The following is a 59,723-nucleotide window of genomic DNA, read 5'->3' on the forward strand; positions in this document are numbered from 1 at the left end:
ATGCTTCGTTCGAATCTTATTCATTTCACCTTGAATGCTATCTTCGATATACATATATTACCACAAAAGATTTCTTCGATTCACCATAATTTTACCTCGAACGGTTCCTCAGATTTACGTTTGATTTTTAGCTTAAATGATTCCGTAAATTTGCATCAATTCAGCATTAAGGTTTCCCTCAGATCCCAACTTTTTGAAATTCATACTTTATTATTTATTTCTCCGTATTTTAGACTGCATTTCTTAGTGACATGTAAATAAGAATCTAAATTTCTTATTAGAGGCATTGCTTTTTTCTTACCAAAGAGATAAATAAACTTTTTTAACATAGCCTAATTTTAGATTATAAGGAACGTTATAACAATTTTAATTTTTTATTTAATTCCGAAAGTAGACGCAAGATACTCTAAATATGGAAGCGTTAATTATAAACTGATGATTTGAAACCTCCATTCCTAGTTTGGGACTAAAACCCGAAGCATATTTACACGATATGGTAATCAAAATCTAATTGAAATCAGATGACGTCTACCAGCTAATTGAAAAATTATTTATTTAGCTTTACCAAACAACCGACTAAAACTGAAACTTGCGAATAATTTAAAAAGTCAACATTTAATAAGAAGTTAATATACTGAATTAACTCAATCGAATTTATTGTACAAGAACTTGTAATATTTTCTAATAATTTACCGCAACTAAAACGGCGTAAATCAAAAAGGTGTTTCCTGTATAACCTAAAGCATCATTCTATGTGTGACCTCGTACTCGTAAGAGACTGATAGTCTTTGATCTAATCTCTATGACCCTGCGATAATCAACTACTCAACTCCTACACACATAATTGTCATTATTTCCTCTTAATAAATATTCATTTAATAATCAAACACACTGTCTTCTATTGCGTTGTATGTTAGTCAACGCACGCAAACGAATGCAGACTTCTTCATCTGAATATTCTTTCGCGTTATGATGTTACAAGAAATAAAATGATTGTTTAGCAGGACTTTGTTTTTTTTTTCATTTTCATTGGCATAATTTTTCAATCTTAGGATCAAATGAAATTTACATAGACGTTTGAGCAAATTTATTGCAAATATGGTGTAGAAAGGTTATGCGTAAAAGCGATCGCAGAGAAGTTCATGCACAGAATAGAAAAGCACAGATTTGGTCGCTCCACGTAATATGTTAATGAAAAATATCACTCAATATAAAACAAGGGCAATTATTCAAGACAAAGACAATATAATAAAGAAAAATGCAATTGTATTTTACTAACCGGGTGATTGGTACACTGATTAAGAAAGCCTTTGGTTCTGGTAATAATGAATACCCATTCACCGAACTAAATAACAGTTACGAACTGTATAGCGAACGATGTAATCGTGGTTCATTAAACTCATGTATTGATAATAATTTCGACTCTAGAATTTAATTAATATAAATGTATACATTTATTAAATGAACAATCACACTAGTGCCAATTAGCAAATTTGTTATGAAAATTAGCATACGAAATACTGTAAATAATTTTTTTAGAAACCTAAAATAAGGTAAGTCGAACAATTCAATTATTAGCAGACTAATAGAAATAGTTCCAGTAATTCATAGAGCGCATAAAGTTTTCAACGCGAATTGAAACGAGTATATTTTTCAATATAATAATAATGGCATGATTACAGGACGATGAATTTCTTAGTTAGTAAATGATCACAGAATAGACGGACGCAGTGAAGCGAGCAACAATTAAAATGTGCTCGAGTAATGTGACTAAAATTTATAAACAAAGAACTTTACAAATTCAATAAATACAAGAGAGTAGGAAGCTCAAGTAAGCTAACAATAAGCATTAAGGCGTGAGACAGTTAACAATAACTTAACGTTCTTGATGATAACTTCTACTGAACTTTTTGGTTCTACTGAACTTTTTTTTTTGATTATTTAGAACGTTTTCAGTTAATTTCTGGCCCTGTGATACAGCGACTAATAAATATTACAGAATATTTTAGAAACCGGTTCGTTTCATTGAATAACTTCCACTTGCTAGAAAAATAACCAACAGAAGTAAGTATCAAACAAACAATGCTGTTTATTTGCTCAAATGGACTATATTGCTTTCATTTCGTTGTCAGTGGCAAGGCCAAGTTTAAAAAATTAAAAGTAACTAAAATTTTTACTTGCACTTCGAAAGTACTGACTTTTTTCCCAGTGGTTCATCCTACTCGTTGCGCAATGTAAATTTGACCAAATATTACGGTTTTTTAATCTGCTGAATTACGGATAATGTTCTAAATCAATAAAGTGCATCGTAAATAATCCAGATAGTGTTGTACAGTATTTTTATAATTAAAAGTTACTTAGAATGATTAGTTTGCATTTAAAGTTTAATATCACCGCTTATAAAAAAATTTGTCAACGAATATGATGCAGAAAATTTCTGACCGAAAAGTGAAGTACAGAAATTTTGAAACGACATCGAGGAAATGCCTAGATATTTTTTCTTAGCTATCGTACGGCCACGGCAAGCAACAAAACTTTATTTCGGGCAATAAATTCGAATAATCAATCTAATAGGTAATTCGAATAGGTGGATTGCGAACGAAATTACATTACTCATTGATTAAATGAAAACAATTCAGATTTGGCCAGTAAATAAGCCAGGCTGGGAATAGAATAAATTAAAGATTTGTCCTGCTGGATGGAATAGTATTGCTGGCTCCTTTTATTAATTCTTATCTAAACACGAAAGCCTTGTGTTCTCTTTTGCTAATAACAGACGATAAAATTTGTAAAATATTAAAAAATAAAAGTGAAATAGGTAATATCAAAGGGAATCTGGAAAACAGGTCTTAAAATTTTTAATTAAGAACTGCGCAGTCCAAAAATAAAATCGACTAGAAAGATTAATAAGCAAGATAATGGACGAAGAATTATATTGAAATACAAGAACATTAAGCAAGTAATAATAATGTTTGACGTTCTTAATATTTTATGACGTGCGACAACGACGTGATTGCCTCTGTCTCGTCACCAGAAGTTGTACCTAACGACGATGAAGTACAATTAAGATCCATCAATTGCATGAAGCAATTGCAATAAAATCCAACTATTTCGCTAATAGCTTCATATCACGCATGATGAAAGTAGTAAACATACATTATAAGTGATTGATATAATATTCAAATGAAATACTGATACAATCCCGAGTCTAACTCTTACAAATAATGGGACGACAATGATTGTTTTACGGGTGCATAATTGATGAAAATTCTATTTCCGTTCAACAATATAAAACGTAATGAGCGTATCATCGGTGGCTAACCCTCGAATATTCAGCGCTATTTGCAACTAATTCAGCACCAATAATGAGTGTTCAAACGAACAATGGGCCATAAAAAGTATTCAGAAGAAACGGTAACTGATAAAATACTTATATGGTTAAATGGACCATAAATAGTATTCAGAAGAAACTGTAACTGATAAATACTTATATGGTTAAATGGACCATAAATAGTATTCAGAAGAAACGGTGACTGATAGAATACTTATATGGTTAAATTCTATTATTATAATATAAAGGTGCGTGGCCCGAGCGATATAGTCAGTTTTTCGAGGCACAAAGTTAAAGCGGAAGTTATAAGTAAGATAACGCGTAGGGTTGGAAATGCTTTCATTTATGTACAGTGGATTGTGCAATCGAGATCTTAGCGTAACACGCATATTAAAAAATATGTAGATAATCGCAAATAGTAAGCATATATACTGTATCTATTTACAATAACTTGCAAGCATATAACAAACAGACAAAAAATATCAGGTGCTGCTTAAAACTTTAAATTTAAACAAAACATTGCAGAATAACGAGAAAGTTTAGCGCTAGTATTAGACGGAAACAAGTCACATGTGCGTGTATCAAAGCCATAACATTCCTCAGTAACTGCGGTCTGCATACCTAAGTAATGGGAGTAATTGCATTGTTACCTGTGCACTAATTGGGAATAATATTGTGAAGCAGCATCCGCCGTATGTGCCGTGCAATGATTAACAACTTATAATTTTGATTCTATTCTATCAATGATTACCATTTGAATTCTCTGCCGCAATTTCTCAAATTCAAAAGTTCAAAGATTTGGAATAGTTTTTACTTAGGTGAACTTCAAGCGCTACTCATCATTGCATTTGCATCCATCACATGTTAAATACAGATTTTCTGACATGTTCAAACTTAATAGTTATGTAATTCAATAATATTTTATGACAAACTTTAGTTAGTCACGCTATGAAATAGATAATATTATGTTTTTAGCAATATCGTCTTTTCTTTTAATTCAGGCAACAGTAATAAAATTCTACATTCTCTGCTGTAACATTCTATAAGTTTTCAAAATAACACATACGCTCACTCTTGTTCGGTACGTACATCTTACACAGTTCGAACATTCACCTTATGATAATATAAATAATTAACGGGAATAAATAACAAGAATTTCTAGGAATTCATGGCAAAGACTCGAACCAAAGACTCCAGGAGGACAACCGCCATCGCACTGCCACCGTCCGCATTCATGTGTATTGTTACGCGCCATGCATGTGTATTGTTACGCGCCATTCGTGTGTATTGTTACGCGCCATGCATGTGTATTGTTACGCGCCATGCATGTGTATTGTTACGCGCCATGCATGTGTATTGTTACGCGCCATGCATGTGTATTGTTACGCGCCATTCATGTGTTTGTTATGGGCGCGTATATGTCTTCATGTAAACTTCTCAGGACCGTGAATTTTATGTTACTTTTCTGCCATGTAAGCTTATAAAATTCTTCATTGAATTATTTCCAAACACTTTTGTGCTTTCCCATCTGGGTGAGGCTGGATGTATAATTCTGTATTTAAGAGGGCAAGGCAATAAGAAATATTCATGCCACTCAGTTAAAAATTGAATGCATAAAAAGAACTATAGTTCAGCTCGGCCAACATCGAACAGCTTATAAATCCAACGATTATAATTAAAAATATTTAGCCTTTTTGCATTGTTTAGCAGAATAAGATTTTTGGAAAACAATAACCAAGCAAGAGAATAGTTAATTAATCGCATTTAGCTGCCATTTGAAAGTACCAGCAGCAGGGGTAGTATGTTAAACATTATTGTTGTAGGCTAATTCTGGTTCATAAAAAATTCCAAATGCAGAGCTAACTAAACCAACAAAGTGTCCATACCGTTTGAACCAATAATGAAGTATATGACATCACTTCGAACTGATGGCCTTTTCGTATGATATCTGTTATTTTATGTACGCAAGATATTGTGCGACATTTTGAATTAGTAATCGAGATAATCATCGAAATCTTCACGTTAACTTACCATGTACTTCGATGGTTCTGAAAATTGTGATAGTTATAGCTTCGGGCAAACCTTGCCTAACCATTCATCTCGTTTGGTATCAGTGGAACGGAAGTGAATTCAATTACTTCATATTTGGTTCCGATAATTAGGATCACGTTTAGCCAAAAGTTTTCAACATAATTAACAAATGGACTTCATGATTTTTTAAATATTAAGATTAATCACAAAAGGGTTATACCAGTCTTTAATAATCAGCTTGAATACAAAATTAAGGAATAAATATAGGGTATTCAAAAAGAGATGTAATGACAGGCCATTATGCATGAAACTTTTTGATTTACTTTTCAAGGCCACAACTCTGGTAACTAATGAAAGCCCTACGACGGAAAAATCAATGAGCTCTTACATTGAGATTCAAAGAAATGTTTGAAGGTTATATTATCTCAAGTATTTATTTTCTTAAGTAATATTATTATTAGCATCGAAATATTATCGCGTAGATGCATCGAAAGGCATATATGTAGAGAGTGAAGATAGTAAATTTTCTTAAAGTATATAATTGCCGAGGATTTTTCATAGTGTTAAATGTAACAATTTTTTGAGACAAACAACCACATGGTGATTACGATCCACATGAAAGTAATATTTAACTAAAAATGAATTGCCGAGTTCCTGCATTTACTTCCAAATATTTCGACTAATATGGTCACAGTTGAAATAATTTCTAATGAAATTGTTCCGTGGTCTTCATGATACAATAATTATCCGATATAAAGTTGATGCATGAAATCATCCAGGATACGTGTACAGGTGTGGATACTTTGAATTTAGATCAGAATTTTAACTAAAATAATTGAACAAAAGTGTCTACAGTGAAGTTGCATGAGAATTGTTTCATCGTGAACGTTTGATTAAAGGTTCAAAAAGTGAAATTTCATCACAACTATTACAACACTAAGCTTTGAACAGTGGTAAATGTAGTGAAGTAAGACGAATATTATTCCAACTAGAATTTCTGCAGAGAAGAGGTAGACGCCGTGAACGCCTGACTGGGGCCGGGCTGTAGCGCGCTTTCCTCACCCAAAGCCTGAGGATGAACACGACTTCTGTTGGTCCTGAGCGGTGGCAGCTTGCGTGGTAGCTATGGTTGTCCTCCGTCATCTGGTCACACTTTCCTGCTCGGTATCATCCAGTTACTAGACGGATAGAATAATTAAAATTTTGGTATTAGTATTAAGTATTATGCTGTACTCTGTCAACTGGTCACACTTTCCTGCTCGGTACCATCCCGTTAACAGACGGATAGAATTAGTAAATTTCTGGTATTAGTATTATGTTTTCCTCCGTCATCTGGTCACACTTTCCTGCTCGGTAGCATCCAGTTACCAGACGGATAGAATTATTAAAATTGTGGTATTAGTATTATGTTGTCCTCCGTCATCTGGTCATTCTTTCCTGCTCGGTACCATCCAGTTAACAGACGCGGAGAACCACGTCGAATTATAAAAATTCTGTTATCAGTAATATGCATTCGGGACTCGGGCTTTGCATCAGAAAGTCATTCAATTAATTTTCTCGTTTGCGCCTCGAGTTATTAGTTGGGTATCTCACACATAAAGGTTTATTATAAACTCTTGATGCTTGATGTGATATTATGTAGGGATATATACACATTAGATGCTTTAAATCGCGCTAACTGAAAAACTTCATTAGCCTCTATATAGCCTACTTCTTATCAGGAAAGCACTTTGTGATGGACGTAATACTGAATGGGATACTATATACACTAGGGAATTCATTTCTAAAAAACGTATGTGGATAAGAAAGTTCAATGAAATTGCAAATTTTGGTCACTTTGACTACATCGAAATTAGCCAATCGCCACATTATCGGTCTTTAAAATTTATAAAACCTCAACTGAAATTATACTAACTCAAATTTTAGTTTAGCCTAGGTAGCGGTGCCTTGCATCGAGTCACTAAAAATATAGATTTCAATTGCAAGCACGAGTAAACTTTCAATTAATTGATAACCCAAAAAAAATCTAAAAAATCAACTTTATCACAACCTTGGCAGACAGTTCCTCATCAAAGTAACGCATGATTAATAACATATATATTACTTACTTCTCAGTTTCGACACCAGCAAGGCTGTTCATTTTCTTCTGATCTTCGGAAATTATATCTATTTTAGTTTCAGCCAGTTTCTTTTTCTCAGTCCCGCCATCTCCATCTTCGATTTTCTTTTCGTCATCTTCCTTATCTTCATCTTCACCATCTTGCTGACTCTGCTGATCCGGAGGAATTTCATAAGAGTTCTCTTTCTTTTGACATCCTGGATACCACCAGTAACTGAGCAAGCCTAACGACACTCCAGTAATGAGGTTTGGGATGATCAATGCCATGATCATAGGATGCACGGCGCCTTCCCAAGAATAGTCTGTGATGACGAGGTTAGGTCGAACTCTGGAGTAGTAGCAAGGAAAGATCGAACCAACTGGGCCAAATTCGTCAGCGTAAATGGTACAGTTCGTTTGAGGAGGGTAACCGCAACCTTTGATGTTCACGAAAATTGGGACACCTTTAACCACCCAGATATCGTCATCATCTTCGTAGTACTCAGTCCCTTCGAAATCCTCAAACTTCTTTGCCATGTAGTTGACGAAAATTCGGTCACATTCATACTGATCCACGGTGCAACCGTTCTTGCAAGATGACCAGGAGCAGTTTTTCATACCGTAGTTGTGCTCCGTCAAGATAGTTTTACAAACAACAGGATCTGGGTCGAAGTCTGCCATAAGAGTGGACACGGAAGGATCTAATATGAAAGGAATAAGGAAGAAAAATATAAAGCATGACATGCATGCCACGAGACCTAGAGTCAAGGTTGTATAATACTTTAATTTCGCCAAAGAATCTCCTGCGGCCATTTTCAAAATTTTTTGCTGGCACAACAATAAAATATTAAATTTTCAGTGGGTGTTACTGATCACGCTGGAATTTCTGTGCAATCAACGGTAATTGGGAAATCACACCAACATGCATGCTGTTAGTTATCAAACCAACTCAGGCACTTTTCAAAGAAGCTTTGATAATAAGAGTACTAAATGTACGATAACAATGAAGCTTTGAAAGTAAGAGAACTAAATGTTCAATATGCATAAGAAAAATACAACTACATTTAAAAAGCTCTATTCTTATCTTCAAGTGCAGTAACTTTACTGTGTATCGTTTGTTTTCCGAATAATAGTTGTTCCAACAACTGAACAAACATGAAATTTTTAACCCCGATGAAACGTCAAATAATTTAGATTAAAATATCCCAACAATGAAATATGAGAAAATGCGATTGCATGCACAGTTTAAAGCTTTAAATCTCGGTGTGAATAAGCAAGTAATTAAAACTCAATGGTGGGATAAAGCAAATAGTTATAGCGAGTGCATGGAACTTCAAGGCATTTTGGAACATACGAGCAAAAACGTTCGTTGTGAACCAAAATCGCTGCTAGAAGCAGAAAAAGTGATTAAATCGACAAAAATGTTAGTGATCAACATGGAAGAGTTTCATTGGAATGGAAAGAAGTGTTTTCTAATCCACTACTATGGTTCTTATCCAGTGAATTGTTTGAAGATTTTTCGTTTGTCAGTCGTGTCAAAGCTTCCTTTTCAGACTGGGTTTCTTGCTGTCTAGTCGGTCACAAGAGCTCATCAAACTGTACTGGGTCGTTCACAGCTGTTATGCCAATTATATATAAAGTTTTAAAAAGTTGCGGCAATATATAGTGTAATTTAACAGGCAAGTTTAAAATATTATCCAATAAAGAACATCAACCAACAAATATTTATCAAATATATATAAAATGACATAAATGTTGAAGATCAAATGTTTAATAAAAGTAAATGATTTAGCTTAAATGCATGTATTTGTATGTACTTAACAAATGTTAAATGTATAAACCATACGATATTATTTGTGATAAAAGATTGAAGTATAAATGCAAAATTGAATGTGTCGTTTAGAACGTGTGCATGTTTTATATTGAACGTAAACATGCATCCAGCGATAGCCAGCATCCATGTTTGAATCCCACGAAGATGATTGAGATGATAACCATATCAACGCATATCCAGGCAGCAGGAACGGGAAAAAGACGGATTAGAACATTTAAAAGAAATAATACTAAATTTAAATAAATATTTTGCTGAAATATTATCTGTGCAGCCAGAAAAAACGGGCTATAAAATGAATGTCCAATATAATCCCATATAAAATCATAGGAAAATCTGATAAATATTCCTATATTAAAAGAAAATATCTAGTGAAATGTAGATAGTACTAATTACAAATAGGTTACTGCGATAATGCAAGTAACTAATTTAGGCTTTTGTTTAGGAATGGAACACGTTGTCGGTCGTATTCAAATGTTAATTAAACTTTACGCTGTAACATCCGTAGACTTTTCCACTAAAAGTTCATTTATGAGTACATGTAAATCCGTTTTTTAATTCGCTTAAGTTACTCAGAAGCATACAAATTGTGTTAGCTTTCTTAAAAGACATGGAAGCTCGATCAGAATTTAAAAACGCAAAAAGCTTGCACATTTATAGAACAATGTACATTTTTCAGGAGGAAAAAGACATTAAATTCCAGTGAAATATATTTGAAGCAGTCATTATTTTATTTTTCATATTATTTAAAGAAGTGAGAAATATATTGAATAATTGGAGGTCTCTGGAAGCTCCATTGGGAATAAAAAGTGATTGCGTAATACTTCCTGAAATAGTGCATTGTGGAGAAAACTTTCATGAATTTCTTACGTTTTCATTGTGCTCAATTGAAGCATAAGAAAGTGAAACAATGGTGAGTAAAAAGTAATTGTGATACTGCATAATTCTGTGGAATTTGAAGCGGAAATTAAACTCGTGTGAAGCAGTGGTGAAAGAATAAAGGTACACATTTTGAGAAAATTCGAAAATGTTCGACGAATCGGGTACTCAAAAAATGAAAAAAACAATCATAGTTTCTCTCAATAACATTGATTGTCCCTCTGGACTATTGATACAAAGCTATTGGTGTTCGCGATGATTAATACGGATTATCGTGATTCTTGATAGTGATGCGATAATATATTCATAGTTCATAAACCTATGACAGGCAACCTATTTCTAACGCAGACCAGCGCGGTAAATACATGTATCAGCGGCATGCTTGAGTGCAGCTAGTCGAATCATCATGTCTACAATACTTTTAACCAACGAACAAAATTGGATACTTCATTCAGTAAATAACTTTTGAGCAAGCAATTTGGGCAAAGTAAATCGCACGCAAACATTTTATGCTTCAAATAAACTCATTTTTTTTCTATTGTAAGCGAATGTTCATTTGAACATCTCATTCTTCTACAATGATTTGGCGCTGGATGCCATTTTATTGTACATGCATAAAGAATCGCTTTCTGAATGATTCTACTCGTCAAACAATTATTTTGCGAAAACTCATCATCCTCTATGTACCCTCAAAAAAGGCGCAACAATATACTAATGGACATATTTATTGAAAGTTTCAAATGTATTATGAATACCAATTCCGAAAGAGATCATTAGTATGATTTGATTTAGTAATCTAAAAAGAGCGTCGGCATCATTGATGAAATGAAACTGTGCGTGCGACTCAAGACCAAGACTAAGCCGCTAACATCGGACGTCCATGCAAGTCGGAAGCGTTGGTGCCGAAGCATTAATCTTTATTTTGTCACCTACTCTGAGGGCTTCAAAGTCCAGGATGGACGATACCCCTCAGATGTCGAAAGGATTAGGGGTCGTTGAAATCACTGTCCTCATGATCGCTTTTACCTCCATTGCCTGCGCCTTTGAGAAGAGTTAGATGTAGATGGCCTTCATCGTTCACTCCCACGCTCTTCGAACAGAGGAATAGAATGAAGCACGCAAAAATAAATAGACCTCCGGGAACTACAGAGGCGAGCAGAAGAAAGATGAAAGTATTTCGGGGGTTGTATACGCCGATGACGAAGTCGTGTTTTTTATCAGTGTAGTAGCACGGAAACCGATCTGCTGTTGTTCCATCCAAGCCATCTGCAGCATGGCCTTCGAAGAACTTGGCGCATGCACTGCTAAGAGTGTTCGAACACGCCTGGGGGTTAATCAAAAGCTTAGTGATGTTCATAATTCCTAAGGATTCCTCCGTGTTGATGAGCAATTCACTCGGTCTTGATGTCAGTTCTTTGTGATAGCTTAGTAGATCGCGAAAATCTGTAACGTTTTGGACTCGATTAGCGTCGCCCACGGTGCCATTGAAACAATCCTCCATGACGAGATCGTAGAATTTGTTACCGTTCTGATGTTTGACGTAGGTGCAGAAAATGAACGCAACTTTAGCTTTATTTTTCCAGCCGAGGTTGGAATTGAGGAGCTCGATTGTGTTGTTGTCCTGGTGAGCAGACGACGAGTTTACATGTCCACAGCTAGCGGCGTACAGTCTTTCTTTGCTGAAGATTACAGTATTTCGATCGCCCATGGTTAAATTAGTACATAATCTGTCACAATCTTTCCAATAAATACTAACATTCTTGACTTCATTGCAAACACCTTTTGTGCACAAGTTTACGCCATGCAGGCGCTTCTCGCATTTCTCATCAGTGCAAGTGATCGATGTTGGACTAACAGTTTTCTTGCACTCATAGGCAGACGTAATTTCACGGCACTCGTTGTTACCTTCTCTGGTACAGTTGAAGAGACCGTCCAGATTTTTGCACTGTCCTTTTCTACACTTCCATGGCTGGGTTAAGTTAGCGTCGAGACCTGAGCATCTCTCTTGTATTACGTCAACACAATCGTGAAAGGACACTTTGGAGCCGTTGTTTCTGGCTAGCACATGGATTTGCATACACGGGGAGACGGTGTCTGATAAACACCATTCACCACACGTCACCCATGAACACTCGGCTTTTTTGTCCCCTTTTGGCTCATGCAAAGCTATGTCCTCAGCTTTGACTGTCGTGCACATGATGGGCGTGGTGGAAAAGCCTAACTCTAGTTCTTCTTTTGAAGGAATAACTACAATTACAGCTAAATATAACAAAGCTACACCAGATAAAATAGCGGTCATCTGGCAGAGCATAATGCCTGCGCAAAGCTTTTTCTCGGCCGTCATGATGATGATGAACAATCGAAGCTCAAACAAAGCTGTCGTTTCTCAAACTAATTTTCAGGCCAGCACTCACGCCCATTCACGAGCACTGGATGCTTCTAGAAAGAGGATGACCTACATAAATTATCTTCTCTCTAATTAATCTCGGGATCACTGTTGATGCCATTGCACGGATAGTGACACTAAGAAATTTTCATAGATTTTTCACTTGCATCTATTAATATCATGATTTATAGACGTTCATACAAACTTCACGGAGAATGGTGAAGCTCTGGCTCAGCTCCTACCTCAACTGCGCAACGACGCAAAATGGCAGCACCTCTGGCAGGAACACGAAGGACGCATGCGCCTGAAGGACTTTATTTAACCTTCAAAATCGACTTTGAAAATGCGACTTGCAAGGAAAATAATTTCGATGTTGATGTGTATTCGAATCAAGCAAATACCATGAAAATAATTATAATGGTTGTAATGTTTGACGCACTTAAAAGATCGATATCAATTACAGAAAGCGGATACAGCAAGACCGGCCCGAGTCGGCCAAGATCAATATCAAAAGACTGCAGAGGTGAACGTCACAGCGAGAAAAAACCAGAGCGAAGCGAAGACTCAAATAACCTATAATATTACTGTAGCTCGTATACGCTATTCAAATCTATTTTTTATTTGATACAAATATACTTTATTCGTGGGTAATACTGTGATGAAAGAGTAAATAAATTGTCGTACATAATTTTGTTAACGGTTTTTCATCAGTAACCTGAACCGATGGGCAGCTATGATAGCTGCTGACTTTGAACAGTCAGCAGACCGATATAAGTGACTGTTTATGAGGTTCGTTATGAAAATTTTTAACATTGCGCTGGCGATGGAGCACAAAAATATAATTATAAGGTATTTTTAGTGCATTTTCTCTTTAATGGAAAAATGCACTATTTTGCTCGCCATGTCCGTCCGTCTGTCTGTCTGTCTGTCTGTCTGTCCGTCGGTCTGTCCGTCCGTGACTTCACGTTTTCGTCGACGAGAAAATGCGCTCTCTGTCACTCACTGCAGTGAGTACTGAGTTATATTTTTTTATGTTTTTGGAGCCTAAAAACTGCTAATTTGTGCTGTCCAATTGTAGGCAATTCAATTAGTTATTGGGCCAATCAATTGACACTTACTCATTAACAGGTGCCTCCTATAACATTAATGCTTTCATCATCGGTGCTACTTTTCTTTATCGCTCCCATTGTTAATTATGATCGCTATCATTGATGACATGTATATATAGTACTCGTTTAGACTCATCTGTGTAGATTTGAGAAACTGCTCTTTCAGTGCATTTTTACTTAAAATAACGGTATTGCTACCGACACAAATGTTTCTTCAGTTACTTGAGCGTTCATAATTATACCACCAAAACTTTTTTCTCATATTGAAACTATATTAACCAATTATAAAATCTTCCACAATTTCACAACATGTTTTAAACTGCTAGCTCATCAAGATCAGCAATATGCTCTTCATCAGAATCACTCTTTTCCTTTTTTTTTTGAGTTTCAGTGCCATTGTCAATTAGAAAAACTCCGATTAGTACAGTTATCATAATCAATAATAATTTTTAAATTATCATTACCGATTACCTAAAATTTTGGTTCTGAATTTCTGTGGTTGCAAATTCGAATTTCAACATCATCTAGCGGACCTGGTCTTTTACTGCCGCTGGGTACCAAATTAAACTGAAATTGGCTCTAAAGTCCAGGCCGCCCGCCAATCGGCCCCAAAAAATCAGTCTGTCCAAATTTTCTTATCATCTTGGGATCAATTCCAGCGAGGGAGAATTTTTGGCTGGTCGATAGATCAGTTCAAAGTTTAATTACCTCCAATAAAGTTCCGTTCTTGGAATTTGTTGCAGATGGAAGTCACGAACGCATCGATTGCCTTCTTTCTGGGACACGTAAATAACTTTAGGTGATTAAAAGAAGAAAAATTAGATCGGTACTCACTGCAGTGAGTGACAGAGAGCGCATTTTCTCGTCCGTCCGTGAAGTCACGGACGGACGGACATGAGGTCACGGACGGACGGACATGACGAGCACAATAACGCGTTTTTTCCATAAATGAGAAATGGGCTAAAAATATACAATTTTATGAAAATAAAATACAAATTCATCCCTGTATTTGCGGTCTCTAACTCGTAATTTCCATGAACAATTTCGTGAACACCTTCAACAATTATGTGTGGCAGACACGCTATCGCTGACAATCAATAGTTTCTCGGGTAGTGCATGGCCACCGAGCTTTTGCAAGCAACACGGCCGCTGCAAAACAACCAAATAAAACCAGCTTTTGTTTGTTATCGGAAGTTTGCTTACTGTGTATATTAAGGCAATATTAAGTTTCATTTCCCAAAGTTGACTTAAGGATAAAATTGTTTATTTTAATTTTGATTTTTTTCGTTATTAAAATTAATTGGAATTGCATACTGATTATATCTGGTGACTTTGCTGCTGACCATAAAATATTTACTGATAAGCAATGGCCTCCATGTCGTAAATGCATCATGGCATTTAATGTCGTTTCTTCTTGGCATATCAACAGCTCCTCTCATAAAAAAAATCATAAAATTCCCATGCATAACGTTTGGAATTTTTCTTGACTAGGTGTATGATATTAATATGATTTCACAAGCTATGCCTGTAGTGTAGTAGATGATGAGAGTTAAAATAGCAGCGTTTCTCGTGGAAGGTTATCAATCATTCAATAGCTTTTCCAATTATTCATAAATAACAAACACTGCATTTTGAAAGCCATTCTTTTCGTGGATGAATGATATTCCCATTTTTAACACTTGAATTAAATAACATGCTATTAGATCTCTGTTTCAATACCTGCATTATAATAAATGTACGTGTCATTGAATCACCGTTTCGGCAGCTATACATGTTTGAAAGCAAATTAGCCACTATTTTAACAGTTATGCCTGGATGTATGTGGGTAACTCTTGCATAATATATTAAAAATGAAACTAATTTAAATATATAAACTAGTTTCTTAGTATTATATACAAACATAGTTTCTAGTATCTTATCTTATCTGATAGCTATACTTATTGTGGATGGTACTAGGGTTGTACTTATCGCGTTGGTGTATGCATGAGCGCAGCTGCTGCCCAGGCGTTATATGCGCACTGCGACTGATCGATCAACATTAGCAGTGTGATCGCTGTCTGGCATCGATCTTATAGCCTGTCACGAACATCGCGTTGTTCAACGTCTGCATTTATCAGCTCATGGACGACATGGGGCTGGATCACTGCATTGAACTTACATTGAAACTAGAACTTACGTTATAGAAGTATGAATAATTATTAATTACCCTGGCTGACTTTCCTTGTATATAGATTTAAATCGACTGCAACAATGCATTTATCAGCTCATGGAAGACATGGGGCTGGATCACTGCACTGAACTTACATTGAAACTAGAACTTACTTTATAGAAGTTTGAATAATTATTGCCCTGGCTGAGTTTCTTTGTATGTTGATTTAGATCCACTGCAACAATGCAATATAATTAAGAAGCTTTTATTATTTCCATGAACGCACTTGAGGCTGATTTACCCAATGCCGAAAGAGCATTGAATTTGTTAGGCATGTATATGTGTCACATTGTCATACACGTTTACTATAAATCCTATAAGAAATACATTTCAGTCTTACAAAATCTAAATCTTTACAAGGAAAAAAATAATTATCCTTGTATCCTCAATCCTGAAATGTTGTGTAACCAGGAAGGGTGTGAATACAAACCATTCCGATCGTCGAAAATTGTACGATTTTAGAGTATCCAGGATTATTCACACCTGCAGTGACTAACAAGTAAGATTCGAAATCTGGACAACAAGTTTGGTTTAACTCGATCATGAATATCGAATTTCCGACTATATATATGAGATCGGAAAGAATTGTACATCATTATCACAAACGACGTTAATTTATAAATCATCGATTCGCGGCGATGAAACACGAAATTTTCCAACCTTAATTGGACTTAACTTCAAAGAAAAATGCACACTTGCCAGACCAGACTAAAACCCTCGATAAGAGAGGGACTTCCCTGTTTTGACCCAGAGCCGGCCAAATTATTTGTAAATTTTCTTCGTTAAGAGAAATTTTTCAACCACATGCACTTCCCAGACGCGGTATGAGCGGAGGTCTCTGGGGTAATTTGCAGTCGCTGCTGTGGGGGCCGGTCGATAAGAGTGCATTCGATAATAATTCACCCGAGGCTTATAGAACGCAATGTGGAATTATATTCGAGTTGAGGTGATTGATCCAAACTATCATACCAAATTATAGAGTCATTATAAACGACGGAAAAACGTTCAGCATAACGCGCAGGATATACGGAAATGATGCCCATGCATGTCCATGCGAGCGTTTTTTGTATTGGTAAAAGCGAAAAGTTCATGCTATATGAATGCAGTGCAGCGTGGGAAGAAATAATGCAAACGTACGGAGTAACAATCTATTTTGCTCAATTTTATCTACCATTTCTCTTGAGATGACGTGCAACCAAATAAATGGAAAAAAATAAGTCAGCTTATATAGATACTAATAGTCGGGCTATTCGGCGAATTTATTTATTTCAATTAAAAATAATCGACAACATTATTATGAGATAAAAACGTGGCAGAGATTCCATTAACAATTACCTAATCAATGAGCACACGCTCATCATTGGCCCCTAAGCGACCTGCTACGATCCCTATAAATTGTGAAGGAATTTGACATGATTTTCAAGAGCCACAGTTGAATTCAATTTCATAAGAAGACATTTCCATTATCAGGCACGTAAATGTTATGCAGGTTTCACATGAACAGCAAAGCGTGCAACATTTGTACATGGGATCAAAAAACAATAAGCTTTCAATTTAGCTGACTTCATGAATGTCTACATAAATACAAATTTTCCCCTAGCTCGTTGCGGAGGAAGTTGTTATTTAATTGGATTTTTAGCAAATACTTAATGTTTAATAGCTTAATTTTTCCGCGTACAATATTTTTATCAGTAACCTGGCAACGTATCTGATTAAACGCTTAAATTTGAAAGTGGTTATTAAAATTGCCCCGTTCCAAAATGATGGATATTATGGATAATATTAGCTTGGCTTCATGAATTTTTGTGTTCCCCTTCTCAATGTTATGAATTATTTTCACGATTTCTACACAAGTAAACGTCAAGGCATTTGTGTGAACTGATACATACCTTGAATTGATGGAATCAACACAAAGCAGTGCTAGGGCTCCGCACGATTCAGATGGCATCTTGTATACAATCCAAAGTTTGAGTAAATTGTATAATCCTGATAGATTAGGAGCACAAATCACTTTCATATAAATAATATAGTTTTGATTTATTATGTGAGATTCGCGATGATAAATATAATATTACAACAAAGCAACTTGACTGCCATGGAGGGCAATGCAGAGTAAACACATGACACAGCCCACCCTGCCGCGCTCAGCGAAGTACAGAAGGCAGCGCGTGCCGTGAACAACTCGGACACCCTAGCAATTCCAGACCAGATCCAGACGTACGATAACTTGCGACACTCTGCTTATGCTCTGTGTCTCACAGCAATAATGAAGTAGTTCTTAAGTTTGTGCAAAATTTTTAGTGTTGAGTAAATTGTATGATTTTGCGGTCGTTTCAGCTCGGAACCTTAGCAAAATGAACAATGCCTTGCGAAATATGACGTCTAGACGGACGACAGTAGTGGGCACCGAAACCGCTTCAAATTTCACCTCAATCTAGTTTTTTCGTCTGGATGCACAATCAAAATATATATGATGCTCTTTGCTACTTCATTCTTCTATTTCAAATTTTCACCTCCACTTTTATCTAGTAGTATCGCAGAGAGGATATTTCAAACGAATATTCAATAAGAACCTCGAAGGCATGACAGCAAGGAAGGGGGAGAAACGGCGTGGGGGAGGGGCAAGCGTGCTACTTCAGTGGAGGATTGATCCGTCTTGAGCATGCGCGACCTCGGAAACGTCGGGTATTTAATTGCCTTGATTCTAGTTTCAGTAGCTAAAAGTAAGGGAGACTACTTCAGAATCCTCTTGAAGTGATATTGAATTATATAAGTATGAGTAAACGTACGAGAAAGAGCTTAGAAGTTATTTAAAATATTTAAAAGCATAAATAGATTGCCCAGATTGCCTTGATTTTAATCAAGGGAATCATCAAATCAAGATTGCCTTGATTTTAGTTTCAGTAGCTAAAAGGAAGGGAGAATACTTCAGGATTTTATCGAACTAATATTGAATTTTATCAGTATGAGTAAATGTACGAGAAAGAGCTTAGAAATTCTTTAGAATATTTAAAAGCATCTCACCACAACATGGCTTCCAACACATTTAGAGAATCTCAATTTCCTAAATTTAATCTGGAAATCTAGAGCACGCTTCGTAGTTTCAATGTAGCTTCTTTTGTTTTCTCTCTTTACTATTTCCAGCGTCGTATCAAATATTTACAAATTTTATTCTGAAATGGACGCGCTCATTCGTTGTTAGGCAGAGTACAATCATTGGTTTAATTTAACAGCAAAGTATATTTGTTTTAATTAAATAGCAAAAAAATAAAATTTGGCGGCAGGTTATCTGAATACATTTTAGAAGAGCGCCTTTGTGATCAAATTACGCCTTTCAGCTCTCTTTTTGTTAGGCTTACCAAAATTTTATAGGTACGTATATGTTTATCGGATGCATTTAAGGTGGTAATTTTGTCTTTAATTTTTTTTAGTATGAATGTAATCAGGAAATGTTTGTTCAAATCAAAAATAAAAGGATTTGAAAAGATTAAAAAGGATATGTTGAAATTTAACAACAAAATGCTATTGATCATTTTGTTGAGCTTGCTCTCTCACGTGTGCTTTCAAGAACGTATTATGTGTAGAGCACTGAAACGATGTCAATATGTATTTTCTGATCACTCTATTTTAATAAGAAAATTAAAAAAATGCTTTGAAGAAGAATACCATAACTGCCCTAATTATCAAACGATGAAGAACACTGTATGATATTTGTTCCATGACAAATGATCTGAAAATAACAGAAATACAGAGACGAAATATATTTGTTAAAGAATGATTCCACTTTTCTATTATGAATTAAATAACATATAATGTATTAAATTTCCTTCGAGTATTATATTGTTTTAAGCATAGCGTTTGTTCTTATGCTGAGGTAAAACTTAACGTAATGCTTCAGTTATTTTCCCAAATACTTTAGTTAGCACAAGAATATTTCTCGCACAAGCTCACAATAATAAGTGAGTTTAAAGCGAAGCAGAGATATTGTGTTCAGTAAGTTTAACTTACAGGTGAATTTCACACAAAAATAGTCAAGTTTTCGATTTTCCAGAATTTTTTATCATTGAATTGTCATGCATCGTTAGGGAAATGAAATGTTTCTCTCGCCGTAACCATGGAGACGGCATTCACCAGCTGCAGCTACACTGAATCAAAACAAACTCATTGACTGGACTAGACGGTATGGGTTACAATTCTTGCGTTTATAATCTTGATAAAGACTTCAAAAATCAGAGGGAATACGTACATATATAGAGAAAAACACAGTATAAATATATAGAACGAATTAAGGAGGACAAGTTTGTTTGTGGACGAAGCAGATCCGATACTGTGGAAAATTGTTGAGATATGCTTCGAATTTACGAGAATGGTTCTTGTGGCCTTGAAAACTTTTGAATTAAATATATCATATAATAAAACATACTCTTCTGAATCTAATTCATGAGGGCGATTTGATTGAAGAACAGGCAGCAAAAGAGGTAAGTGAAATTATTCCCTGTTTTATTTTTTTTGCTGGCTTAACAACAATCAGTAGCGTTGTTTTGGCTGCTGAAAAGAAATTCTCTATTCTGTCTGTGCCCAGAATAGTTCTAGAGCGTGTCAAGCAAATTAATACAGGGTGTTTTCTTAAACAGGATATATCCTTATGCTAAATAGTGGGCAATTTTTATCCTTCCTTAATATCATAAATTTTTATCCTACCATTTTACACTGACTCTTTAGCATTTCACCAAGCATTTGTATTATCACAATGAAGACGTAATGAAATAGGTACGAATTATCTTTGAAACTTTTTTTTTTTGCTCTAACATCTGACCAGTCTACGAAAAAGCTTTAGAATTATATTTGAATTATCAACTAACGATTCAATATTATGATCATATTTAATGATTGTGGAATGTTATTAATACACTGATGATATGTGTAATATTAAGTTTTACCGCGGACAATTCATAATTACATTGTTGTTTGTCCATATAGGAAAGTGCATTATCTCAGCCCCATAATTTGAATGAGAATTATGATACGAAGAGCGACTAACGCTCTCGGCTTCACAAATATTCTCGTCTTGAGAATCTGGCTTCCCCAGATTCTCGGCTTCCCAAAAATATCTACTTCATTGAATTACAACGGGTGGCTATCCATTGCATATTTAAATTTGCATGCATAGCACCATTGTTTGTACAGCACCAAAGAAGTAATTATAGTAGCGAAAAGCATTTCAGTTATAGAATCAATTTTTCAGTAGTATTTTTTCCTCATTTTAAGGCAAAATTTAACTCAGCCACTCATGCCCCCAGGTTAGCATGTCTGATGACGAGGCTGAGGGCGTGGAGCGACAGGTGAAGCTCGCTGTGGTCGGGGCTCCGAATGTCGGCAAAACTGCCATTGTAACGCGGTATATCCACGACACATTCTCCAAGTCATACCAGGTGAATGTATTGTAGTGCATGAACGTATTGTTGTAGCTGACTGTTAATTTAGTACTAAGTGAATGTATTGTAGTAGCTGACTATATTGTACTAGGAGAAAGTATTGTTATAGTAGCGGACTGTATGGTAACAGGTAAAAATATTGTAGTAGCTGACTGTATTGTACCAGGTGAATGTATTGTAATAGCGGTCTTTTTTTATTCTAGGTGAATGTATTGTAGTAGCTGACTGTTTGGTACCAGGTGAATGTATTGTAGAAGCTGTCTGTGTGGTACTAGGTGAATGTTTTGTAGTAGCTGTCTGTATGGTATTAGGTGAATGTGTTGTAGCAGCTGTCTGTATGGTATTAGGTGAATGTGTTGTAGCAGCTGTCTGTATGGTACCATTATGAATGTATTATGCCAAGTGAATATTTTGTAACAAGTAATTGTGTTACTCTGTGACAGTATACAAACAAAATATTTCATACTATTTGAATGAATTGTCACTTGTATTGTAGTATGTTAATATGTTAATATATTGTAGAAGGTGAATGTACAGTAGCAATTGCATGTATTATACCAATTAAGTGAAGGTATTGCGACGAATGATTTTGAACTATATTGTGCAAATACTATCCTCGTGAAAATTGTAACGAACAACCTCCAAGTTGCACCAGATGAATGGAAGTCTAGTGCACCATTCGTTACCATCACCTGTTGAACATCACCTGTTGAACCAGCACCTGTTGAACCATCACTCGTTGAACCATCACCTGTTGAACCACCGCCTGTTGAACCACCACCTGTTGAACCATCACCTGTTGAACCACCACTTGTTGAACCATCGCCTGTTGAACATCAACTGTTGAACCATCACTCGTTGAACCATCACCTCTTGAACCGCCGCCTGTTGAACCATCACCTGTTGAACCACCACTTGTTGAACCATCACCTGTTGAACCAGCACCTGTTGAACATCACCTGTTGAACCAGCACCTGTTGAACCATCACCCGTTGAACCATCACCTGTTGAATCACCGCCTGTTGAACCATCACCTGTTGAACCACCACTTGTTGAACCATCACCTGTTGAACCAGCACCTGTTGAACCATCACCTGTTGAATCATCACCTGTTGAACCATGACCTGTTGAACCACCACCTGTTGAACCACCACCTGTTGAACCAGCACCTGTTGAAACATCACCTGTTGAACCAGCACCTGTTGAGCCATCACCTGTTGAACCACTACCTGTTGAACCAGCACCTGTTGAACCATCACCTGTTGAACCATCACCTGTTGAACCATCACCTGTTGAACCATCACCTGTTGAACCATTACCTGTTGAACCATCACCTGTTGAACCGTGACCTGTTGAACCATCACCTGTTGAACCATCACCTGTTGAACCAGCACCTGTTGAACCATCACCAGTTGAACCATCACATGTTGAACCGTCATCTGTTGAACCATTACTCGTTGAACCATCACCTATTGAACCATCATCTGTTGAACCATCGTCTGTTGAACCATCATCTGTTGAACCATCATCTGTTGAACCATTACTCGTTGAACCAGCACCTGTTGAACCATCACCTGTTGAACCATCACCTGTTGAACCATCACCTGTTGAACAGTCACCTGTTGAACCATTACTCGTTGAACCATCACCTATTGAACCATCATCTGTTGAACCATTACTCGTTGAACCATCACCTGTTGAACCATCACCTCTTGAATCATCACCTGTTGAACCATTACTCGTTGAACCATCACCTATTGAACCCCCACCTGTTGAACCATCACCTGGTGGAATATCACCTGTTGAATCATCACCTCATTAATCATCACTATTCATTTCAACAGGCTTCAGTTGGTGTTGAATTCTACCTGAAGCGTCTCGTCCTGGGAGCGGAGAAGAATGTCAACATGCAAATATCAGACGTGGCGGGCGTGGCCCTCAACGGCAAGATGACGGACAAGGTGAAGTTCCGTGAAATAATTTTAATATGTTCAGTTTTGCATATTTTTTAATGTTGAGTTTCAGATTTTATTAATCAGTAGCACTAACCTGCTTCAAACCAGATTTCTGAACGTTATAAAAAGAATTTGCACCAATTTTATTTTTACTATGCATGAAATTATTTGCCTTCAAACTTTAGACAACCTGTTAAACTTGAACCGTCTGGGCTACATCTATAAACCTGTGGTTTAAGTAAAAAAATCAACTGAAAGTGTACTTCCATTAATAATTCAAAGCTCTATTATAATAAGAGTTTGTAGCAGCTTTCAAGACGACATACAAAATGGATCTAAAGAAAAATAATCAAATGAAACATATTTTCTTCTTTCATTATGATCATATTAAAAATTTAAGATGCCTTGTTTCATATACGTTGCTTAATCAGTTCGTTTCAATTGATATGTTAGTTTGAACCAGACAAAATCGATTGCATAAGATTTGCCCATGAAAGGGGTATGTTAACCGGAATCTACTGAACTCGATTTTTGCTCGAAACTTTCGACCCACCAGACTTCTAACGTCGAATCAACGTTGAATTGAACTCTATTTTGATATAAAATCAACGCTAATTCAACGTTGTTTTAACCTCATTTGCCTGGTGTACCGTTGTTTGTGGTTCATTACTCGTACGGCACTCATGCGGTAACTTTACTCGATGATTTTTAGTTCTTACAATAAATCCCCCAATCAATACAATAGATTAGTTTCATTTTAGGTTGTTTGTGCTTCAGTACCTGTACGGCGCCCATGTAGCAACTTTATGGTTTTTAGTTCTTACAATAAACCCCCCAATCAATACAATAGATTAGTTTCATTTTAGGTTGTTTGTGCTTCAGTACCTGTACGGCACCCATGCGGCAACTTTACTCTATGATTTTTAGTTCCTACAATAAATCCCACAATCAATACAATAGATTAGTTTCATTGTAGGTTGTTTGTGCTTAATTCAGTACCTGTACGGCGCCCATGCAGCAACTACTCTGTGTTTTTAGGTCTTACAATAAATCCCCCAATCAACACAATAGATTAGTTTACTGGACGTACTGCAGGACTGGGTCGTGGTCGTCAGGAAGGCTGCACGTCATCATGACCGTCCACCTCTCATGGCCCTCGTCGCCAACAAGGCAGACCTTGAACACATCAGACAGGTGAGGAAATATTTTAAAATATAGTTCTCACTTCTTTAACCACGTCGTATGGCAGTGCTATCATAAATAGTTAAGAGATCCAAGCCTAATCTACCAATCACACCCGAGAAAAACGCAGTTACGTGTACTTAAGACGCTACGTGTATATAAACAAGTTTTACCTTAGCCAATTAACGCGATCCTAAAAAAAATGAACTCAATACTCACTGCAATGATTGACAGAGAGCGCATTTTCTCATTAACGAAAACGTGAAGTCACGGACGGACGGACAGACAGACAGACAGACGGACTGACATGACGAGCACAATAGCGCCTTTTTTCCTAAAATGAGAAAATGCACTAAAAAACGGACAATACTCAATTTCGGAGTAATAAATTTTCTCGGTTTCATTTTAATTTTCTGGAAAGTTGTGTAAACAAAATCACTGTACTCGCAAACACAGGTTTATATTTGCTAGTAGATTTTTTGCTAGAACGTGAGGCAAATTGTAGGAGTATTGTAAGATTATTTACAAGAAATTTATTACACCTTCAAGTGAACATGGGAGCCTTTAGTAATTGTTAGGCTTGTCTCATACCTGACACATTTGAAGCGTTTGCTGCCTTTGTGCGAAACTCGCTTCTTTGGAGAATCTATATGAACAGCTGAGCTACTTTGAATCCGAGCGTCAATGGAAATTTTGCAAGCAGTGTTGGTAGCTACTTGGTAGCTTGGAGTTGTTGGTAGGAGTATTGGAGCTACAAGGTAGCTATTTGGAGTGAGCTTAGATAATGGGCATTATCTAGTACTTAAATAAGGCATGATCTCGTATGCACAATCAATTGAGTGAATGCATTGTTTTTGTTTGTGCATCATGACGAGTAAATATATACGTATTTCTCAGAATCAGATAATGTAAGAAATTTCTGTTACTTTAGATTATCTCATGTACATAATATAAAGAAAATATTTTTTTCAGGGCGTGTGAAATCGTAACGTTTTTTGCAGTAGCAGGCTCAGCAGAATTCCTTTACAGTTTATGTGCAGAGTACTCAAGAATATTCAGGGTTTGCATGAACTGAAATTGTCACTAACACTTTTTTATAAGAGAAATGAGTGATATGACACCAATTAGTGAAATTGAGTCATCTATCCATTTTATCTATTGCAAATATTTGTATGTGCTATTCTTCAAAACACCTTGAAATATTAAAATTATTTTATGAGTAAAAATATACTTCATTTCATTTCCAAAATTTATACCTGTTCTTAAAACACTATTTGTCGCATAAATATCTTTGTATTGACGGTATATTCTTAATTACTTCGCACAATTCTTATTAATTGTTAGTATCGTAGTAAGAACAATTATAAATAAATAGTTCTCGACGATCAACTTCGGAAATTTCCAACCAACCAACTCATGGCAGCAAATTGAACTACTAATAAAGATATAATTCATCAGTTGCAGCATGAGATTTATTTATCCTGTATAACAAATGATTCTCCTTTCACTAAAAAAAATCCTTTTCATCAAATAATATTTTAACCGGAAAGGAACACAAAAATGTCCCTATGATGCATCACTCGATCGCAGTCAAGTGAATAACTTTCAATTATTTATAAAGATAAAGTTTAACTTATGACAGGTCAAGAGCGAGAGACATCACAGGTTCGCAGCCGACCACAACATGCTTTCACGCATCGTTACGCAGGTTGCAGCAGAGTTGCTGGGCGTGCGGTTAACGAAGGCCGAGCAGGAGCAGCAGCAGCCTGTGGTGAAGGCCGACATTATCACCTACGCTGAGCCTTCACACAGCAGCGCTCTGCCTTCAACTGCATCATCGTCCACTGTGTGCTGTGTTATGTGAAGATTTCCAGATGATTTGTTAAAAAATCTTAATAGTTTACGTTAAGAAAATGTTGATCCGTTTTACATCGTTTAAAAACATCGTATCGCATGGTATGTGAAGATTTCCTGGTGATTTATTCGAAAATCTTAATAGTTTACGTTGAGAAAATGTTGATCCGGTTTATATCGTTTAAAAACATCATATCGCATTTCAGCGGCCTAAGTTTCCTTGATCGAAATTTGAATTTGATTAATAGAATAATTCATATGTTGAATGACTATACTGGAAGTAGTAGTAATAGCATAGTAACTAGAATACTAAAATAGTGAAGGTGACAATAATGAAAAGAATCCAATTATATAAATAAAAGATGAAGTTCTTTTTATTGTCCAAAAAATAAAATGAAAGCACTAGCAAAAGAGGAACCTGCATCCAGAAAAGCTTTTTGAAATGCGATGCATGAAATCGAATCGAATAAATTTGCTTCGGCATTTCACTAGCTAAATAATTTTTTGCTTTTAATGGTAAAAGTAAGTGCTCGGATAAAATTTGAACTAATAAAACGATGAATCTCGAAATTATTAGCCGGAATGTAAATTCTTTTTCGTTTTCTTTGATAATCATTCACATCTCAGTTTAGCTTTTAACGATATAAATAGATCCATAAGTTCTCTGTTGGAACTTTTGGAGAACAGATTAGTTTATGTATAAATTAAAATTTTTTGTAAAATTAATAATTTAATTTGAGATTTGTTTTAACGCAATAATGTCTCTCGACATCAACAATCAAATCACGAGCCAGCAAAGAGAAAAAAATTGATATTTACATGTAAATATTTGAAATTATCACGAAAATTATCGTGTTTTCAATAATTATCGAAGATAAAAACACGTATGTGAGTGGAAAACATTGAACAATTGTTACTTAATAGTCAATTTTTAAGCGAGTAAAATCATAATTTAAATTGATGTACATAATATGCAACTTTAGTTCAATACATGCGATTTTAAATAATTGATGGGAGTAAATCAGATTAGAGCAAATCGTGAAATATTTTGCTATACATTGAAAGTGCACAATACAGTGGTATAGCGTTTGCAACACTCGAGTTTAAGGGCAAATTTGTTCCCATTAATACAAATTTTATATAAAAATAATAAATAAATGAAACGCATCACGTCTTACAAGATGGAGAAAATCTTGTTGATAGGCGGAGCGAGCATCGTGTTAAAATTAGATAGCCAATACCTGAAGCAAACTAACCTGGAGAAAGAGGTCCCCTCAGAGCGAGGGAACACGTAGAGTGAGGGTAGCCCAATACATGGGCGCATGCCAACCAATGACATACTCGTGTCCATCGAACACTGACGCTTTTAGACGTCGACCAACGTAAACTCTCAAGCAAGCACTTTTACGTCGCCTTCGTGGAGCTCGTACAACAGTTTTTCTCGATCGCGATTGTGAATCCACGAGGTCTTGCTTACGCTTGATTCATATTGACGGTAGCGTTACGTTAGTAACCGTGTTTCATACTATCACATGAAGAGCGTCGTTTCAATACAACATGCGTAATCGTAATTTATTAACATTTTGCAAGGTTTTATCTTTGACACTATTATAAGAAGTAAGAAATAACTGTGGATTTTGGAAACAAGTTTTTATACTTCGTTGTCAGTAAAGAGCAACCATTCAAGAGTCACATGAACATAATTAAAAAGGTTTTTTTAAACTACTTCAACTGATAATTTATCGACTCAAACCACTGTTAAAGCCAGCAGGTCTCGACATACATTAGCGAGGTGAGTCATTATTGCTGACAGCTCGACACCTCCTGTTTTTCTAAGAATTTTGTCCCAGAGTGAATGTGACATAAAAAATATACACAATGTAATAAGTTTGTAGCTTTTAAATGACACGTGCTCACTGCCATATTTTATTGCCATATTGTGACCATTATAATATAGCTTATAAGACATTGTTTGCACTTATTGTTTGTTATTAACACTTCATCCAACTTAAGGAGTTGGGGCAACGGAAATGGCCATCAAGACGTGCTAAACAAATTTTTAGCACATTATAATAAACAAGAAAAATCTTCATCGCTGCACGCTTATTGGGTAAGAGATCAAATATGTTGTTTCTGATATTTATCAGAAACAGATTTATAACAGATTTATCGTAAAATTGTTGGTTCTATTGTCTAATATAATAAACCCCAAATTAAATAAAAATTTATTATTTTGATTTCAAAACGATCCCGGCCAATCGGAAACTTTCATCACTTTCAAAGCTTTTTATTTTTAATAACATCTGGTTAAAATCAATTAGAATTTTAGCTTTAGACCGATTCTTTTCTAATTTTTAAACATCGTTTTTTTCAGTACCAGTAACTCACAAGATGAATAAATGAAGCCATGAAATTGATGTGTCAGACATGCATATAGTGATGATCTCACTTAAGTTCACTTTACCTTGAACGAGAACTCAGAGTAAGGTTCACCGTATATGTTTGTAGCAGAAACAACACTGAACAAACTTGTACAGAAAATACACCTTTCTCAACACCGATTAGCAATGAATCGAAAACCTCGTCTCGGGGCGCACAAGCGCCCGAAATGCATTCACACATAAATTAAACAGCAAAAATGACATAAGCTTGGTAAATTTAAGTCAATAAGCAAGCCAAATTAGAGCGAGTGCTGAAAATCCAACACAACAGATCACGTTTCATCTCGTTGGATCAGGTCGACGGACGACGCTTGCTGCTCTCGCCCGTTGCCTGCTGAGCGCCACTTGATTGGTGATCGGCGCGCGAGTGAGGAGGTGGAGGCTAGCTAGGCTAATATTGTGTTTACACTTGATTCTATTACTAATTCTATTGTGATTCTATTAATAATTCTATTGTGTTAAGTGTTAATATAACGAGCATTTATTGTGAGTCAGTGAATACTAATGAAAATTATAACCTCTAATATAAAGGTGTGAGTGTGTTAGGCGATGGTGAAGCATTATATAGACGTAATGCAGCATTACGGAGAAACGTTTAACGACGTAATTGTGTTTGTTAGTCAAGCAGCGGGCTTCAAATATATTAAATTATATATTGGACTTATAACTTTCTGCTTTTTTAATAACACCTGGTGAATTTATATTGAAATTTTAGCTGTAGACTGTACTTTTTTTTAACTTTTTGACTATTATTTATTCAGCGCCAATGATTCACAGAAAATTAATTGAAGGCTTTGAAGCAGTAATGCATATGTGTCAGACGTGCATATTGTGATGATCTCACTTAGTCCCACTATACCCTGAACTGGAACTCATACATATACCTATGATATATTAAATAATATATTGGATATTGGTAAGTGAGAAGAGCGAAATTTTAATTGACTATCTTTTATTTAGAAAAGAATCATATTTATTATTTTATACTGGAAAACAAATTCGCTAATATCAAATGAAACGAAAATTTTGTGTGTTGGTAGATTCCCAGCAAGGTAAAAGAAATGGCATTTAATTTCGGGACTGCATTTCCGATTCGACTTATTTTTTACAAGTAGGGATTATTCTTGGGGAGTTAAATACACGAAACATTCGTATAAAGTTTGCATTGCTAATTCTACACGCTATATGCTTTGATACCATGAATGGTGATAAAAGTGGCTACTGGCCAGCTTACGAACGGTGAATTTTTTTATTCAAGGAGACGTTGGTGGAAGCTTTTTTAACTATTGTAATCAACAGGCAAATTTAGCAATTCAGGGTAGTATTATAGAGTATAACATTTTTATTTTAATCTAATTAGCGTCAGTTGACAAACAAGGAGTCGGTCATTCGAAAAAGGAATCGAATGTTTGATAGTTATAATGTGAACGCAATGTGATATGAGCCGCGCTTCAAAGTAAACGCTTTTACGTGAACTGGCGCAGTTGCTTTCTACCGGCACTGACACAATTGACTCGCCACCTTACTTAATTCAGCCGCCACGCTTTTCTACAAACTATTTTATTAAAAAATTGCTAAGAATTTCTCTAAAATGTTACGGTTATGAAATTTTTGTAAGCAGCTTCAATGCAAATCAATGCATTTGTGTCCGGTATCATATCTTTTTAATTTCTGGACGACGAGTTTAGTGAAAGGCATTTGACGTGGCAAGATGTGTCATTGACTTATTTTATTTCTCAAAATTACGTCGAATGATAAGTTAAAGCTGCATTTGAAATCCATCAGTGGATCAAAATTCAAATTTGACAGATCTGCTACTTTGGTTGACTCAAATATTGCAATTTCTCTATAATGCGGCATATTATATGAAATATAAAGGAATATTAACAGCATGAGTGGGTTATCGTCTATTACTAACTGCCAAAGTTCTTCATCTTTTCTGACTTGTTCAATCGTCTTTTAGCTCGTAATTATATCCACGGAAATTATACCTCTTTTACTCGTAAAATTATACAGTAAACGAAAAAAAACTGGTGTCTACATACATGTCTAGATCTTATTTTAGAAGCTAGCAAAAGAAATATTGATACTTTCACTCCTTGTTTAATTATTATAAACACATTAGCATAGGGTATAGGAAGTATTGCCTAGGGCATGAGTCACGCGGGCATGACATCATCGTCCAGGCATAGCAGCGTCTCACCAGTCGGGCAGAAAACTCCGCGGTAGCGACTGTTGCGTTGTCAGCACTTGACAAACCATTAATCGTCCGAGGTTCGTAATACTTTTATACTTTTAATACATTTTTATAATAATAGTTTGTTTCAGTAGACTCAACTTACCGTTCAGTAGAATAACACTTCATTAATATCCAATTATACTTGTTAAGAAGCTTCTGATTTGACATCGATTCGATTGAAAGAACCATCTCATTATTTACTCAATTAGTTATTCTTGAAATTGCAAGCTATTCGATCGGTTAATATATCACTAGATTTACTCGTATAGCTGTTCTTAAAATGACAGACCATTTAATGGGATGATATATCTCTTTATATACTCGTTAAGATGTTCTTCAAATGACAAGTTAATTGATTAGATGATTTGATCATATCCTATTTTAAAAGCATAGATGTATTCTTTTGAGTGTTCGCGAGTTAGCAAGTCATGGCCTTGGTAAAGGAAAATTTGTAATCGATTTATTTTCATTTTTTTCCTCAGACTTGAGAACGCAGAACTACTGCTTTTCCGGTACATTAATTGTTTAGGGTGTAGCAATAGTGATGCTTATGAATTTCACATATTTTTGACAGATATTCAAGCATTGGTAGCATTTTGAAGAAAATTCTTTACAGAATTAACACGTGCATACGTAAATTAAGTTTAAGGATAATTTCTTAATTTAATTTTATGCCAATCGGATTTTCACTATTGTCTACTATTTTGCTAAGTTGGTAATTATTGAATATGATGAAGAGTTTAGCGGGATTTTTTTCGTATATTGTTCGATTAATTTGTACGTGATACTTTTCCAGATAAAACTGCGCTTGCTGAAAATGTCAAGAGGGACAACTTTCAAACCGAATTCAAGGGGCCATTGAAGACGAAAGTGTTTAATCTGAGCATTGACGAAAATCTCCCTCCGAATGACTAAATCAATGGGTAATCAAATTAATTAAATTTCTATTCGGGAAACAGTTTCAAAACATATGCTTGCACTTGGTGATCTCTGAGATTGACATTCCAATCATTGAACCAATGGAACCCAAAATTATGGTAAACATGCACCAAGCTCACTCAATTTCGAACCAGAAAGAAACTCGGAAAGAATTATCAACACATTATTCTAAATTGAACGTCACTAATCAGGAAACTTATCAACCAACTTTTTCAACGAATTCAGCTGTTCACATGGGCATAAGCAGATTACAAGTGTTCCAGAACATTTCTACTGTAAACATGAATGACTTTTACACAGAATTTCCACAAAAGCAAGACCAGGATAAACATAGAATTGGCAATGATTCATCAGTTTCTCAACACATAATCGAAAATCAGATGAGTAACAAGAATGGGCTTGTAAACGTGTCAGTCTGTCAGAATAGCTCTGATCTCACCAACACTCTTCAAAATACTGAAGCAGTTGATGTACAGCGAAGGCAAGAAACTCAAAATGAGAAGCAATGCATTTCCTCTGTTGGTATGGCTCTGCATCACAAGATACTTGAGAAGCTGCAGGAGGCAAAGCATAAAACACCAAGCTCGGTTTTTCAAGACCAAATCTCCGAGTTTCGTAGAGGTGCCGACGACGTAAGTACAAAAACATTTCCGGAAGATAAGCTTGACAATCTCCGCCACCCAGACAAAAATGTATATGGTTTGCAAACTAGTTTACCCTTAGGTGTCAAGTTTAAAGAAAATACGCGTGAAGTACCAAGCTATCATATTAAAGATATTTTCAGTCAATGCGTTGGCAGAGCCAAGCCCGACGATGCACAGATAGACGACTATTACCCGGTACGCAAAAAATTGAAAAGCGATGCAACATATCGTGATGAACAGAATATACTAGCGTCAGAGAATAGAAATTCTCAAGGATGGACTCAGAAAGTATTTGAGAAATGGGGACAAGGTAATAGTAACCAAGTATGTAAAATTACAAGCGTTAGACTGGAAAATCACCAGGACCACGAAACAACTGTTATGAACCCTGTACCGCAAAGAAACCACTCGAAAACAATAGAAAAAGATAATCATGTAGACCAAAGCAAACGGGGTGAGAAAGAAGACAGAAGAAAGCGTTTTCGCAAGTGGCTGACTGAACGAGCATCGTGTTGGTCGAGAAGAAACAGAAATAAACCATCGAGTGGGTCCGATCCCCATTCTTCTGGCGCTGGTGACAGTTACCGGGCCGGCTCAGTGGTGGAGAACACAAACCCTATCAATAACGGGGGCTTGAACTCCCCAGTAACGGAGATCAGATCGGCGTCGAGGGAGGAGGGCGTTCTTCCTGAAGCAGAAGACGACGATGGAGAGTCCATTGAGGACGTCTCGGGTAGACCCTCTAGGTTACGTCCGCGAAACTATAGGTAAGTGAATCGCAGAAAATAAAATATTTTCGGTTAAATTTCCATCTTCAGGATTTTTTTCTTCCGGGCTTTTATTTTTTTTCTTCAGGATTTCCATCTGTTTATATGTTGACAGGGGCTTTCTGTAGTCAAAATTCAACACCCAACTATGACAAGTAATTGTAAATTGTCGATCTGATATTTTTCTTTCGTTTTTTTTTCATTTAAAAGAAGAATAGAATCTTGTGTACCTTTCTATTAACTTCTATTAACATCACTAGTAGAGAATAATTAGTAGCACAAAGAATCAGCAACATCTAAAACATGAATCTTTACATTACAGTAAACGTAGATGATTTTTAAATTATTTCGTCTTGCCGTAAAAATATCCATAATTAATTAAACTTCCATAAATTTGATAATTATCAAGTTTATGGCAAGAAATGTCAATTCTATACCACTGCCCATAAAGTTAGGCTCGTCTATTAACTATTTCCCCTCGTGCTGCGAATCATGGAGGGGACGCCGGGCAGTAAAAACGTGTAACTCGACCCTCTTTTGGCAGGCAGTTTTTGCAGAGAAAAGAACACCGCACTCGAGCTTACCTCAAGGAACGAAGTCACGTTCTCGGACGCTGGTTTGTAACTCACTTTACTCATCCTTACCCTTCAAAGGAACAAAAAGACAAGCTAGCCAGACAAACCAACATGTCAAGAAACCAGGTGAGTCCATGAGCCTAAATTGATTTTCAGAATTTTCGTGCACTTTTTTCATACAGGAACAATATAATTTTTCTTGTCGATCAATCAAACAATCACTTATACTAAAATTGTTTAATGACATTTCTGTGTATGAAATAAGCCCAAATGATGCACTATTTAGAATTATCATATATACGTACTGCATTTGAAACAATTTGCGCGAATAATTTTTGTTTCAAAATCAAGACCATTTCCTCCCGAAACTAAACGCAATTTCAATAATGCACTATGGACTAATTTATTTTGTTTAAAGATTCTTAATGATACACTCGAGTTTTGCTTTTAATGTTCAAAGCAACACTTGCGCATGAGTAAAAATAAATGTCAGCTGACCCACGTCGTCGTGACAAAAGATCGTTGAGTAAGAGCTCGCAAATAGCGAACTGAGTGAGTTACGGCAGACATGTTGGAGTCTGGTCCATCACACCCAGTAAACATTGTTATTTACGATCTGATTGCGGTTTAAAAAGCTATTAGGTGTAGAATCATTGCGGTGATTTGTTGACATGTGGTAGCAGTCAGTGACGCACAACTACGTACTTGAACACGGTGTCAATTAGAAAAATTTAAAAAATTTAATTTTCCAAATGCTTGATGAGCCCCAAGGAATCATCCAATCACATCAGTAGTATTAATATTATTCAATTGATTTGTATAAACCGACTTAGTGCCTTTGTGGGTTGATTTGGAATGGAAGTTTAAGTCAATTATTTTTCACTCTCTGCATCGGAAGTGCAAGTATCTTACAATTTATCATTATAGGTAACGCATTTCGGAGTCACCATTCTGTCCAAAATTTAGAGTATTTTTTCAAGATTTTTACATGTAACATGTTATTGTTTTATTGGCTATAATATCAACTACATCCATATCCATGTTAATTTTCACAAATAATAATACGGGATTAAAAACAAATCGCATAAAAATGGCACTCATATCATGTTTGTTTACGAAAAGAGTAAAATATGACCTTCACGCAAACGTCAGCCATTCGTGTACTATCAAAATTATCGTTAATTATGCTATTATTCGCTTTTTCTCCAAAATAGTCTATAGTGTTAAAATCATTACATTTATCGGTAAATCTTGACGCTTAGACCCTTGCTACAGGAGTACGGTGTGTGTGCTCTACGTATACGTTTCTTGGCAGAAGCTTTGTCTGGCTTCGCTCCAATCGTAGTAGCGAGCGTTCGTCTTCAATGTGCCTTTAGCAACAAAAAACATAGCGTTCTTAATGGTCGAAAGAGAGATCTCTTAAAAAGAACCATGTAACGTTTGACGTGTGACGTCACAAAATTGCCACCTACGTATCAGAAATAAGAATGATGATTTTTAAAACTATCACAAAGCTTTTAGTTGGTCTGATCTATCACACCGATAACATGATTAACTGAACCTGATTGTCGCACCTGAATTACAGCAACGATACATGATGCAAGTGAGCGGTTACTTAAGCAATCTTTTCAAAAGGCATTCATAATGAATATCTCTGCACTTTTTTTCGCAGGTTGCTTATTTTCTTCATTCGATGTTTTTTTATTAGACTCTTTCTCGACAGACTTCGATATTCTTTGTTTTCTTGAAGGCATCACGTTTGTATTTTTACAATGGTTCATCATATTTGCCTGCTTGTCCACAGTCTCACCTTTCCCTTCAATTCTTGCATTTACATCTAGTTCGACTAATACACTTCCAAACTTTCTTATTTCTCTTGCTTTTCGAGTATGGTTCTAAATATTTGGCCCTCAATTTCCCGGGAATGACGTTAATAATTGATGGCTGCCCGCAGGTCAGTGAATGGTTCGGTAACATGCGGCGCAGGGTGCGGGACACTACCCGGGATCTGGCGATATGTTAATAATTGATGGCCGTGCGCAGGTCAGTGAATGGTTCGGTAACATGCGGCGTAGGGTGCGGGACACTACCCGGGACCTGGCGATGTGTTAATATAATTGATGGCTGCCCGCAGGTCAGTGAATGGTTCGGTAACATGCGGCGCAGGGTGCGGGACACTACCCGGGATCTGGCGATGTGTTGGGAAGAGCGCGTCCAGCGCTACAACTCCCTCATCACCGGCAAGTCCGAGCCCCTCCCAATAGAGGCTCAAGATTTCATCAACTCTTGGAAGCCGCAGGACGCAAGCATCGAGGCCAAAACATGGGTTGAAAACGAGAGATCGCAAAGATCAACTGCGTCAAGTACGTAGTAAATTTTTATCGGTTAATGTTGCCAAAATGTGTGTAGCGGGAGGATTTAAATATTGTTGGCTTGTTGAAAGTTTCGGTAATTGGTATCGTTTAGTATTTGCACTATTTATCTCAATAATTATTAGTTGTGTGTAATTGTTACGCTACTTTTTGCCAGCAAGTTTAAACTCATTTTTGTTAATGAGTTAAAAAACACTCACAATCAAAAAATCTTTTTGTTCTTCGTGTTTATCTATATAAATTGACTAAACCCCAAAATTAAAAGAAACTTTCTGACATTTACCAGGGCTTGTGAATCATTTCCTCCAATCGTAGTTTTGTTGAGAAGGCGGTTTGAATTATGTGGCTGTGAATGTATTTAAATGACAGATAAAATATAAATATATATGTATATGTAAATATATACCCTCATAATCAAATTTTAAAACAGGTTATTGTGACCGGGAGTCGTGGCCAATCACCAATTTCAAGAAGGGCCTCCTTCACCGCTACCTGAACGACTCTGGTGAAGACTTACAACCTTCATCTTCATCCGCTACATTTTCACGCAAAGAAAATTGCTATTCCAGACCTGCTCCTCTGCTCAAAAAAATCCCATCGTCCCTTTCAGAGTCCCGTACGAGGCTTGAAAGTTCCCATCCTCTACCAGTAGCAAGAGTGGACCCATGGCCTACTTGTAGCATTTCTAACTCAAGCGTTGCCGTTTGTCCGATGTTACTGCCAAAGCAAACAGAAAATTTATTGAAAGAAAGACACTCGCTAAATTCTCCTGGCCAAATTACACTGTCACATGGTGAAAGTTCTCCACAACTGCGCACATATTCCAGGGGACATCGGCTCAAATCAAGCCCCGGCAGCATCAGTGCATCTAAAATTTTGGTAGAAAACATGACATCTCCAAACCCAGCACGTATCATATCCCTCGATAATTCGACATTCCAGCTTTTCTCTTCTGGTGCAAATAATTACGATTCTTACGCACCAGCTCCAGAATTAGGTTCAATGATCAGGAGTAGCTCTCCTCGAGATAATTCAAAAACTTGTGCTAAATTTCCAAATCAAAATCTTCAAACCACCAGCGATGGTAAGCAATCAATCAGTGAACATGGAAATTTTATTTCTAGTCAGACAATTTTTCAATCTACACAACCACTTAAAGGACGCTTCATCCTTCCTATACATCAGCCAGTTGCGTTAGAAAAACATGTGCTTCACGGACCAGGAGAAGGAAAGCCATTTATCTGCAGTGCTGTGATCATTCCATCATAATGCAGCTACAAAAAATGTAGAGGGTCCTAAATTTATCGTTTCATTCTTGGTTCAAACATCCCATTACAAATCCTGATCTCAAAGATTAATTGTAGTTTATATATTTTAAACTTAGTATGATTTTTAGTTAATAATTCGAACGGTAAAATTTCGTCGAATATACGTATATACAGTATATTGTTCGACTAACCCAATAATCAAGGTTGATGGGCGATTAAATAAATATATGGAGACCATAAATAAATAGATGAGATCGAGTGCAGCTTGCAAAATAGTTTCTAAAATGTAATTGACAATTGATACAATATAATACAAATCTCTTGCGTTTACATACTATTCTACTGTTTGCGTTTACATACTTTTCTATTGCGTTTACAGCATCGGCCCATAGGTTTACAGTATATTGCGATAGCATCGGCCCATGGCTTGTTGCTGTAAATTTTATCTTTATATGCTGTAAGCTCCCGAAGTCAACGCACAAAAATCGAATTTTTGTGTAGAGATAGCGTTATTTTGGCATATTTTTAGGGTTAATATATTGTATGGGTTTGCAAATTGTTTAGATTATAAAAGTCTGATAAATAACTCAACTACCCGGTTTCGCTAACAATTTATTTCTAAGATATGTAGTCAGCATTTTTATCTTGGCATAATAACCTCCGTTATTAAGTATATGCATTAAATTCCATTGATTGAGTAGCGTGTTTATAAAGAAATTGGTTTTTCACTCTCCCTCCAATTAGCAGCGTTTCCATTTAGAAAAACAGGAAAAATATATTTCTGAACTATACATAGCACATAAAACTTGATAATCGAAAAATCAGTACGTCCAGCCTTTGTTCCAACCTACAGAGCTTCTGCACTAGAGACAATGAAACAATACTCACAAATGGACACGAAATTGAAAACTTTCGGGAAACCATGAATTATTTTAATTATTTATAACTAATTGACAGAGCAATTTTTTATTTTCATGTTCAATCAGTTATATAAGATTTATCGAGAAGTTAATGTTATAAACTGACACAAGATTTTTCATTTGTAGCGCCAACCATTTCTGATATTGAAGGAATTTTATATATATACAATGAAAAAAAAATATTTATACAATGACAAAAATTATTTATACAATGACAAAAAAATATTTATATAATGACATTAAACGCATAAATGATAACCATTTTACGTCGTATACAAGGTAACAACGTTGCATGTTACAGCTTTAAAAGTTCCATTATAGCTTATTTCTTTGTACGCAAAAGTTTGATAATTAAAATGTTCGATAAATTGACGATGTTCCATCGCGGTCGATGGTTACCATGGACCTGATGCCCGGAGGCGGCTCGTCGTAGCTACGCCGCTCACAAGCGCCTCAGGAACAAAGGAAATAAGTCCCCCCTCTTGTTGGGCTCGTTTTCAGGCGACGTTTTTGTGTGGTGGAAGGTGTCGAGGTGAAATAAAAATAAGCTGGATTATAACGGTGTAGAAAAGTTTTTGGACTTGAAAAATCCAAAAAATTACTCACAGAAGTTTTTGAGGAAGAAATAAGAAAAGAACATTACGAGGTATATCGTTCATGTACACTAGTACGAATCACTGACCCGTGGACGCACAGCAAAAAAGTCTTCGCGAAACTAAAATTCAAGTATTTAATCAAATAAACAGAAGAGGTCGACTTCGAAATGGGAAAATTCCTAACTTTGTTCTTCTTGGTTTCGATTTTCAATAAGGCTGCGACTGGGCTTACCGTAGAAAGGACCGACTTATTTCTCACAGTTTCGGGCTTCACCTACAACAAAGCCCTCGCTTACGCCACTGAACGTGTCTCCAAGGAATGTGAGTTACGCATTCGTGAATTTTTAAATTAAGATGTATTTTTATTGAATTATAAGCACTGTAAGCGTTTGAACTTCGATGAATACAATTAAAAAAAAGAAATGAAAAAGAAAAATTCTAGAACAAAAAGTCAATTCATTAATAAGCTCATTATATTCATCAATGATGACTGAAATAGAATTAGCATGAAATATAAGATATGCTCAAGACTGTAGCATTCTTAAAATTTTTAGCGAAGTTCAGTCGCGGTAGCAACGTCTATCAGAGTCCATAACGTTCTTCAAGAAGCTCATAGCTTTACCGTGATAATGTCGACACCATCAAACAGCTATTAATATGTAGCGTGATCACTTATGTTGTCAACACTGAGTGACTGAGTTGCCACCTTTACAGCCATTGGGAGCGGGATCACTCATGTTGAAAACACTGATGGTGGCAACTCAATCCCACGTCTGATTAAGTTGCCACCTTCACAGTCAGTGGGAGCGGGATCACCACTTATGTTGCCAACACTTTATGACTGAGTTGCCACATTCATAGTCAGTGGGAACGGGATCACTTATGTTGCCAATACTGAGAGAAAATAGTTCAAAGGCTTTAGTAATAGAGGTTGTTTTGCCGTACCTCCTGAATCAATGATCGGTTAAACCTAGTTACACAAAAAAATATTTAGATCATCAGAATGAGGAAAGAGCAAATTCACGGCCAAAAACATGTTGGCAACCACAGTTTTTCACTCACGAGTGTGTTCAAGCGTGCGCCTTTGCGTGTTTAACAATCCGAGGCAATAAGAGTAAAGTACAAGTTATCAAAACTAAGTACATTAGGGGCAGCTAATCATTGATTTATGAGCTTAACGAAGTCATGTCGATTGATACGAAAAGTTTGAGTTATATGGTGCTTATTTCCATACGATTCGTAAATGACATTTTTTACAGAGGATCAGAAATTGGCCTTATATTCAACAATGTATATTCAACAATGCAGTAGGGATGATCGCTGAGGGCTGGTTTGCGTTTAGAAATTTCTTCAACTTTGTGCGTTATTTAAATAAGCAAATTTTCATTAATTTCATATAGCCCTATTCTTTGAGATAGACAAATCGCTATTTATAACACATGTCTCTGCACTGTTGTTGCACTAACACGTGTCTCTGAATATTACACTGTTATATTCCTGGTACTGCAGGAACATAATAATTGAGTTTATTGAAATCTTCTACGATGTTGAAAATCAAATAACCAAAGTTTGTGTAGCCTTATACGGCAGACTTCAATAAACTCTTGCACGATCAATGTTAAATATTTCAAACCGTCCCTGAATTTATACACGATTCATCATCTTGCATGGCCGTCAACCGAAATGGATTCCTAGTAGCCCCAGAATAATTTGTTAGTAGATTGAAACGTAAATACATGATCGATGCTTCCGTTTATTTAATGTTCAGCCGGCGAAAGTTTCTGGCGTTCATTCCGTTACTAAAGAATAATACGAAAAAGTATATTTACTCTCCTCGTAGCCGAATATAATAAGAATTTTCAGAGTGATTTTCCCTCTATAAGAATTCAGTCATGAAATACGCTGTTATTGTAAAGGTTATGCTAATTTTGTACCCGTATATATAATCGTTTCCGGGTTAAATAATAAATTTTTAGCTTGAATTATAACCTGTGGATCAGTTCAGAATGGTTATGAACACTTATGGGTGCTAGAACTATTTCTAAAACATCACTTCTTGAGCCTATTTCTCATATATATTACATTTTTAACACGAAAATAAATGCATAATTACAGTACAGTCGGAAATCCGACCTTCCGACACGTACTAACGATAATTACAGTACAGTCGGACATCGGACCTTCTGAAACGTGACAATAATGATAATTTTAGTACGGTTGGGCATCTGACCTTCCGACCCGTACTAACGATAATTACAGTACAGTTGGGCATCGATTCAACTGAGTCCGTTGCTATGAAATTATTTCTGCACGCGCCATCAAATTGCAGTCTCGCTACGCTAATGTTTTTTACGAGCTTTGTTGGTCCATCATTATTTTACTGACGACAGAAGCAAAATAAAACCACGAAAAAGTCATGAACATTGACCTTGAGTTTCTAATATAGTTGAATGTCCAATGTCGAACATTAAATATTGCAAATGCACATGTAATTGAACATTCAGTCTTCCAGAACGGGTTATCTCAGTTAAATATTTCAAACGAGTTCGTCCAGAAGATTGCTCATAGAAAAAAAGTAGGATTTGTTTTAAGTTTAATATCAAAACATTTTCGTCAGAAAAGATCGAGATTTTGAGAGAAATTTGTTCCCCGATAAAGAATGTATATATATATATATATATTGGTGTAGTTTGGCAGAAGATTTTCTTTAATGCAGGTTTCATTGAAGACCAGAGAGTATTTCTTATTGACAATTTTCTTATTGTTTTTCTCTATTCGGCGAATTAGGCTCTTAATAGGAACTGAAAAGTCAAATATCAGGTTTCCAAGGGACATTTTATTATAATTTTAATTTTACGACGTTTCGAATGCAACTTCATTCATTATCAAGTACAGAGGACGAGTTTTGCAACAAGTGAATTTGAAATTTTTGAAATGACATTAGTACAAACATAGAGTATTATGGATACAGATCTCCTTTCTAATCTGTATCCATAATACTCTATGTTTGTACTAATGTCATTTCAAAAATTTCAAATTCACTTGTTGCAAAACTCGTCCTCTGTACTTGATAATGAATGAAGTTGCATTCGAAACGTCGTAAAATTAAAATTATAATAAAATGTCCCTTGGAAACCTGATATTTGACTTTTCAGTTCCTATTAAGAGCCTAATTCGCCGAATAGAGAAAAACAATAAGAATATATATATATATGTACGACTTTATGGAACAACCGCTGAAATCTAGCAATTATTTGCGCTCGATTAGTGTGATGGACAGAAGCCACGAAGACGCATTGTACAAAATACATAACATTACAAATGAGACAGTAATGTCAAAAAGTGAAGCTAATCTCTCAATAGGAGAAAGAGAAAATGGGGAATGCCCGAACACAATTCTATTTGGACTTTTTTCTCTTTCGATCAATGGAGCCAGTACTATTAAATTGTGGTTGTCGGTCGTGTCAAAGTTTCAGAACCTGGAAAAAATGTACCTCATAGGCAAACAAATATTATAGTAAAAGGGAAGTTAATTAAGCTTGAATCCAATTATTACGATGTTCCTTAGTTCTGAGATGATTGTGAGTTATACTAAAATCGAGTTTTGCGAGCATAATAAGTTCTGCGATAACTAACATGGATTCGATGATGATTTCGAACGGTATGCTGATCCCATTAAGTTTTACGATGATCGTGAGTTCTGCGTTGATTGGAGCTGATGTACTGTAATTGTAATTTTCTTCTCATATAACTGCGATGGTGGATATATCTCATAAAAGCTCTAGACCCAAATGTATGAGAAATAACCCATCAGGCAAGTGAAGTTGCGAAAAAAATATGGATTTAGCGTAGTTTCATGGAAATCATTTCCTAAATCAACGTAGTTTCAAAGTTATTTCCTTATATCATCATTACTATCCTTATATTATTTTTTTATTCTAATTAATCTTATTTAATCATCTTATTCTGAACAAATAATCTCATTATCTGCTCAGGTCGGTGCTCGGGCAAGTGTGCGACAGACCCCAAATGTCAGATGTTCGGGGGATACCTGGCCCAGGACTCGTACTACTGCAGCCGCTACAACGCGACGCCCGTCGACTTCGAACAACAGCCTTTCCTCGACCCAGGCGCCTTCCTGTCCGTTAGAGTCGAACGTGCGTACTAGAGGCGTTAATTGCACGAGAATAGCTTTAATTAATTATAAACTGTGTGATTTGGTGATTAATAGTTTTATAACTCGTGTACTAAGTTAGGTTACAATTATTTTTTGTGATATTTTCCGTTAACTTTGAGTATATCGTGGCCGAATTTGAATTTGAACGAAAACTTGCTCTAAACACATAGGCTTTGAATTATACCGTACTCACTACTCAGCATTTCGACTGGATTTTTTGAAATTTCTAATTATTATATGAAGGAATCGTGGTATGAATTAGCGCAGTTTATATTACCTTGTAATGTATTCATCTTAATTGAAATTCCCTTTTTAAGAAGCAAAGTCCTCATTACGACGGCACAAATAACTTTGCAATTCATGTTTTTTATTACAAATTAAATCTATTCACTTCAGCTTGGCCCCATGTTCTGAAAGTTCTTAAAACCAATTAACATTCGCGGTCTAAATAAATACAATTTTGAAACCGTCTAGAATTGCTTCAAAACCAAGCATTTCACAATTCTTTTTAATGACTTCTAAAAATAACGTCAGCCTTTCACCTTAAAACGCGTTTCACTCTCCCACACACGAATTACACAGCAAATATTTTCATACCAAATCAACATTTAACTTCAACAATCCTCCGCTGAAATAATCTCCCGGCGCGTCCCTAACGCAGAACCGGACATGCAGCACGAGCCTGCGGATGGCTTCGTGTACTGGCTCTCAAAAGACGTCATGACCATAACTGCTGCCAGGAGCTTGTGTCAGAAGATGAAGGGCTTTAGACTTGGCTTCTACCAGCAGGATAACCAAGTACCGATACTGCAGAAGTACTACCAGCAGTCAGGTCAGTTGCATGTCTGCACAAGCTATAGTAAATGCTTGAATGTTGACTGAGAAAGTTGAACTGAATAGTGCTACCGTCAGATTTTAGTTCCACCGTTCAAATGCAGTTAAAATTACTTTTTGTTTATAATTTTAGTTCATGAATAATGTAAGTGATCAGGATTTAACTGAAGCAATACTATAACGTGCAAACGACAAATTTCAAGAAAAAAATTAATTCCCCATATAAAGTGCATATAACCCTGAAATTAATACGATGACACCCTGACACTCAGGTGGGGCCGACAGCCTGCTGATCAGCCTGACGAAGAACGCCACGACTGGCGACGCCGTATGGGACGATGGCTCGCCCTACGCCGCGACAGGAGCCTACGCCAACCTCATCGTCAACGACGGGAGCAGCTCCTCGTCGGTCTACGCGTACGGCCTCAACGGCAAGATCAACGACGTGCCGGCCACCTACTTGGGCAAGGCTTTGTGCCAGGGCAAGCCTTTCTTCAGGCTCATCCAATAAATCGCAGCTTTGGGACGACGATTAAGGCTCACTGACCACATAACATTAGAAATCCAAAGTACTAATTACTCCCACCATTTAACCCTAACGCAGCTCCAAATAGCTACAAACCAACTTCTATGGGCCTTTTTCGTCACCTGCTGCCTTTTCTATCTCTCCTTCCTCTTTCTGACCGCATTGTGCCACCTCCAGTCTTTTTCAATCTTTTCTTGGTGGCACCGCACGCACAATGAGTGATTATTATTACCGTTCGTTGAACACAACTAGCAAATGAGTGATGCCATCTAACCACTACCACATGCTTTCTTTACTCTGAAGACATAAGACAATAGTTACGATTTACTAACCTTCATCGCACGCTGACCGGAAATTAGAATTCTGATTTGGTTGAAAAAAAAAATACAGCCTTAACCTACAATACAAATATTGTATGGACATTGCCAAGCTACTTAGGATATCATCAAGATCTGAAAGTTGAATTTTTGATGCATACGAATATCCAAAATTTTATCTTGGATTTGTCTAAAAAATAAAATGAAAATGGCCTCACATTTTCCGACATTGCAATCCTCGTATTCTAAGAAAAAAAAAAACACTAACTAATATATCCTAGAGGCTCGGTTTAACTTTTCGAAGAACTCCTCGCTCGCTTTGTCATACTTTAATATTAAATGGAATCTCAGTGCCGCTAAGGACCATTCCGAGTGACATCTGATCCACCTGCTTGTGTAATTTAAATTGTTTCTACCAAAGGTTTCTGTTTACTGACGTGATGGCCCAGACTTACTTGCCTCAAAGTTTGAGCGAACTACCACTTCGACTGGTCGGAATTTTTTTAACATTTTGGTAATTCGTTATCTGAACTTCTATGAGTTTTTTTAGAATTCCTTTCAATAATTGAGCTCCCATTACACTTATTTTAACTTTTAGTTTGTATTGGATGGACTACGGAGACAACATTGGCATATATGAGACAACTATTGTGGTTTATCAATTATCATATCAAAATAAAATTACGGTGCGTGTTTCGCTTGTGGTCTTTATTCAATTGTTTATATTGACAATAACGTTCATCGCACTCGTCATTTGATGCAGCACGTTGTGTATTAGAAGCACCCAGTTCCTCTAAAATGTGTTATGTGAATTTAAATTGAATACGTAAAGAAAGGAAAAGGAATAGACCTAAAAAGCTTTAGACGAGAGTTCCACCGCTTTATTAATTTTCGACGATCAAGTGGATAGGTAATGTTCAATATTTTGGCATAGCATGGCAGTATCTGGCACATTGTACTTGAGTTCTCGTTGAAAAATCCCGTTTTTAGCGCATTTTCTCATTTGGCGCTCGTCGTGTCCGTCCGTGAAGTCCGTCCGTGACTTCACGTCACGGACCGTCGGACGGACGAGAAAATGTGCTCTCTGCCACTCAGTGCAGTGAGTACAGAGTTATATTTATTAGGTTGATGGTAAATTTTGTGAGTTGAATAGGGGCTACGTTAAATACTGTAAATTTCCGCCTTGAATAATTATGACGAATTATCTTTTACTTGTAAATTTAAGAAAATTTAATCGGCTATGTTTATGTTTTCCTTATGAAGCGAGCATTTGGTAGATATAGACGTATCTTTTGGAAGTATCCGTACGTTACAATCCAGACTATATATTTAGTTTATATTCCAAAATTGTAATTATCAGAGGCTCTAAATGTTGCAATATTGACTTATGCATCGACACTATATACGTAAAGCTAGAGGAAATTTGTTCAAAATAATTGGTGAAAAAAGGAGAGAGGAAACCAATATACCTCAGTTAACCATCAAATTTAGTCAGTTTTTTACAGCAGATAATTGCAAATATAGAAAACTTTTTGACTGTGGTCTAAATCATATTTCTCACACTATCATTCTCCTACCATCATAGGCCATACCCATACCATGGACTGTGAGCTTCATGCATAGCACTGCATCAGGTCCTCAATGATTTCGTACTTGGTTGACCAAGCATTTCATTGAATATTTCATATAATATTTGACTAAATTTCTCGACTGAAGAGCAGCATAATTTGGTTTTCCGTATTCCAGAAGCAAGCATTATTGAAGTTTGTTCTCTGTTGGACCTTGACCAGTTGACCAGACCTTATAAACACTTAAAACTGAAGAAACTCTGATTTGGGAAGCTCACTTCTTGAGGATTGAAGAGGCTGAATTTGATGTGACTCCGATTCATGCGGGATAGATTCACGCGGTACAGCTTCATGTAGCCCAGCTTCATGTGGCTCAGTTTCATGTGGCTCAGTTTCACGTGGCTCAGTTTCATGTGGCTCAGTTTCACGAGGCTCAGTTTCATGTGGCTCAGTTTTATTCGGCTCAGTTTCACGAAGCTCAGTTTCATGTGGCTCAGTATGATGTGGCTCAGCATGATGTGGCTCAGTATGATGTGGCTCAGTATGATGTGGCTCAGTTTCATGTGGCTCAGTTTCATGTGGCTCAGTTTCATGTGGCTCAGTTTCATGTGGCTCAGTTTCATGTGGCTCAGTTTCATGCGGCTCAGTTTCACGCGGCTCAGTTTCATGTGGCTCAGTTTCATGTGGCTCAGTTTCATGCGGCTCAGTTTCATGTGGCTCAGTTTCATGTGGCTCAGTATTTATAAAGTCAAATTTTCGCGGCTGGGATCCAAACATCTCAGTTAGGTTTAAAGATCTAATATTTATTTTGATAATGCCCATGCGGAGAGCATTGTGCCGCACCCACGGAAATCGGTTGAGGTAGAATGTGAGCAGTTCGGTGTAGCGCTCAGGCAGGGAAGGATGGAAGGCCAAAGGATTCTTGGCATCATCGAGGTAGTGCGTCAGATCGGCTCGAAACCGGTGGAACGATTCTTCGTATTCACCGATGTGGCCTAAGATATTAATGGATAATTGAATTAAGAGAAATTAAAATAATTACGAGCCTACTAAAGGAACATCAAATGAAATATGAATGGTAATCTGGAATGTGAAATTATTTTCCAATGGAGCAATAATTATTGTAAACTAACCTAATGCAGATGACTCGCCATTGCCATCGTTGTGCTGCATGGTGGCTGAAGTTCCTATAGCGACGAAAAGCACGTAAAACAGGAGCGGTACGTCCATCTCATAGGACACGACAACACGAAACGACCTCTAAATAGAGCAGCCTGAAACACTTATGGGGCACAAATTAGATTCCTGCCTTCAAGTTAATGGACAGTAAAGATGAATTTTACGATCGTTCCAGCCTTCTCTGTAGTCCTTTTAGGTACTATTGTGGTTTCCAGCCTGTGGTACGCGCACAACTTTAATAGTAGAGAAAGTTCCAGATAGTAGGTACGTAGATCCCATCGATGTCAAAAGCAATTTTGCGTTAGTTGTTAAACTCGATACGAATATTCATTGCCTGGCGTTTCATGAAGAGAGCAAGGCAAGGATTTGCAACTGTTGCCTAGAAAAAAAAAGTATTTCAGTTACCTGAGGTACTACCTGCAAGGGAGCTTTTTTGCAACTTTTCAGAAAAAAAAGTTGAAGCACTGATCTAAAGCAACCTAACTTCGGTGCGTGGGTTATTCAATCCTAATTCAAGCCGTTCATATGGTAAAGAAAATTCTCTGAAGTAAATACATTCATACTAATTACGTGTATTTGGTAGGTTTAATTTATTATAGAAGTTTGTACTGTAGAACTGATAATGTTTTCATCACAGTTGCGAGTTCAAAAATGAAAATTTTACCAATCAACAGAAGCATCTTGGATCGTGACCTAGTATCTCTACGGAAAATAGCACCAATAACCAAATAATGAAGCATCCAGTCTTAATAAAATCCCCGATTTACCATCTTTCATTACGAGATCACTTACACTCAATTCCACGTACGTAAGCATTACATAACTATTGGCAAATCAATTAGATAAGCGCATGCTAATTATAATTGAATGTTTCCGCGTGATCATTAGGAATGAATGTGGGGAGGCAATTCGTCCATTAATCAAAGCACGAATATTTGCTTTGCCCAATCAAACCGAATAATCAGCGAGTAGGTTAGGATCTTGGAAAAAAGAGATCTGAAAATTAAAAGGTCAAGATCACCGCTAGTTACGTAAAAGTATTCTAAAAATGATTTTAAAATGAACACGCTTGGCTGAATCCATGAATCGCAGGGAGTTTTGGTAAGCTTTTCACAGCGATTAAACTATATATACATTCAGCGTTGCCGAATAAGATCAGAACAAACCTTCTCCTCGTAAATAGCCCTTGGAAATTACGATAATCCTGAAAAATTGTCACGATACATATCTACAAAGGTGCCACATCATTTGAATAAAAATAGTTTAAAATACAAAATCATTTCGAACTTCTGCTCCAATTATTTAAAAAATACATAAAATCTGTTATTCACCACGCCGTTAAATTTCAACATTAACGTGATGGGACTCTGTTTTTTTTTCACTGATGAAGATCGGATTTATGAAGCCGGCATATAAAATATGGACGAATGTGAGACGCCGGGCGAAAAACGCCACAAAGCTGGCAAGCTAATCTGCTTCGACGTTTCCTTCAACCGGAAAATTAGAAGTCCTTTTGGGGAACTCGGGAGAGATGGAACCAAATATTTGAGTAGCGAATAATTTACTATTCTGCGGAGAAATTTTAATTTGTAGACCATTTCTGAAAATAACTCGATTATTTTGTATGAACTTAATCGGAGCTCATTTTTTTTTTTTAATTGAGTGGATCTTCCATAACTCTAACTTATTGGAATTTACATAATACTATCTTGATTAACACGATATATTATTAAATGCCCAAAAAGTAAAAAATATGAACTACAGTTATTCATCATAACGATGCGTCATGGTACAAAATGCCAAAAGTTTTCTAAAATTATGAGAAAATAAATTAAATTATTCTCTATTCGCATGAATTAAAGTCCTAGGCTTAGTCATCCACCATTTATTTTAGTATGCGGCTAAGTACGTAAAATAAAATACCGGATTTAATTCCGTCTGTAGGACATCACAATATATTATTAATATTTCGTCGTCCATATATACGAGTTGCACGTAACACATTATGAGGCTGGGCAAAACAGCTTCTATTTCAGCGCAGCTTTATATGGAAGTCATCACACTTAGGCCATCATGGCTACGACGTTAGGACGTTCCTGTCTTGATTTGACGACCTGTCAACGACCGTTGTACGGCCTACAGACGTGTGCTATTTGCACGTCACATCGTGACGAGACTACACGTCTAAATGACTGACGTTGGATGACGTAGAAGCGATGTCGCTTCATGTTCAAATTAAATAACGCCATCAATTTTGAGATACACTTTGTCATGACTGAAACAAACCTTGACTGAAGTATCAAAACTATTTATTTTATTGTAACTCATCAAAAAATCAGAATTTTCGGTTGTACCATCTAATAGTACAAAAGATATTTGTCGAAAATAGTGAAATTGATCAGTTTAGCGATCAAGATTGTCGGAGACGGAAATGCAGCAAGTTTGGGCAGCTGTAAGCTAAGGAAGGCCAGTTTCTCAATGATTAACATTTACATTTGCATATATATATATATATTTTTAATTACTTATTCTAATCAAAATATAACCATAAGTAATCATTCTTCTATTTTAATCTTAGTCTCCGAGGATTGCTTCTTTCCGTTCTTCCTAACTCTATTATATATTAAATTCATATCGCGGATCTATTTTACCTGTATTTTACTGAACGCAATGCATACAGGTCAATTTTAAAAGAGTTAAGAATATTCGTGGCTCGTCGGCCCCCAATAACCTCTCTAGATAAACCTCTTCTTGCTTTAATAAATAAGATTTGAAAGTTACATTACCTAAATAGGTTTAAGGCCATTCGTTCCAAGGCGACATCCACACCCATTCTTCGAAGAGTTCGGCCACATTTACGAGACAGCACTGCGTCAGTAGAGGAGTTCCTACACACCGAGGCGAGGGCGACACCCGTCTTGTTGTTTTATTGCTGCCCATTTGTTGATTGTAACGCAGGTGCTTTGGGAACGAGCTGTCCACTGCACCTGCTGCTGATGGGTTGTATGTGTATGTCCTAGACCCTCGAAGCTCTCACTGAGAGATCGCTGGATTAAATTGAGATAAACAAGACATCCAGGGTGTCAGGGGTCATTAATTTCGAGAAATGTCGCTATTTCAGCCGTTTTTTTAAAGCTCAACATTGGAATTTTCATCATAGTGAACTTTTGTCTGATGAGATGATGAGATTTCAATAGATCCAAAATTGGCCTCTAAAAGTTCCGAAATTTATTCTGAGAGAACATTCCAAGTATTTATTTCGTCGACTGCTTAATTGACTGCTTGAGCCTTCAACCACACTGAGAGGTGACTAAAGCATCGGTGCTACCGCTGTGTTTCTTGTCACGTCAAGCAGCGTGCGTGTAAGTCAAGAGCATCTGTGCTGCCGCTGAGTTTCTTGTCACGTCAAGCAGCATGCGTGTAGTGTAAGTCAAGAGCATCGGTGCTGCCGCTGAGTTTCTTGTCACGTCAAGCAGCATGCGTGTAAGTCAAGAGCATCGGTGCTGCCGCTGCCTTCCGTTACTTCCCGTCGGACGCCTCAGATGATTTACAGCAGCCCAAAGCTCACCTATGGAGCCTCTTCAGTTTACAAGTCTCGTCCAAGAACAAGCTTCTAAAACCTGAAGATTTTCCCTGGATCTTCACTCCCTTCTTTTATAACTTAAATAAAATATTTTTATTTGAGAGCTGTCAGCTATGCGGCGCGAATTTATTTTATAGGAATTTGCGTATGCACTACGATTTTTGTTATTGTTGATTGCGACATCGGCCACCTTAGATCTCGAGTTCAGTAAACTACAAATCTTGAGCCATCGAATCCAACTTATCAAACCCCTTGTTACGGATTTTAAGGATAACTCGTTCGTTCTCTTGGGCGAGGTTTCGACATGAGACGATCTAGTGAACGATACTTTGTTGTAGCTCATAAGGTTTCTGTAAAACTAGCAGGAGAAACAAATTACAGTAACAACATTGAGGATGATTTTATAAACACCATTTCAGATTGAACAGCATCGTGGCCTAAAAAATATCTGCAATATGGAGAGTGGAGTGAAGATTTTTCCGCTGTACTGGGACGTGAGATGTATCAGAAAATATCAATTATTAAAGCGAGGTTATAGCGAGAGCATTTCATATTGAGTATTAAAGGGCGACGGAACTAGGAAGAGCCTCAACAATGATGAGAAAGAATTAAATATAGTAAATAATTTAACACGTGCATCCTCTCGTATCAATTGAACATACCAATGAACGAGTCAGCTGTAAACGGGAAAGATCCTTAGGCGATTTCAAAACTGGAAGCTAAATGGGAAAATAACTTCAGCGTTCTTTATATTTAACACAATCCTGATTTGCTTGCTGTCAGACTTTAAAAGGAACATCTTACTCTTCAATGCGCAATAGTGCTTATTTTATCCTTCTTATTATTCGTTCTTGTAATATAGAAGTGAAATTAATATCATCAAAATCAGGTACAGAAATAGTTTTGTTTGAGGATTTAATACGAAAAAAAAAGTCATAGAAGCCTGGAACTTTTTTTATCATTTACAAGTATACGGCGTAACTGACGCCTTCAAGAGCGAAAAATTCCCAATTGCGAAGAAACCTACACTGCATTTGGGACTGCCGACTCACTCAGAACACGGGAATAATTTTTCATAAATCTTCACTTTGAACTTAGAATTTTGAGTTTCACTATCTCACTCCTACGTCAACGTTTAATGGAAAAATATTCATACAATTTGCATTTCCCCGAAAATTTAGAGAATATATTTCCGTATCTTAGCTACACCTCAGCCGCGGGCCGATCCGTGCCAGTATGTGTGTTGAGAAGTCGTGGGTTGAGGCTGATTGAAAATCATCTGTGAACTTTGATCCTTGCCCGCGAAAAAGAAGTTTGAAGTTCAGCAGCCAAGCGGACGTGCGTGGAGAGTTCAAGAAGGCATCATCAGCGAGCTTGGCTGTTACTCTGAGTTAGTGAAAGTTAGTCGAATTAAGAGCTCGCTGGTCTTTTCTTTGTGTGCAAGATATTTTATAAATAATCAGGCTTTTTTATGGTTCGACCTTTGTATGTTTTCTTGTGTTTAAGATAACTTAAAAGCAATAATGAACTGTCCCAAAATAACAGTAACTATGGGGATTACACATGGGGATTACCCATAATGTTGTGGGATTATACATGGGGATTAGCCATAATGTTGTTATTTAAGTAGCTACATGTAATAAAATTAAGTAAAGTCTTCAACAAATTTATGTACGAGTACAATGTCTTCAATACCATTAAAGAATATGAAGATGTATAAACCTTTCTTTTTTTGCTACAGGATTCAACAAAACTTGCATCAACCTTCTATTGGAAACACTTAGCTCGAAAAATATTTCGGAGGAATTTTCCATGTTTAATCACTTCAGTCTCTATTCACAATGTACTAACGTGCTAATTATTTTCTCTGCGGTCGGAAAGTCATCATTTTCAAGTCTCTTTCTCTACCGTTTTTACATAAGCGGTTTACCGACTCTGTCAAGAAGGAATATATGCTCAAGAAATCCTGGAAGCTTCAGTAACTTGCATCTCGGAAAATAAACTTTGACGATGCACAACTTTGATCATAAGGCAAAGTTGTTATGGACAAGCCTGTCTCTTACTCAACACATCTGGTCCAAAGTGAGCCTCAAGTTCGGAACTCACGTCACAAGTTAGCTGCGGAAGGCCTATGTATATTAATAAAAGGCTCGGGAAGACGCTTCCGATTCTGCACTGGGTGACAAGAGAGCAAGAAATTCAATAATATTAATGAATTAAGTTGTTATGGATATTCATTAAGTAATTAAGTCAATAAGTAATGGTCACTTCTGTGTATGTTCATCAGTGTATCGATACAAACATTTGGACCGCATGACCCACTGTGTATACATTGTGTTGTTTATTAGGATGTGAAGAAAGATGAAGCTAATTAAAGATATACATACAAAGAGTTTGTCGTGTCATATCCCAATTTCTTTTACAATTAATTTCATTTCTAGATGTCATAATTACGCTTGAACTCGATAAAAAAAAAGTTAAAGCAAAAAGCCGTTCTCCGGAAATGCGGGAGGTATCTCGTAAATTAAAATGGTTCGTAAAGTTTACTCGTTGTAAATAAAATCTTCAAGTCGTAGATGAATAAACAAGGAAGAGAAGAAAAGGGTAATCATATTATTTTATCATAATATAAAATATTTTAATTGTTGAAGGTAGTAGCTCATAGTCCATCAAAATAATACGTTTGGCACGAATAAATATTTGTACATTCCTTCACAGGAATGGTGTACAAATACTGATTATAATTTACTCTGTAACAAATTAAAAAAATTAATTAAAGATATAGTAAAGACAATGAAACTTGATACCACGTAATGAAAATACTATTTTAGCTAAAAGTAAAAATAATTTCTAGCTTATTGCTGACCTATTTTGAATCATTCGGTCATATTTCCGAGCATTCAAAGTTCATAAATTAACAAACTCCGATTTTGTGAAACCGATAAAAGTTCAGAAATAGTTTTCATTTTTATTTTTTTTCCTATTTTGACAAGAGTTTACATATTGAATCAATGATCATCAATGAATAAGCTCAGCCATATTATACAGTCCTTTAAAAAATTACATTGAAGAAAATTTAGTATTTATATAAGTTGTTTACACTCGACGCCGGCCTATACGTTTCTCCATTGTTACCATTTCCCTCGTCGAGAATAACGTGAGCCCCTGCAGTCAAAAGTCCTCGGCTACCAAGGAACAGAGCCTCCATGATAATCTTCTCGGTCACTTCTCTTTGTTCTTCAGTCATCCTCCTCAGTTTATTTCCAACGACCTTACCGAAGTCATCACACTCGTCTATGGGGCGACCGCACCCGCTAACCGCAGATAAGGCTGATAAGGCCATCTTTACAGTGTCTGAAGCATTTTCCGCCCTTTGCTTCTTGAAAATGTTATCGGATGAACTTTCTTCCCGATGATAATTTCGAGGGAAATTTTCGGATGAATCTTCCGCAGGATACTTATTCGGAATAAAATTTAAAAGATTTTCCTCATATTTGCAATCCCTGGAAATGTCTGAAGAATTTTCACGTCGATGCAACTTCTTGGAAGCACTTTCCCTGGAATTTTCTACCATGGCCGGATCCGTTCCTGAATCCATCGCCGGCTGCAAAGGTGATGAGGTCGAAGCCGATGGGTTAGGCGAAGAGGTCGTTGAGTTGACGGCAGCAGGGAGGTCGAGATGGTTGATTGAATGATAAGAAGACGCGAGACCTGCCCAAGACGGTCCCAGCTGATCTGTAATGCCGTCCTTCTGCAAAAGAATAAGACAGCCAAGTGGTAACTTTTATCTATTTTCTAAACATTTATACAGACATTGAGCGCTAGGATGACAATTTAAAAGATAATATCCACGCAAAATACAAACAAAAAAAAACCGAACGAAAAACAAAAAAAAACCGCTTATTCTGCAAAAGAATAAGACAGCCAAATGGTAATTTTTATCTATTTTATAAACATTTCTGCAGACATTGAGCGCTGAGATGGTAATTTATAAAATAATATCCACGCAAAATAACAACGATAAAATATCGAACGCCGCACATTGGCCAACGATAGGCCGTCTTTGATACGGCGAAAAGGTTACGATGTTTTTCAGCAGGGGTGAAGCATTTGTCTGATAATAGAATCGAATCGTCGATTGTAAAATTGACAGCCTTTTGATGGGGAAAACGTTTCTCGTGAGATATTTTGCATTCCGTTTCGTCCTTGGCATGACAAGAGAAAAGTCAGGAAAAATCTTTCAATGCTTCTAACAAAATCAACAAGAATGTAAAGGAAGCGAACAATAAAAGTTGATCATGAATAAACAAGCAAATAATGAGAGATTCTTTAAAGCCCTACTAAGAGCAGCATATTTATAATTAGTGTTGTAGTAAATATTAAATTGGAGAGGGAGCTTATATTTGTGATGTTATATCATATATGGTAAAACCAGCGGTATAGCACATGTATATACATAATCAGTGCTGCAGCATCTAGCTTATCAGCGCAAGATTAGCGCAATAACAGCGCAAATAATAATCAAAACAATCACAGCTCTCCAAATGTATCCTTTACTTACGAGCCTAAAAAATCGAGGATATTTTTATGGACACCCTGTATAACAATACGTCTTAAAGGACGTGGGACACATTAATACGAAACTACCGTTGAAACGGAATTCATGTGCAAAGAATTTCGTTATTACTCTTTTTCTAACTTTATGATTTTGTGACATTTATTTTCGTGAATGACTTTTCATTGATATTTATAGCATTTAATTAATCTAATTGCTGTATAAACTGATTACAGTAAATCTCATGACTGTATTTAGTTTAAAAAGTATTTTCGGGGCACTGGCAGTGCAAACTAGCACCGAAAATGGGATAGGAATATATTAAACCCGCAGTTATAAATATCGGATCACATAAAGGACACTCGGCCCACAGGATCGCTAGGGTTCGGCTGGTTGAGGTATCGTGGAGTCGCCCCTTGTAAAACTTTTTAGTCAAAAACTAGATTGAGTGACGGACGGATAAGCGACTGAGCCTGCTCTGATATTTGCAAAAAAAGTTCTGGTTTCAAGCGCTGGTTCTAAGTTGAGGGCTCTACTTCTATTTTAAATCTACGTTTGCAATAATAAATAATGGTTGGTTTCATAAACTCGTAGTAATAAGGAAGTAGTAGGTATATCAATTAAATAAATCATGTAAATTAAAGAGATCGCGTGGCAGCATAAATTCGCTTTCTATTCACATCGCACAATCGCTAATCTTCTTATGTTGATCATATCGAAATTTAAATGAATAACCAAGTAATTTCTCTATCACAAAACATTTATACATACATTTATAATATTTATGCTCTTTCCTTCCCTAACGCTGCAGCTCATGCTCAATAAGTGCATGAATAACAATAGAAACATTTTTCATGTTGTGACCGGGCATTCATTTGCTGTACTAACTTTATCAGATTACTATCTAAAGCTGAACGCAAGTTACGAACTTCATAGAAGGTAGTCAAATAATAGTAGATACTAAAGAAGCGCATAATAACAAAAAGCGATGAAAATATACGATACGAACTCGGACGTAGCCACAGAATAGAAATAAAATGCGCAAATAATCATATGTTATTTACCGACACTTGATATCAAGTATGAACAAACACCGAGCATGTTGATCCATTTAATACTAACTGGCAAGATTTCACGGGATCAAACTTCCAAAAAATTTATTTCGTTGGGGACGGTTCTGAAATGGAACCCAGATATATATTTTTTTCCAAAAATGACAACCGAATGATATAAAGTATTCACCACATTATTTGGATCAATGATGAATTGGACATCGTTCTAGTAGTCAATAACAAATGAATAATAAAGGAAATGTCGATGGTCAAAGAACTTGCAATCAACATTGAACTTCAATAATATTCTAAAATGTCATCCAATCCATCTCACGCACTGAATGACAGGAGAGAGGCATTATATTTTCTCCAATATGGATTCCATGTGGAGACTGGAGAGCATTAATGGATGCGGACTGGCTTACAATTGATAACAAATAAAATAAACAAGGTCTATAATCAATGCAACTCACTGTATCGAAATTGAGATCAACATCTTCATCGTAGCAGTTGATGCGAAGAAGGTTGGCAGGATCTCTGTACTCATCATCATCCTCACCAAGAAAAAGCAGGTGATTATAGCACCACAACTTAGGTTGGTACATCTGCTCGGGTAACATGGCGGTCTCTCTGGAGGCAAGCATGAGCCTAACTTCCCGTCTGAACTGTCCACGCAGCGTGTTGATCTTGCGCTTGATAATAGGTACGCTGATTCCAGGCACGACATGCTTCATGTTCTCAATAATATCCTTATAAGCTTGACTCTTAGCACCTCTGTCCTTATAAGCATCGCTCTTTAGCTTCCACAAGCACGGATGCTTCTCATACAATCGGATGAAGAGCCGTGAGTGATCTTTAGACCACTCGGGGTACGCGATACTGGGGCGCGCGTTCTCCATGTCTTCAGGAAGGTCCGGACACCACTGACGACTGCGCAACGCTACACGCACCAGTGCTGAGCTTCAGCGACGACAACACATACGCGTGTGCGTGTCTGGCGCTCTCAAAAGCCAGACACGTACGTACACACACGGCAGCATGTGCGTGTCCGCCTCTAATCGCTCTCTCCGTCACGTTTCGCAGCCCGGGTCGACCAGCCCGACACGAACGCGCTCGAGTTCATCGATCTGAGTGCGTGCCGATTTCCGTTGCTGAAAACTGTGCTACATTCCGGCGCAGAGAAACTGGTGCATTTCCGTTGCTGGAAACTGCGCTACATTCCGGCTCAGAGAAACTGATGCATTTTTCGTTGCTGAAAACTGTGCTACATTCCGGCTCAGAGAAACGGTGAATTTTCCGATACAGCAAATCGCTTGCATTCTCGCAGAAAAGAGATTGTATCCCCTCGTTGAAAATATTTGTTCAAGACAAAAATTTTTGTACATCCAGGCGCTGAGATACTGATGAGTTTTTCATCGCTGGAATATTAAAAATTATATTACAATCCAGCGAATAAATACTAGAACCCTTTTTCTTCGATGAGAAACTGTGATTGCGCGAGGCACAGAAACTGGTGCATTTTACAACGCTGAAAAAACTTTCCTTTCTAATGCAGAGAACCAAAAATATCCCATCGCGGCAAAGCTGTCACGTACTTTCTCCATAACGATGAATTATTTTCCGTCACTGAAAACTTCCGTCTGAGAAACAATAAAGCAAATTCGTCCAGGGTAAAAAAATCTTTCATTAAGGCGCATATAGACATAGATTTTTACTTACTGAAGAAACTTTTCAACATTTCGTCATCCAACTTAAGTAAACTTTACATCCATGCATAACAGAGCGTCTGATTTTTTTGGATCTTGAAACCCCAAGCTGCGTTGGTTCATTGCAGCGAATTGAAAATTTTAGTTTCAAAAAGTGTTTTAAAGTAAGTGCTTTTTTAACAAAATTTAAAATTTTCCGAAATATTTTTAAATATTTTAATTTCGTAAGGCTTATGATGTAAGTGCGATGAGTGCGATTTTATAATAATTCAAATTTTTTCGAAATATTTCTACAAAGTCGTTTCTTTCAACTATTTGTTGACAGTTTTTCCTGTATTTCATGCCCTACACAAGAGACAAAGGTTCATTCGTCAATAAAATGGTCTCCAAATTTCCAAAGGCATTCATTCTCACTGTATATAAAACTAAATTATTATAATGATATTAGAATTGTAAAATCTGCAGAAAAAAATCGAAACCTCAACATGACATAATTTTTTTATTTTCTTCATCATTTTTTCGAAAATTTCTCGACTTTTCAAGCGAAAATATTTACGGAGATGATGATGGAATTATGTTTCCCTGATCCCATTTTTTTTATTTCAAATCGATGAAATTAATTCCAAATTAAAGACGCACGTGGACGACCAATTAACTTTCGTAATTCTTTGCGGTTTGCCGACTTTAGAGGTTTGATATAAACGAATGAATTCCTTACAACTAAAATATGAAAAGGATAAGCCGACAAGGTGATCATAGATATTATTCCTTGTTCAATATATTTGAATTATTCATTATGTATTTCAAAACTCATGGTAGAAAAAAATATTCATTGAACCACCAACTTTTCTTCATTTCAACAACAGTTGCATGAAATTCGCATTAATTTGAGTTTGATTTTAATGCCTGGATAAATGTTCCCCGTTATTTTTATCATTCCTAAGGGTGAGAGGGAAGGTATGTTTTTCCATTCCTGAGGTAGGGTAATACCCAAATTCTTTGGACAGCCACGCGTGACCTAATAGATTGCTCATCGCGCAGGAAATTGGCCAGGAATTGCTACTCAAGCTTAGGCTTAAATCACTTTCGGTCTTTGTTATACGAGGCCTGAACACTATTTCATGGCCCCAAACAACAGGTCAATTTTTCACCCATGATTTTTACT

The 59,723-nt window shown here is 36.5% G+C and overlaps 6 protein-coding genes across 11 annotated transcripts; 3 read left to right on the plus strand and 3 right to left on the minus strand.

Moving 5' to 3' along the window:
* Window positions 1–1,072: 1,072 nt before the first annotated feature.
* Window positions 1,073–18,009, minus strand: LOC108668354 (protein tipE). 3 transcript variants are annotated; one of them, XM_018155551.2, is made up of 3 exons: window positions 17,764–18,009; window positions 7,471–9,076; window positions 1,073–6,519 (listed from the first exon to the last, which is right to left on the minus strand). In XM_018155551.2, the coding sequence occupies exons 2-3, from the start codon at window positions 8,271–8,273 to the stop codon at window positions 6,510–6,512; spliced, it is 813 nt and encodes a 270-aa protein (XP_018011040.1). In that variant the 5' UTR covers window positions 8,274–9,076; window positions 17,764–18,009; the 3' UTR covers window positions 1,073–6,509. The 3 variants fall into 3 exon arrangements, with proteins under 3 accessions (XP_018011040.1, XP_018011041.1, XP_018011039.1); XM_018155552.2 differs by lacking the exon at window positions 1,073–6,519 and adding an exon at window positions 6,546–6,708; XM_018155550.2 differs by lacking the exons at window positions 1,073–6,519; window positions 17,764–18,009 and adding an exon at window positions 11,197–12,797 and having other exon boundaries at window positions 8,072–9,076.
* A 2,016-nt stretch (window positions 18,010–20,025) lies between these two features.
* Window positions 20,026–26,634, plus strand: LOC108668338 (ras-related protein Rab-28-like). Its single transcript, XM_047883589.1, has 6 exons — window positions 20,026–20,352; window positions 21,175–21,306; window positions 23,154–23,270; window positions 24,147–24,190; window positions 24,341–24,458; window positions 26,089–26,634. Exons 2-6 carry the CDS (start codon window positions 21,181–21,183, stop codon window positions 26,308–26,310), a joined length of 627 nt encoding a protein of 208 aa, XP_047739545.1. The 5' UTR covers window positions 20,026–20,352; window positions 21,175–21,180; the 3' UTR covers window positions 26,311–26,634.
* Window positions 26,635–27,611: 977 nt separating this feature from the next.
* Window positions 27,612–37,543, plus strand: LOC108668356 (homeobox protein 9). 4 transcript variants are annotated; one of them, XM_047883585.1, is made up of 7 exons: window positions 27,612–28,092; window positions 29,038–29,116; window positions 30,928–31,015; window positions 31,777–33,330; window positions 33,875–34,031; window positions 35,860–36,268; window positions 36,708–37,543. In XM_047883585.1, exons 4-6 carry the CDS (start codon window positions 32,000–32,002, stop codon window positions 35,926–35,928), a joined length of 1,557 nt encoding a protein of 518 aa, XP_047739541.1. In that variant the 5' UTR covers window positions 27,612–28,092; window positions 29,038–29,116; window positions 30,928–31,015; window positions 31,777–31,999; the 3' UTR covers window positions 35,929–36,268; window positions 36,708–37,543. The 4 variants fall into 4 exon arrangements, with proteins under 4 accessions (XP_047739541.1, XP_047739540.1, XP_047739542.1 ...); XM_047883584.1 differs by having other exon boundaries at window positions 29,038–31,015; XM_047883586.1 differs by having other exon boundaries at window positions 29,038–31,015; window positions 33,879–34,031.
* A 1,382-nt stretch (window positions 37,544–38,925) lies between these two features.
* On the plus strand, window positions 38,926–45,503 carry LOC108668347. The gene is made up of 4 exons (XM_018155536.1): window positions 38,926–39,382; window positions 43,057–43,218; window positions 43,900–44,070; window positions 44,345–45,503. The coding sequence occupies exons 1-4, from the start codon at window positions 39,229–39,231 to the stop codon at window positions 44,581–44,583; spliced, it is 726 nt and encodes a 241-aa protein (XP_018011025.1). The 5' UTR covers window positions 38,926–39,228; the 3' UTR covers window positions 44,584–45,503.
* A 503-nt stretch (window positions 45,504–46,006) lies between these two features.
* On the minus strand, window positions 46,007–48,249 carry LOC108668346 (paternally-expressed gene 3 protein). The gene is made up of 2 exons (XM_018155535.2): window positions 47,617–48,249; window positions 46,007–47,478 (listed from the first exon to the last, which is right to left on the minus strand). Exons 1-2 carry the CDS (start codon window positions 47,711–47,713, stop codon window positions 46,727–46,729), a joined length of 849 nt encoding a protein of 282 aa, XP_018011024.1. The 5' UTR covers window positions 47,714–48,249; the 3' UTR covers window positions 46,007–46,726.
* Window positions 48,250–53,895: 5,646 nt separating this feature from the next.
* On the minus strand, window positions 53,896–57,763 carry LOC108668349. Its single transcript, XM_018155538.1, has 2 exons — window positions 57,326–57,763; window positions 53,896–54,996 (listed from the first exon to the last, which is right to left on the minus strand). The coding sequence occupies exons 1-2, from the start codon at window positions 57,749–57,751 to the stop codon at window positions 54,322–54,324; spliced, it is 1,101 nt and encodes a 366-aa protein (XP_018011027.1). The 5' UTR covers window positions 57,752–57,763; the 3' UTR covers window positions 53,896–54,321.
* Window positions 57,764–59,723: the final 1,960 nt, after the last annotated feature.

The sequence above is a fragment of the Hyalella azteca genome, unplaced genomic scaffold (genome assembly GCF_000764305.2).
Source record: "Hyalella azteca isolate HAZT.00-mixed unplaced genomic scaffold, Hazt_2.0.2 contig13297, whole genome shotgun sequence".
Taxonomy (NCBI): Eukaryota; Metazoa; Arthropoda; class Malacostraca; order Amphipoda; family Hyalellidae; genus Hyalella; species Hyalella azteca.

What these genes read in the sequence shown, in the direction of transcription:
- LOC108668354 (XM_018155550.2), bottom strand. Translation starts at nt 12,514, where the DNA reads ATGACGGCCGAGAAAAAGCTTTGCGCAGGCATTATGCTCTGCCAGATG. An exon ending in CAAAGGCGCAGGCAATGGAG is followed by an intron (nt 9,077 to 11,196) that starts GTAAAAGCGATC and finishes TTGGCATAACAG; the next exon opens with CTGTGAACGACCCAGTACAG.
- LOC108668338 (XM_047883589.1), top strand. Translation starts at nt 21,181, where the DNA reads ATGTCTGATGACGAGGCTGAGGGCGTGGAGCGACAGGTGAAGCTCGCT. An exon ending in ACTTTACTCTATGATTTTTA is followed by an intron (nt 24,191 to 24,340) that starts GTTCCTACAATA and finishes ACAATAGATTAG; the next exon opens with TTTACTGGACGTACTGCAGG. An exon ending in ACCTTGAACACATCAGACAG is followed by an intron (nt 24,459 to 26,088) that starts GTGAGGAAATAT and finishes AACTTATGACAG; the next exon opens with GTCAAGAGCGAGAGACATCA.
- LOC108668356 (XM_047883584.1), top strand. Translation starts at nt 32,000, where the DNA reads ATGGAACCCAAAATTATGGTAAACATGCACCAAGCTCACTCAATTTCG. An exon ending in TTACGTCCGCGAAACTATAG is followed by an intron (nt 33,331 to 33,874) that starts GTAAGTGAATCG and finishes CTCTTTTGGCAG; the next exon opens with GCAGTTTTTGCAGAGAAAAG. An exon ending in CCAACATGTCAAGAAACCAG is followed by an intron (nt 34,032 to 35,859) that starts GTGAGTCCATGA and finishes GGCTGCCCGCAG; the next exon opens with GTCAGTGAATGGTTCGGTAA.
- LOC108668347 (XM_018155536.1), top strand. Translation starts at nt 39,229, where the DNA reads ATGGGAAAATTCCTAACTTTGTTCTTCTTGGTTTCGATTTTCAATAAG. An exon ending in TGAACGTGTCTCCAAGGAAT is followed by an intron (nt 39,383 to 43,056) that starts GTGAGTTACGCA and finishes TTATCTGCTCAG; the next exon opens with GTCGGTGCTCGGGCAAGTGT. An exon ending in CCTGTCCGTTAGAGTCGAAC is followed by an intron (nt 43,219 to 43,899) that starts GTGCGTACTAGA and finishes TCCCTAACGCAG; the next exon opens with AACCGGACATGCAGCACGAG.
- LOC108668346 (XM_018155535.2), bottom strand. Translation starts at nt 47,713, where the DNA reads ATGGACGTACCGCTCCTGTTTTACGTGCTTTTCGTCGCTATAGGAACT. An exon ending in TGGCGAGTCATCTGCATTAG is followed by an intron (nt 47,479 to 47,616) that starts GTTAGTTTACAA and finishes TTAATATCTTAG; the next exon opens with GCCACATCGGTGAATACGAA.
- LOC108668349 (XM_018155538.1), bottom strand. Translation starts at nt 57,751, where the DNA reads ATGGAGAACGCGCGCCCCAGTATCGCGTACCCCGAGTGGTCTAAAGAT. An exon ending in TTGATCTCAATTTCGATACA is followed by an intron (nt 54,997 to 57,325) that starts GTGAGTTGCATT and finishes ATTCTTTTGCAG; the next exon opens with AAGGACGGCATTACAGATCA.